General features: G+C 51.6%; 2 protein-coding genes across 4 annotated transcripts; one reads left to right on the top strand and one right to left on the bottom strand.

The window, feature by feature from the left end:
- Positions 1-12,305: 12,305 nt before the first annotated feature.
- Positions 12,306-44,924, top strand: FADS2 (fatty acid desaturase 2). Its single transcript, XM_053562067.1, has 12 exons — positions 12,306-12,869; positions 20,395-20,505; positions 22,711-22,908; positions 23,028-23,129; positions 29,030-29,155; positions 37,189-37,249; positions 37,542-37,618; positions 41,163-41,260; positions 41,467-41,563; positions 41,857-41,936; positions 42,772-42,897; positions 43,312-44,924. Exons 1-12 carry the CDS (start codon positions 12,663-12,665, stop codon positions 43,361-43,363), a joined length of 1,335 nt encoding a protein of 444 aa, XP_053418042.1. The 5' UTR covers positions 12,306-12,662; the 3' UTR covers positions 43,364-44,924.
- FADS3 (fatty acid desaturase 3) lies at positions 37,639-66,048 on the bottom strand. Of its 3 annotated transcripts, XM_053562064.1 has the most exons (13): positions 65,459-66,048; positions 56,205-56,315; positions 55,469-55,666; positions 54,882-54,983; positions 54,661-54,783; positions 54,351-54,411; positions 53,800-53,876; positions 53,161-53,258; positions 52,625-52,721; positions 52,404-52,483; positions 52,052-52,177; positions 49,427-49,493; positions 37,639-39,688 (listed from the first exon to the last, which is right to left on the bottom strand). In XM_053562064.1, exons 1-12 carry the CDS (start codon positions 66,020-66,022, stop codon positions 49,442-49,444), a joined length of 1,689 nt encoding a protein of 562 aa, XP_053418039.1. In that variant the 5' UTR covers positions 66,023-66,048; the 3' UTR covers positions 37,639-39,688; positions 49,427-49,441. The 3 variants fall into 3 exon arrangements, with proteins under 3 accessions (XP_053418039.1, XP_053418038.1, XP_053418040.1); XM_053562063.1 differs by lacking the exon at positions 37,639-39,688 and having other exon boundaries at positions 45,027-49,493; XM_053562065.1 differs by lacking the exons at positions 37,639-39,688; positions 49,427-49,493; positions 52,052-52,177; positions 52,404-52,483 and having other exon boundaries at positions 52,717-52,783.
- Between the last annotated feature and the right edge of the window lie 3,650 nt (positions 66,049-69,698).

Below are 69,698 nucleotides of genomic sequence, written 5' to 3'. Positions count from 1 at the left end.
AGGTCTGACAAGACTTTGCACAGCAGAGGCAACTGGTGACTGCTGTATTTTAGTGACACTTTATATATGTTATACAGGATTTTTATTTATTTTCAGTGAGAATATGGATCTAAATGCTTAGAGAATCCCACTCTTGGAAAAACTTTGAATTCCTTGTAACTTTGGACAAGCCAATCTCTGAGCCTTAGTTTCCCTGTCTTAAAGGTAAGATCAGAAAATTACCAAGCTGCCCTCCATCCCATGCTGCAGCACTCCCATTACCTGCTGGCACCTTGGTCTGTGCTGCTCCTGCCCACACACCATGGCCACTGTCCTCCTCTGCTCCTCTGCATGTGGCTTCCTTTCCTTGGTGGTGTTCCTCTCCCCCTAGTCATGCACCAACTAGACTCAGAGGACATCCATCCCGCCATACAGCTGGGGTCATGTTTTCTTATTGACGACAGCCAAGGCAATACACATGGCAAGACCTGATCCAAACAGCACAAAACACACACATGCATTTGAGGCAAAGTGCTACAGAGGGTCATACAGAGTGGATCCCAGGGTTCCCCACTGCTCACCCCTTCTCTCTCCTCACCTTTGAAGACACAGGGTTAGGGACCCCGATTTGCTTGGGGGTAGGGACTCGTGAGGCATTAGCAAGCTAGCGCCCAGCCCCCAGCCTTTGGCTCACCACACGGCTAACTCTGACTGCTGGTGCCCATGCACGGTGTGCCCTAAAAGAGGGAGAATCTGGGAAAGTAGGCACCACTTTATCGCCCCTATTTTACAGGCAGGGAAATGGAAGCTCAGCAAAGGTCAGTAATTGGCATAACTGGAATTTGACTTTCAGATCTGATTCCAATGTACGGTCTCTTTCCACACGACTTCAGGCAACCTACTTAGCTCCTTTGATGCTCAGTTTTCTCATTTATAGAAAAGAGATACGTATACATCCTGCTCACCTCACATCCTGCATTTAGATGCATATTCTCACTGAAAATAAATAAAAATCCTGTATCACATATATAAAGTGTCACTAAAATACAGCAGTCACCAGTTGCCTCCGCTGTGCAAAGTCTTGTAACAATCATTTGGTACAATGGATAGAAAAAGCACTCTTAAAACTGTTTTGAACGCACGTTAAACAATGCACACACCTCCCTATTGATGTGACGTCTACACATACCTATGAGGTTGAAGTTGGAGACAACTGATTCAACCTTTAGCGCCTGATTCAATCTTCTGGTTTGGACGGACATGAAACTGGCAGGAAGCTGGGTGGTTGCAGAGTCAAGATTAGAGTTTGGGTCTTTGGGTTTCTATTCCAGGGCTCTTTCCCAAGGGGCCTTCAAGAGCCAGCAGGCTGGGCAGAGCCTGGTGCTGCTGTACTTCCATGGCTCTGCTCCCCACGTGGTTTCCTTCCTCTACCCACCCTGCTGTGTTCTCTGAGCAACAAGGAACCATTGGATGTTTGGGGGCAGTGCAACCAGGGCTCAGTTAAATGACCTCAGTAAAGTGGCAGCAGTGTGTGCAATGGTCTGCCCTAGGCACCCTTAGGCAGGGTAGTGACGGTGGCAGTGAAAAAGGTGGAAGAAAACACTGTCAGAGGCAGAATCTGCTGAATGTGACAGCTTCTTTTTTGCAAGGGTGGCAGGTGGGAGATGAGAAGAAAGCCAAAAACATTCTGGAATTCTGAGACTGAGTCACAGGAGAACCAGTGGTGCCTATTAAATGGAATGAAGGAATTAAAAGGAAAGGCTGGTTTTCAGAAGGGAAGATGACAATTCAGTTTTGCACCAGAAACTGAGGGTTAGACCTGGATAGGCCCGAACAACATATCTGGTGAGACCTCTCCCTTGCCTTGGAAAGGCCACATTAACCCGAAGCTCTGCGTTGCCTGTGCAGGAGCCTGGAGGAAGTGTGCTCTGGCCCTGGGGGAAGGGATGGTGCTGTAGATGTGGTTTCGAGCTGCAGAGTTATCCCAGATGTCATGCCTGAAGGAGAAAAAACTCAGTGAGCCAAGGGCCAAGAGCATTTGGAGGGAAGAAGTAGGAAAAGAAACAAATGGAGAAGGTAGAAAAGGAGTGGTCCAAAGCAAGTTGGGGCTGGTGCCTTGTCAGAGAATCAGGGAGTATGGAATATCAAGATGCCAGCCTGCCAGATGTCACTCAGAGGTCTGAGAGGGCACAACTGGACTTGCTGGTGACCATTGAGAGAGGGTTCCTGGAAGTTGATGGGAATAGGCAGAAAGGGCTGCCTTCAAGGTCTGGGGTTTGTGATCCAGGGTGCTGTCTACAATGTGCAGGTTGCGGGCCAGACTTTTTATGTACCTGAGCATTCTATGTTTCCACGCATCTGCAAAGATGGAGTAATAAACCTCGTTGGAAAGATGAAGTCAGGAGGAAGAATGAGAACCACCATCCACCAAATGCCTGCCCTGCCCCAGTGTGCAAGTGCTTTTGTCAATTATTTGAAAGTCCTTGGCATACCTAAATGGATAAACCAATGGTAGGAATCCTTACCTTTACTATTAGAATTGGAGAAGATTAGGCGGTGCCTATAGCTCAGTTAGTAAGGTGCCAGTCCCTTATACCGAGGATGGTGGGTTCAAACCCAGCCCCAGCCAAACTGCAACAACAAAAAAATAGCCGGGGGTTGTGGCAGGCACCTGTGGTCCAGCTACTCGGGACGCTGAGGCAAGAGAATCACCTGATTAGAGCTAGGAGCAAGATGGCGGCCGAGTAAAAGCTTCCATGCAACTGGGCACAGTGAGTCTGGGGAGATAAGACTCTAGGCATCTCTGGCTGGTGGGATCTGCCTATAATCATCCCTTTGAGGATACAGGGAGTCAGCAAGGGACTTCTGGACCCCAAGAGGAGGACAAAAACAGTGGAAAACTGGCAAGTGGTTGTGTGTGTTCAATCGACCTAATCCCACCAGCAACCATAAGTACAAGCAGCAGTGAGACTGCAAACCAGAAAGGCCTTACCTGTGAACTGTTTCAGTGTTTTTGGACTTGGCACTCAGTTGAACTGCCTTGGGGAGAGCTTGAGCAAGAGTGTGGAGAGCTTTGGGCATTGTCTAGGACCCCAGACTGAGCTGCTGAGCTGGACAGAGCTAATAGTATTTGGCTGTGGGCTGCACGGAGCCATTGTGAGAGAACTGCCCTGGCAAGCTCCGCCCTCAGGGTCACAGAACAAGGATTGGGTGGGAGCTAGTAACCTAGTGACTGAGCAGCCTAAAGGCAGGGACTGAGCTGCCTTACAGCCTTAACCCTCAGGGGCAGAGTGAGACCAGTTTTGGCACACTGGAGCCTTGGGCTGTTGCCCTGGGTAGAGTGCTTGGGACAGCCTGGATCTCCATAAGAGCTGCATTGCAACCCCCGACCCGTGACCCGCGCCCGCCGGGCCTCCGCATGCCCTGACCAGGAACTGCGGGAGCCACACAACCCCACGTCCTCCCTCATGTACCCTCCCTGCCTCCACACTGGCCCGCTCGTCTGGCCAGGGACACTGGTAGCCGGGTGCCCTCCAGAGCCCTCCCTGCCTCTGCGCAGAGCCCTTCTCCTGGCCAGAGACTGCTGGAGCCTTGGGCTCTCTGTGCCAAAGTCACTGGGCACCAGGCACTCCCAGAACCGTGCGCACCACCTCCCGCCCTGTTGCTGGATCCGGGTGTGTCATACTCCGGAGCTGCTTCCACAACCAGAACGCCCTAGCTGGGGCAGCCCTAGAGGAACTACTCAGGGTCACTCCCTACAAAGATCCAGCAATGATAGAGTGATCCCGCTGGGGTCTAATCTTGGAGAGACACTTCCCCAACTCTGAGGACGGCCAGAGGCAACCGTGAAAAACAATCATGAGGCGAAATCAACACAAAAACTCTGGCAATACGAATAATCAGAGTAGATCAACTCCCCCAAGGATCAATGGGGCAGACACAGCACAAGATTCCATGCACAAACAAATAGCTGAGATGTCAGAAATCAAACTCAGAATCTGGATAGCAAATAAGATTGAATTAGAATTCCAAGCAGTAACCCAAAAGACATCTCAAGAATTCAATGACTACAAAGACCAAATGACCAAAGATTTTTACACATTGAGACAAGAAGTTGCAGCCCTCAAAGATCTGAGAAACACAGTAGAATCCCTCAGTAACAGAATGGAGCAAGCAGAAGAAAGGCTTTCTGACATTGAAGACAAAGTGTTTGAATGCTCCCAAACTCTCAAAGAGGAAGAGAAATGGAGGGCAAAAACAGATCACTCTCTCAGAGAGCTCTGGGATAATTCAATGAAAACCAATATTCGTCTTACAGGGATTCCCCGAAAGTGACGAAGTGGCTTCACAAGGCACAGAGTCTCTTCTCCTTTAGATTATGAAGGAGAACTTTCCAGACATGCCAAGAGATTCTGAAATTCAGATAGCAGACAGTTTCAGAACTCCAGCATGACTCAAACCAAATAAGACACCCCCCAGACACATCATAATCAATTTCACTAAAGTTAATATGAAGGAGAAAATTCTGAAAGCAGCCAGATGAAAGAAAACCATCACCTACAAGGGCAAGAATATTAGAATAACTGCAGATCTCTCTGCTGAAACCTTTCAAGCTAGAAGAGGATGGTCATCGACTTTTAATCTCCTAAAACAAAATAACTTTCAACCCAGGATCCTGTACCAAGCTAAACTGAGTTTCATTTATGACAGAGAAATTAAATACTTCAATGACATTCACATGTTGAATAAATTTGCCATAACTAAACCAGCTCTCCGGGATATTCTCAGACCTATCCTCCATACAGACCAGCATGATCCTCCACCACAAAAGTAAACCCACCCAGAAAATTTTGATCAAATTCCAACTTCCACAGTCGCAAAAGGATTAAAAATGTCCACCGGACTCTCGAAAGGCTTATCAATATTCTCAATTAATGTGAATAGTTTAAATTGTCCTCTAAAGAGGCACAGGTTGGCTGACTGGATACAAAAACTCAAGCCAGATATCTGCTGAATCACATCTTACATTGAAAGACAAATATAGACTCAAGGTGAAGGGATGGTCATCTATACTCCAGGCAAATGGAAAGCAGAAAAAAGCAGGCGTTGCAATCCTATTCACAGATGCAATAGACTTTAAACCAACCGAAATAAGGAAGGATAAGGATGGACACATCATATTTGTTAAAGGTAATACTCAATATGATGGGATCTCAATGATTAATATTTATGCACCCAACCAGAACGCACCTCAATTTATAAGAGAAACTCTAACAGACATGAGCAACTTAATTTCCTCCAGTTCCATAGTAGTTGGAGATTTTAACACCCCTTTAGCAATGCTGGATAGATCCTCCAAAATGAAGCTAAGCAAAGAAATTTTAGATTTAAACTTAACCATTCAACACCTGGACTTAACAGACATCTACAGAACATTTCATCCCAACAAAACTGAACGCACATTATTCTCATCAGCCCATGGAACATACTCCAAAATCAACCACATCCTAGGCCACAAATCTAACCTCAGCAAATTTAAAAAAATAGAAATTATTCCTTGCATTTTCTCAGACCATTATGGAATAAAAATTGAACTCAATAACAACAGGAATATGCATACCCATACAAGAACATGGAAGCTAAATAACCTTATGCTGAAGGATCGATGGGGTATAGATGAGATTAAGAAGTAAATCACCAAATTTTTGGAACAAAACAACAATGAAGACACGAATTATCAGAACCTCTGGGATACTGCAAAGGCAGTCCTAAGAGGGAAATTTATAGCACTGCAATCCTTCCTCAAGAAAACGGAAAGAGAGGAAGTTAATAACTTAATGGGACATCTCAAGCAACTGGAGAAGGAAGAGATCAATAAAATAGATAAACCTTTGGCCAACCTAACCAGGAATAAAAGAGTAAAATCTCTAATATCATCAATCAGAAATGGTAATGATGAAATAACAACAGACCTCTCAGAAATTCAAAAAATCCTTAATGAATACTACAAGAAACTCTACACTCAGAAATACGAAAATCTGAAAGAAATCGACCAATACCTTGAAGTACGCCACCTATCAAGACTTAGCCAGAATGAAGTGGAAATGTTGAACAGGCCTATATCAAGTTCTGAAATAGCATCAACTATACAAAATCTCCCTAAAAAGAAAAGCCCAGGACCAGATGGCTTTACGTCAGAATTCTACCAAACCTTTAATGAAGAACTAGTACCTATATTACTAAACCTCTTCCAAAATATAGAAAAAGAAGGAATATTACCCAACACATTCTACAAAGCAAACATCACCTTGATCCCCAAACCAGGGAAAGACCCAACAAGGAAAGAAAATTATAGACCAATATCACTAATGAATATTGATGCTAAAATACTCAATAAGATCCTAACAAACAGAATCCAACAACACATCAAAAAAATTATACACCATGACCAAGTGGGATTTATTCCAGGCTCTCAAGGCTGGTTCAATATATGTAAATCTATAAATGCAATTCAGCACATAAACAAACTAAAAAATAAGGACCATATGATTCTTTCAATTGATGAAGAAAAAGCTTTTGATAATATCCAGCATCCCTTCATGATCAGAACACTCAAGAAAATTGGTATAGAAGGGGCATTTCTTAAACTAATGGAGGCCATCTACAGCAAACCCACAGCCAATATCGTATTGGATGGAGTTAAATTGAAATCATTTCCACTTAGATCAGGAACCAGGCAAGGTTGCCCATTGTCTCCATTGCTCTTTAACATTGTAATGGAAGTTTTAGCCATTGCAATTAGGGAAGAAAAGGCGATCAAGGGTATCCACATAGGGTCAGAAGAGATCAAACTATCACTCTTCACAGATGATATGATCGTATATCTGGAAAACACTAGGGATTCTACTACAAAACTTTAAGAAGTGATCAAGGAATACAGCAATGTCTCAGGCTACAAAATCAACACCCGTAAATCTGTAGCCTTTATATACACCAATAATAACTAAGCTGAAAAAACAGTCAAGGACTCTGTTCCTTTCACAGTAGTGCCAAAGAAGATGAAATATTTGGGAGTATACCTAACAAAGGATGTGAAAAATCTCCACAAAGAGAACTATGAAACTTTAAGAAAAGAAATAGCTGAAGATGTTAACAAATGGAAAAACATACCATGCTCATGGCTGGGAAGAATCCACATTGTTAAAATGTCTATACTACCCAAAGCAATATATAATTTTAATGCAATTCCTCTTAAAGCTCCATTGTCATATTTTAAAGATCTTGAAAAAATAATACTTAATTTTATATGGAATCAGAAAAAACTTCGAATAGCCAAAACACTACTCAGCAATAAAAACACAGCAGGAGGAATCACCCTACCAGACCTGAGACCATACTATAAATTGATAGTGCTCAAAACAGCATGGTACTGGCACAAAAACAGAGAAGTAGATGTCTGGAACAGAATAGAGAACCAAGAGATTAATCCAGCTACTTACCATTATTTGATCTTTGACAAGCCAATTAAAAACATTCAGTGGGGAAAAGATTCCCTAACTGGCTGGCAACCTGTAGAAGATTGAAACTGGACCCACACCTTTCACCATTAACTAAGATAGACTCTCACTGGATAAAAGATTTAAACTTAAGACATGAAACTATAAAAATACTTGAAGAAAGTGCAGGGAAAACTCTTGAAGGAATCGGCCTGGGTCAATATTTTATGAGGAGGACTCCCCAGCCAATGGAAGCAGTATCAAAAATACACTACTGGGACCTGATCAAACTAAAAAGCTTCTGCACAGCCAAGAACATAGTAAGTAAGACAGCCCTCAGAATGGGAGAGGCTGGTTATGCCTCCCATAAAGGTCTAATAACCAGAATCCACAGAGAACTCAAACATATTAGCAAGAAAAGAACATGTGATCCCATCTCAGGGTGGGCAAGGGACTTGAAGAGAAACTTCTCTAAAGAAGACAGACACACGATCTACAAACACATGAAAAAAAGCTCATCATCCTTAACCATCAGAGAAATGCAAATCAAAACTACTTTGAGATATCACCTAACCCCAGTAAGAGTAGCCCACATAACAAAATCCCAAAACCAGAGATGTTGGCATGGATGTGGAGAAAAGGGCACACTTCTACACTGCTGGTGGGAATGCACACAAATACATTCCTTCTGGAAGGATGTTTGGAGAATGCTTAGAGACCTAAAAATAGACCTGCCGACATTCGATCCTATAATCCTTTACTAGGTTTATACCCAAAAGACCAAAAATCACAACATAACAAAGACATCTGTACCAGAATGCTTATTGCAGCCCAATTCATAATTGCTAAGTCATGGAAGAAGCCCAAGTGCCCATCGACCCACGAATGGACTAGCAAATTGTGTTACATGTATACCATTGAATATTATGCAGCCTTAAAGAAAGATGTAGACTTCCTCTTTCATGTTTACATGGATGGAGCTGGAACATATTCTTCTTAGCAAGTATCTCAGGAATGGAAGGAAAAGTATCCAATGTACTCAGCCCTACTATGAAGCTAAATTATAGCTTTCACATGAAGGCTATAACCCAACTATAGCAGAAGACTATGAGGAAAGGGCCAAGGAAGGGGAAGGGAGGGGGGATGTTTTGGTGGAGGGAGGGCAATGGGTGGGGCCACACCTACAGTGCATCTTAGAATGGGTACAGGTGAAACTTACTAAATGCAGAATGCAAATGTCTACATACAATAACTAAGAAAATGCCATGAAGGCTACGTTTAACAGTTTGATGAGAATATTTCAGATTGTATACCAAACCAGCACATTGTACCCCTTGATTGCACTAATGTACACAGCTATGATTTAACAATAAAAAAAACAAAAAATAATAATAATATTGGAACAATGATAAAAAGAAAAAAAAATAGGGAGTCACCTAAGCCCAAGAGCTGGAGAGTGCTACGGCACTCTACCAAAGGCGACAAAGTGAGACTCTGTCTCTAAAAAAAAAAAAAGAATTGGAAAAGATTGTAATGATCTGAGAAATGAACGGGAGACAGAATGTAGACCCTGAAAGGGGTGACTATTCATTTATAAAATTCAACAGTGAATGGATTGTGAAAGATAGGCATGATGGCTCGAGGAAGAAGCAACTCAGAAGATATTTTAAAGATTAGGGATGACTTGGCCATATTTATCAACCAAGGAAAAGAAAAGATGGAAGAAGCCAGGAGGGTGATCTGCCGGTCCTTTGTCTGCCAGATGCTTTGCATCAATGGCACAGTAGTTCTCATGGCCGCACAGGCTGCTGGGTGTCTAACAGGTGCTTTTCATTGCTGGTGGCTCACACTTGTAATCCTAGCACTTTGGGAGGCTGAGGCAGGTAGATTGCTTAAGCTCAGGAGTTTAAGAACAGACTGAGCAAGAGCAAGATCCCATCTCTACTAAAAATAGAAAAACTAGGCAGGTGTAGTGGCAGATACCTGTAGTCCTAGATACTTGGGAGGCTGAGCCAAGAGGATTTCTTGAGCCCAAGAGTTTGAGGTTGCTGTGAGCTGTGACACCACAGCTTCCATGACCCCACCAGTCTCCTGGCCAATACCAGAGACACCTTATGAGGAGAGAATGGAACCCATTCAATGGGATTGGTGGCATGGCTTCCATCCCCACAGGCTCTGTCCCCCAAAGCACCTCTCCACCTGGCCCGGCCTCTTACCCACTTGGCTGGCTGAGAGGGTCTGGGCTCCAAGCCACCCCGGTTGGTGTCTTTTGTTCCTGATAAAGTACTGCACAAAGATCATAGCAAGGTTCTGGCAAGATCCCCAGGGAGCTGCAGTCCTCCGGTGCTGTGTGGGTGTGGGGGTTGGAAGCATTTGTGGGTCAAGAGGAAGCCATGGGAACCTCATCTCCCTGTGAGAGCACCCCTTTTCTTAAGCGACTCTGAGGGTGACTGGATACTATGGGCTTTTCTTTAAGAAAATGGTCTCATCAGTCTCCCTAAGTAGAGCGAGAGAGCAATAAATAAGACAGAAGAGGGAAGAGGGCAGTGGGGCAAGGCCATGTCTAGTGTGGGATCAGCTTCCTAAAGTTCTCTTAGTTCAGGCCTCCTCTTCTCTGCTTAAGCACTGCCCTGGCCTCTGAGCTGATCTAGCTGCTTCCCTGATCTCTTCCTTACATCCCACCCCAGCCCCAATCTACCTGGGAATTTCTTCCCCACCACAGAACTGATCACACCTGCTTTATAGAATCCTCCATCCTTATCTTTACAGGGGTGGTAGGTTTTCCCTGTGAACCCTGCCCACTCCTGGCCTCCACAGAGCCATTCCTCACTGTTCATTCATTCACGTCTTCAGCATATGTATTTTCCTACTGACTAGTGCTAGAAGCTGGTGGGAACCCCAGGTCCTGGCCAATCCACACTTTTCATCCCCCATCCCACAATCCACCATACACTTGCTGCTTTTTAGGGCCTCAGAGCCTTCAAAGTCTCCTCCCTGAGACACTCCCTGGGTTTTTCTTTCACTCTGTCTTCTGAGCTCCACAATCCTTAAAAAATTTTCATTTAAATGATTTGTGTTGTGTTGGTCCATTTTTGAAAAAATAGCACTCTTGTTTCTATTTCAGCAAACCTTTAACAGGCGTGGAAGTAGGTGTGCTCTCTTCTTATCTTGCCCTGGGAGCTTTCTTGTTTGATTGTCTATTTGTGCTCGCCAAAGCCAGCGAGGCCTCCCTTGTCTAGAGCCTGTGGAGGGAGTGAGGGATGCTCAGGACTGATAACCAGTGTGAAATGACAGTTTTATCAACGAAGTCACAGACTGTGGAAATGGCATAAATGGAGCTCTGTCTGGCCCCCCACTGTACCCTCACCAGCTGGTCAGCATGATCGTCCACTGCCAGTGCATCAGTGTGAAGTCTGGAGGGCCCAGCTGTGCCACTTGCTAACTATGTCCTGTGGGCATTTCAGCATTCTTAACCCGAGGCTCTCCATGTTTAAGTTTTTTGTTTTTTTAACAAATAGAGGCTGGTTGCCATGGCTCACAACTGTAATCTTAGCACTCTGGGAGGTCAAGGAGGAAGGATCCCTTGAGCTCAGGAATTCCAGACCTCCAGACCTCATCTTTACTAAATATAGCACAAATTAGCCAGGTGTTGTGTCCCTTGCCTGTAGTCCCACCTACTCCAGAGGCAGAGGCTGAGGCAGGAGGATGGCTTGAACCCAGGAGTCTGAGGTTGCTGTGAGGTAGGCTGAGGCCACAGCACTGTAGCCTAGGGTAACAGAATGAGACTCCATCTCAAAACAACAAGAACAAACCAAAAAACAAGTATGGGTCTTGTTTACCTTTCGGGTTTATCTTACAGTGGTGAGAGTCTAATGAGTAAGGTGTGTTGGCATTTGGGGACCTGCAACGCACACCCCCACACCTCTGTTCATCCTTAACTTCCCACATGTCCCTAGCCAGCCTTCTGGGGCTAGTCAGGCTCTGGGCACTAAGCAGCCCCATCGGGCTGTGATCTGGGGAAGCCCACTCTGTCCTCACACCTAGAAAACACAAACCTCTCCCATCCCTTTGATACTCAAGTCTTACTACCACCGCCCATTAATCCTGTGTGGTCATGTCTGCTCCTCCATGTCTCTCAACTGGACTGAGCTTCCTAAGTCCAGCGCAAGAACTGCGTCCACCCGACCAGCCCCCCACGGTGGCGCCTAGCACAAGGAAGCAGAGCCGAGCTCCTGCAATTCTAAGATTGTCTGATCAGGGGGTTCAAAGGCCTGGACTAGCCCAAGGCCGGCTCATCTTCTCCTGGGAGGCTGCAGGAGGGCGGCAGACAATGAGGATGGCGCCGGACAATGTGGGAGACTGCAGTGCCGATTCAAGCAGGCCGGCTAAAGGCTTCACCTAGTCAGGCAGTCCCGCAGTTGAGTCTTCAGGACCGAGGCTTTTGCCAGCCCCGGGCGGCCGAGTCCTCTTTGTGGGGACATCAAGTGCAAAGCCCAGAGCGCCCGGCATGCGCCCACTCGCCCCGGAACGCGCGAGCCCGGTCGCCGCCCGCGCGCCCGCCCATATCTCCCCTGGGATCTCCTCCCGCGCCCGCGGCTGGAGCCGGGGGGAGGGAGGAGGTCGGACACGTAGCCTGCCTAGCTGCAGGGCTCGACTCCACGCCGGCGGGCGGGGGAGCCGGGGACCCGCTGCTCCAGCCCGCTGGCCTTCGAAAGATCCTCCTGGGCCAATGGCAGGCGGGGCGACGCGACCCGATTGGTGCAGGCGCTCTGCTGATCACTGTGGAAACGCGGCCGGCGGAGAACGCGGGAGGATGCGGAACCCGGGGCGGGGGTGGGGGGTGGGGGGAGCTGGAGGGGCGGGCGGAGGAGGCCTCGAGGCCCTGAGCTACCCGGGAGTTTCTACTGGAGGCAAAAGTCCACAGCGGGAGGGCTAAGGGAGGGGCGGACGAACGGAGCCGTTTGAGGGCACGGGGAGCCAGGGCCACTCCGCCGGGAAGCTGGGGATACTCCCGAGCGCGGGCGCGGAGGCTGGGGGCGGGGGCGCGGTGGGAGGAGGAGTAGCAGAAGACAAAAGCCGAAAGCGAAGGGGGCCCGGGCGCCACACACCGGCCGGGAGGGGGCCGTCTGCAGCGAGCAGCAGCGCGGGGCGGCCGTGGTGCACAGGGCATCCCGGTCGGCGGGCAGCATGGGGAAGGGGGGGAACCAGGGCGAGGGGGCCACCGAGCGCGAGGCACCGATGCCCACCTTCAGCTGGGAGGAGATTCAGAAACACAACCTGCGCACCGACAAATGGCTCGTCATCGACCGTAAGGTTTACAACATCACCACATGGTCCAGCCGGCACCCGGGGGGCCACCGGGTCATCGGGCACTACGCGGGAGAAGATGCTACGGTAAGGGCCTGGGAGCTCCCCGGCCACCCTTCTCTGTTGCAGGCGGAATCTGGAGCCCTGGGTCTCTAGGCGCCTAGTAGATCTCCGGCGCTGAACGGAGCCTGGGACGTCCAGGATGTCCGGAGGGAAGGAGAGTGTATCTCTAGCGTTCGTGCTCCCGCCCCGAATCCTCCTCTGGGCCGTCTTGGGGTGGGATCGAATTTTGGATGTGGGGTGGGGGCACAGCGCGGCGGTGGAGATCCCAGCGATGTAGAGCCGTGCAGGGTCTGCAGCGCACCCTGGAACCCACGCGTCCGTTCGTTCCTCCGGGTTCTCTCAGAGCCAGGGACTCCCCAAAGGGGGGCGCTCGGGGTCTAGGGCTTTGGCGCCCCAAGGTGGAAGATGGCCGCGCCTGGGTGCCGCGGAAAGGAGCGGCCAAGCAGGCAGCCAGGTGTGGGGCTTGGAGCACGTCCCGCGCTCTCCGGACAGACTAGGGGGCAGAGAAGGAAAGCTGGTCCCCAGCCCGGGCTAGCTCCTGCTTGGACTCTTGTCTAAGAAGGTCCGCAATGGCTGCCTCAGCGTAGTAGCTCGGGTTCCCACGCTCGCAAGGATTATCCAGACCCACCCCAAAGGTCTATTTTCCCTCAGGGACCGGTTTGGGGAATTAGTGGAAAGAGAAGGGGCTGGAGTTTGCAAAGCCCCAGATTGAGAGGGAACCTTCAGTAGGGTAGATTTATTAGTACTAGGCTGGCTTCGCAACAGGTCTGTCTGCACCGGGGTTACTCTCGGAAGTTCAACTCAAGGGCGCTCGTTTTTTAATCCTGCCAGGAAAGCCCTTCCCTCATCTTGTACTCCTAAAGGTAGTGGGCCTCTCCAGACTGAGCCAGAGCTGCCCATCGGCACCGTGTGTGGCTCAGCGATTATGGACTCAAAAGGGCAAGAGGGAGAAAGGACAGACAAGGAGGGAAGGAAATGCTGTTCTTGATGGTAGTGAGCTGGAAGTAGAGAAACAAGGTCTGGCGGACACAGAGGACTTGGGGAAGGCAAATCGATGGGGAGAAGCTCAGAGTAGGGATAAGTTGGCTAAATCCTTCCATCTAGAGGTGGAGGGTGCTGACCTGTCTGTGGGTTTTGCTGCCCAACCTGTGTAGGTCACTCTCTTGCCCTTCCCACCTCTGGGCATAGGCAGGCCAGACCAGGCAGCCAGGCAGTTCAATGGATGGGTGGCTTTGAGAGTGCCAGCCGTGTGGATGTGGCCTACAGCTTTCCACCTTAACCTCTGGAACCTGGTTATGATGCTGCATAAGCCTGGAGAGTTGGTTTTGCTAATAGAACTTAGGTGGGTGTGAGCTTTTCTTGTACCTTCAGTGTACTGTCTCACTTGGACCTTTCCACATCCCCATGAGGAGGTTGAGTAAAGGTAATTCCCAAGTAAAAGAACTTCAGGATCTTGGATAGGATCTTTCCAGTATTTTGCTGAACTTTTGATAGCCTGCCTGGGCCCTCCTTAAGTTTCCCAGAAGGAAAAGTCAAATGACGGATTTGGTCTGATTATTCCATGTCGTTTAATAAATATAAGTTCTGGCAACTACCTCGAACTTTATAGTTTAATTGTGATAAGAAATTGATTTCAGCCTTGTTCTGGATGTTAAGTTTAGAGCTTACTTGACTTTAACAATGAATGTCTTCCAAAAACCAGTGCTCAGATCTGTTCTGTCGGAGGAAGAGGATGCCCTACTCTTCCCTGCCCCCTTCTCTGTCTTGTAAGTTTGTCTCATAAAAATATAACCCTCTCTTCATTTCAGATCCTGCCCCAACACTTTCTATATAACTTTCATGGACTGTAAATCCAGCAACTTGGATGTTAGTTGCCTCCTTATAAGAAAGCAAGGGTAGGAGGCCAGCATGGGCTGCACACAGCCCTGGAATTGAAGGAAGATGTGACCACTGGGCTTATCTGTTTGTTGTTGTCCCTGGATTAGGCCTCCTTGTCTATAAGATACACATGTGCCTATGTCAGTGACACTTATTTGTGGCAATAAACTGTAAGTAAGCACTACATAAATGAAATGGAGTATTAACAAAAGAGAACAAGAATTATGAAACAGCTGGAATGGAAAGAATGCAAAGAGGAATTTGGAAGAAAAAAATTTACATCTATGCTCTTTTTATTTGGTGTAGCAAGACATTAAAAACGATCCCTGTTCCCCAAAGCTAAAACTTTGGGGGCATAAATGACACTGATCTGGGTTGTTGTTGAATACACAGGGCATTATGATAGCTTTAAGATACACAAAAATCAAGAAAGGTAAAATCCGCATGGACAGAAACAAATGAAGCTCTCTCCCATCAAACACTGAAAGCTGAGCAAGTTGAAACTTGCATGAGTAAATCAGAAAGGACTCTGTTCACTGTGTTCCTTGGAAGTGAACTAATGGACCATAACACAGTCTGTCTCAAAACTTCCATAGTGACATGTGTGATGGTTGAGTGAGCAAATGAGTTCTCCTTGACATTTTCTTTTAAACTATTTGGGACCTAGCGGGAAAAAGGCCTTGAGCAGCATAGGGGATGTGGGAAGGGGACCTAAAGAGAAAGGTAGGAACAGGCTATCCAGAGACCCTTGCCTGGGCTATTGACCAAGTGGCTTTGCTCCTTGGGATATAGACATATTCCTCAGAGCTTGGGGAGTGGCAATTTATGGACAGGCAATGTTTGAGGAGGGACTGATCAGCAGAGGTTGGGTCCCTTGGAGCACTTTCATGCAATGTTCTGAGCTCATCACAGTGGGGTCATATGGAGCTGTGATAAGAGGCCAGAAGTCAAGGAAGCCATTCTTGGGACAGTCAGGGGCGGGGTGGCTTTTTAGGGCATTTTCCTTTTTCTGAACAAAAGACCTAAGTAATCAGGACCCACCTCTTTCACAGAAGGCTGAGTCAACTGTCATTTGGTCCTTCCAGACAAGTTAAGCCTTGGCCTTGCCTAGAATAATAAAAGTGCTAACTTTTGCAGCTCACATACTCACTCATACACATTATTTCATTTCATCCCTGGATCAGCCCGAGATGCAGAGAACTTTCTCAAGCAGGAGTGCTGGGACCTAAACTCAGGGTCTGCTGCTACCACGTCCTCCCAGCATATCTTCATCCACTGCTTCCTTCCCTTCCTGTTTCCACTCTGATCTCTTACTTCTGGTCCTCTGGTGCTTCTCTTATCTTTGCCCCGGGAGTGTGTTTGTTCTTTTCTTGGCAGACCCACCACTGTGGAGCTTTGCTTACTACTTTGGAACTGTTCATCTTCAGCATCGATTCATCAAACATTCATTGAGTGTCTCCATGGCTGTGAGCTGGGCCCCAGGCACAAGAGATGAATAATTCACAGACAGTGACCCGAATCTACGGGATTTGATTCCTTCCTTTTTCTCTCTCAAGCTGGGGCTTGAGTGTAGATCCTCTACCTTTAGGCAGTAGCCCTCTTCCCCTTCTCTCAGCACCTTTTCTTGCCCTGTCTGCATCCATTGCCTCTTAGAATCAAGGGCAGTCAAGAAGAGGCTAGAGATTTGTTCCATCTCTCAAGTTGCTCCTATGCTGGTGTGAGAGAATGGGAGATTGTAAGTGAAACTCTACCCTCCTTTCGATAGGGCAGGGGGTCACGGTATTGAGAAGTAGAGGACCTGGAGTCCCAGCTTTATGTATTCCTAGACCTGGAGGGCAGCTCGCCCTCCCCAGCTTAGATCTGGGTGGGCGCCCTCTGCCTCCTGTTGGTTGCCCCCTTGGTGGCAGGCTCCATATCTAGCCAGCATCCCTGGGAATTGGTTCTGAGATGAAAGTGGTGACAATTCCTTCAGGTCCAGTTCCCCTTTTGCAGGGGCCTCTCTCCTGTGCAGCCCTGACCATCCACCCCTGGGGAATGCATGTACCCTGTGTTAGGCTGTTGCCATATGGCTCTGGCTACAGAGCAGTGCCCTGCCAGCCTCCATTGCTTCTCTCTTTGGAGGGGACACAGCACAGGGGTTTCCTGCCCTCCCTGCGTCTCCCTGCTGTAGGAAGAAAGTCAGCATCCCTGTCTGGCTCTTCTTAACTTTCACCCAAGAACAGGGAGTCCTCTGTTCCTCCTTCCTCTTGGATCACTTGTCCTGTTGGCGTACCTGGCCCCAGGGCTGCTGCCTACAGCACTGTCTACCCTGAGTCAGCTCTCCCTGCACTTCCCAGAGGCCTGAGTCAAGTGCATCAATGTGCAACACTTGATTAGATAACAGCCTCGCTCTGAGAGGAGATGGGCAAAGCCAGAAACAAGTTGTGGCACTAGGTGCTCAGTGTGGGGGAAAGGGCTGTGAGTTCCACCTGGCGTGAGGCAGGGCATGTCCCGTGGAAAAGTTGGCTGGCTTTGAGGCCGGGCGATGGCAGGGCTGGGGAGTACAAGATACACTCAGGCATCTGGGTGTTCTGACTTTCCTGACACACGCACCAGCCCTGCCTGCTCTGTCCACCTGTGTGCTGCTCCTTTCTCTTCCCTGTGGCCCAGCCCCTTTCCTGGAAAGTCTTTGGCTCCTCTCCCTGTCAGACAAGGATAGAGCCCAGTTCCAATTCTTGTTCCAAAATCAACGTTTGTATTGGCCCTGTCTTGCCCTCACACCGTGGCTTACCTTGCACCAGCCAGACATTCCTGTGACCAAACAGCAACTGGGAACCTTCTGCACGTGAGTGAGACACAGTCATGGCAGTTTGAAAGGAGATATGCAAAAAACTATCAGCTCTTGGGGAAGAGGAAGCTCATTCTGATTGAGGCCTTTGTGTTAACGGTGAGAAACGCTCCAGGAAGGTACATCCGACTCAAACTGTGCTCAGCTGATTCCTGCAGTGTGACTGGGCGAGTGGCTTCACCAGCCTACGCCTCTTTTCTCATTTCTAAGATAGGACTCGCCTCACGAGCTTAGTAAAGATGAGTGGCTTACATATGCCAGCCTCTGTATCTCAGCAGATGGCAGCTGTCCTGGCTGCTGATGTGTGTGTGCTGGAGGAGAGGGAGGATTCCAGTGTTCCAGAGGCACAAGACCAGTTGTGTAAACTGGGAGAGGATGAGTGTCTGCATGCGACTGCAGAGTGAAAAAGTCTCCTGGGATGAGAGTGAGCAGAACCATAAAGTCTTGGCTTCATTCATGAGCAGAGCCTCATGAACCCTGGTGTTGGGCCCCACTGCAGGCATCAGGGTTACTGCAGCAAGAAGACAGGCATGGTCCTTCTCTTGTGGGCTCGTGTGTCAGGGGAGGAGGGCCATAGAGAAGTGAGTATGTCCACAGTCTGTGACCCTGACTCCTATGAAGAGGATAACATGGCAGTGTCCCAGAGAAAGCCTAGAGTTAGGGAAAAGCCCTCTCGGAGGTGACGTTGAGACTCAGTCCCAGAGGGAACTGTCCTGGTGCAGGGAAGAGCTTGGTGTGTCCAGGGCCATTCACACCAGGCCTGCTGGGAAGGCCTCTAGATCAACCACAGGTAATAAGCCAATACAACTGTGCTCAGTTTTCTAAAATGCAGGAGGCATGTGGGAAAGAGGAGTCCTGGAGGCAGGTGTGCCTGGATTTGATCCTGGCTCAGCCACTTGGAGCCCAGGACCTCACTTCCTATGCTCCAGAGTCTTCGCCTATAAATTAGGGCTTTGGAGCTTGAGGGAGGTAACATAAACAGAGCTCTTGGCTCCATGCCTGGCATGTGGCCTTTCCCTTCCCCTGGCCTTGGGGAGGTGAGCTGCCCAAGAGCCCCCTAGAAATGGCCTTGCAACAGCCAAGGTCAAGGCAAAGCTCTGATGTCTATTTGCTCTCCCAGGTTCCCTGGCCCAAGAGGAACGGGGAGCAGTAAAAGCTGAGACTAATGCACTGGCAAGCCATTGAATTTGGCCTTTTGATGAAGTATGGAGAGCTACCATTTAGTTACCAGCCTCTGTAGCTATGCCTCAGGAAACCGTCTTCCAATGACTTCCTGTCTGTTTCCTGTCTGAGGCAAGAAGGACCAATGAAGGGGCTTTTGTAGGCCCAGCCTTGGGCCCTGACCGTGGCAGCTTCTGCTGCGCCTTTCCCAGGGTCTTGCTCATTTTGTAGAGGTGACCAAGCCTGGGGTGGGGACCAGCACATTTTTCAGAGAAAAGGTGCTCTTGCAGGGGCCCCGAGGAGCTGGAGCCCAGGGCCCTGGAGCAAACAGCTCATTTCTTTCCTCTGAAAATCTGCTTGATCCAATCCCCCACTACCATCCTGTTTCTGCTCAGCCGTGTGTGTGGGGGTGGGGTGGGGGGCAAAGCCATTTTTTAAAGAAAACCACAGGCCCAGTTTTCTATACAAAATGTTTCTTCGTAAGTTTGTTCTAGACACAAATAGAACAAAGATCAGGCGAAAGGATTCGGTAAGGACACAGTAGCGACTCGACTGTCAGATACCCGTGGAAGATCATGTACAGGGGTGAAGAGATGGTGATGCTTTGTCAGCACTTTTCCTCTCACCATCATTTTTATTTTTATTTTAAATTTTTCCAGTTTTAAAATTGGAATTTAAAAATTTCCATAAAGAAATGTTAACAGAATAAGTGATTTTTCCTTTGCCTGTCCAGGGAAAAAAAGAGTGGACACCTATATATCCTTAACCAAGATGTGCGTGTGCTGATCTTAACATTTTGCCACACTTGCTTTCCTCCTCTTTATACACATACACTTTTCTTTTGAAAATAAATTGTATTATTATGTGACCTAAATTGTTGTATAATAAATAAGTTGTATTATTATATTCCCAAATTCTTTAGGATTAGCTCCTAAGAAGGGAGAGATGCTTTAATGCATGGCTCTAATATAATCACCATTCCTCTGTCTGTTTAAGAAAATTCATAGTAATTTCTTGACATGATCTAAGCACATTTTTTACCTTCATAATTGGGAAAGATTAAAATGTGTAACATGAAAGCAATGTTAGAGTTTGGAAACTCATGAAAATAAAGCAAGACCACTACCTTAACACATATACACTAGTAGTTTAGATCCTCCTGGGCTTTTGAAGAATGTTCTTTACATAATTCTGTGTTTATTTTTTGTTTACATGATCTCCCAAGCACATTTCCAATGAAATTGGACTTTTCATTGATAACCATGGACATGTGGGTGAGGAACTGACAAGAGGTGGTACGTGTGCAGTTCACATTGTACAAGGCACCCAGCTTGGGAACAAATGAGGCTCAGGTCCTCCCTGAGCCCTGTGCCCACCCAATGCACCTGCCTGAAGTTGCACCTTGTCCTGGCTTGCCCAAAGGCAGCCTGCTAATCTATCCACAAATCTTTGGCCAGTTCAGCATACCTCATATCAGCACAGATGCCAGGGTGACTCCTGCTGTTGGAGTTGGGCACAGAAGGCTCTGTCCTGACAGTGAGGCTGGAGAGAACAATGGGAGCCAGATCATGGGAGGCCTGTTTGGTGTCTCAGTGCAGACACAGAGCTGCTGCCTTTGAGCGTTGTCCCTGAGGCTGGAGAATTTCTGGTCTCAGCCTCACCTCCTTCTCCCCCCACCCCCAGGATGCCTTCCGAGCCTTCCACCCTGACCTCAATTTTGTGCGCAAGTTCTTGAAGCCCCTGCTGATTGGTGAGCTGGCCCCAGAGGAGCCCAGCCAGGACCGTGGCAAGAACGTGAGTCGGGCCTGCAACCTGGGTGGGGTGGGGACAAGGCTGGGGTGTGCAGACCAGAGTGGCCAGAGCTGGGGCAGTTGTCTAGCAGGAACTACTGCTGATTCCTGTGGTCATGGAGGTCCTCAGAGCCTCTACTGGCAGCTGGGGCTTGGCGACAGTGACATCCCCTTTCTCTTGGCTGGATTTATTTTCCTCCTCCTCCTGCCTTTTCCAGAAAGGTACCAGATGTTGGTCCTGTACATGACAATGTAGGAGAAAGACAGTGCAGAGACACTAAACAAAAGACTGTCAGAAAAAACAAACAAACAAAGACTATCAGATAATGACAAGTGTGGCCACTTCATGGTGCATGGTCTGGGAGCACTTGTTTGAGAAGGAATGACCATCATCATTTGTTTATCTCTGTTATGGGTCAGATACCCTGCTGGGTGCTGGGCTTCAAGGAGAGAAATGTGTAAAATCACGGCACCTGAGGTCTCATAGCGCTGCTTGGTTCTGCAGTAAAGTGGTACGAGTACCAGACCCCATGTAAGCGACAGGGCAGTGTACTGTGTGCTTCACTGGTCTCCACTGTCCCCTCCATCCCAGCCTCCCCCAAAGCCTGGTCCTACCCTGGTCCTCAGCCCCGTTCCTTCCCTGAACCTGTCTGGCCCAGGCTTATTCTGGGCAGGGTGTGCGTGTCTGCACCAGGCCCTCTGTCCCCTGTGTAGGCCTGGGTGCCAGCGAGGAGGCTGGTTCATTTACTTATTCTGCTCTCGGACCCCTGTGGCTCCAGCTTGCCCCATGGCGATGGCTCTTTCTGAGCTTCCCACCTCTCCCTGCTGTCCAGGACATTACATTTCCCCGGGGAAGCCAGACCTTGGCCACAGCAGAGCCAGGCTGGGTGCGGGTGTTTCCCAGCTAGACTCCTGGCTGGCTCACCACTGCATCTGCCTTTCCCACAAGGTACAGGTGCCAGCGTGTCCTCCAGTGGCCCATCTCTACTCCCTGTCATTCCTCTGCCCTCTTCTCACCTTTCCCTCCTTGCCTTCCCCCTGCCTGTACTGCCCTGCGCTTATCTCCTCCTGCCTGCTTCGAACAGGGCTCCCAGGCCTCCCTCTGCTGCGTCCTTTCCTGCTCTGTACGCTCTGCACTGCCTAGCACCCAGGCCTCCAAATCAGCTTCCTCTACCACGTGCCATGAAAACTACCCTTGAAAGCACCTCAGCCCTGTCCCAGTGGGTACCTGTGATCTCCCGTCTCCAGTTTCCTCCCCCGCCTGCCTGGCCCCGCCTGCCTGCAGTTCCAGGGTCCTTCATCCTCCCAGAGATGCCATCTGCTCCCAGAGCCACCACGTTCCCTTGACTCTGACTCTGCCACCCTGGCTCCATGTGCCTGGGGCTCGTCCGGCCCCCTTTTGCCTTCTGTAGCTTTCCCGGGTGGGAACTCCAACCTGCACCAGTTGGTGCCTGGAACAAGCGGCAGTATCAGGTGGTGGAAAACGCAAGCTTTCTTTGTTTAAGGTGTGGTAAAATAGAGATATACATAACTTAAACTTTACCATTTTAATTATATTTAAGTGCACAGTTCAGTGGCATTAAATATAATCCTTTCATATTGTTGTGCAACCTTCCCAACCATCTATCTCCTGAAAGATTTTGTTATCCCAAACGGAAACTGTCCCCATTAGGCACAAATTCTGGCAACCAGAATCTTCCTGTCTCTGTGAGTTGGGCTCGGCTGGGGAGCTCACATAAGTGGGATCATGCAGCATTTGCCCTTTTGCGACTGGCTTACTTTACTTTGCATAACGTAGTATGTGTTAGAATTTCCTTCCTTTTGAAGGCTGAATGATATTCCATTGTATGTGTACCACATTTTGTTTATCCATCCATCAAGGGAAAATTGGGTCATTTCCCCTTTTTGCCTATTGTGAATAATGTGGCTCTGAGCATGGTTGTGTAAAATGAAAGATTTTCATTCAAATCCTTTCTCTGCCACTTAACTAGCCGTGGACAAATACACAGGCTCCAGGGATGTGCCAGGCACGTGGTAATGACTGCCGCTGTCATGTGTGGTGGCCAGGGTGGAGGCTTGTGGGTTAACCTTCTCTTAACCACAGCTTCTCTGGGGTGTGCGGTGGGCATTGAGAAGCTGGCTCTAGGTGTCTGTCTTCCTCCAGAGTGGCTGTGTGGCCAATCTCCTTCCCTGTGCTCTTGCTGTACAGTCTCAGATCACTGAGGACTTCCGGGCCCTGAGGAAGACGGCCGAGGACATGAATCTGTTCAAGCCTAACCACCTGTTCTTCCTCCTCCTCCTGGCGCACATCATCGCCATGGAGAGCATCGCCTGGTTCACCATCTTCTACTTTGGCAATGGCTGGATCCCCACCCTGCTCACAGCCTTTGTCCTTGCTACCTCTCAGGTGAGGCATGACCCCCTCAAGTGTCACTTGAGACCCCATACCCTCACCTGCCCCAGCTCATAGAGGCCCAGTGCCTGTCTCCCGATGCTGTGACCACATGTGTGACGCTCTCTCCTCAGGCCCAGGCCGGATGGCTGCAACATGATTATGGCCACCTTTCTGTCTACAAGAAGTCCATGTGGAACCACATTGTCCACAAGTTTGTCATTGGCCACTTAAAGGTAAAGTGTCATTGGCCACTTAAAGCCCAAGGTCAGCAGCCTTGGGCTTCTGTCCTATTGGTCAGCAGTGGGTGCAGTGCGATCACATGTTCTCTGAGACCAGGACTCCTTTCTGGTCGGTGCTCTGTGGCTCCAGATGACAAGGCAGGTCTGCCCATGAGCAGTGTCTTCTAGTGGCATGGGCTGTGTTATGGGGCATGCAGGCCTCTATTCCTCTGACTTCCTGGGCCCTGTCTCTGTACAGGGTCAGACCCACAAAACCATGGCATACTAATCACAGAGATAGGCCCACACCCTTTTTATCTATCAGCTCAGGGCATTCTATTGTTTGTTGCTCTTTAGCTAAGGACTGTTCTAATAAATTCCTTTTAGTTTGAGGCCAGTACAGTAGCAGCATCTCTGGGTGAGTTGTACTTCCTTTCCCTGGGGTGTGAGCTCTCTAATACCTTGCGTTCCTCTTTTTGTCCCTCAGGTGCCAGGAAGTGCAAAGCAACATTTGAAACAGCAACTATCTTTAGTCTGTGTTTTTGGTATACTCATTTCCAACCCTCCTCTTGTCATTGACACTTTTATCCATATTTTAACACTTCCATTATATCTCAGTCCTTTGTCTTAAGCCATCTCAAATGCTCTTTGGAACTATGTGGGGGATGAAAAGTAGAAAATGTCATCACATAAGGCCTTAAGTGTCATCAAACTTTTTGATGGTCAGCTGAGCCAAAGGACGAAAGCTATTTAAAGCATTGAAGGTCAGGCAATTCTACTGTCCCCTCTTTCCAGATGATGAGGCAGACCCACAGAAGCTCGGCAAGTTTATAAAAATACGAGCTGGAGTTGCCAGTGGCCTTAGGCTGACCTGGTAGGTGTCATCTTCTGGGTTTCAGAAATAAGCCCTCAATAATTTTCTCTCTGAATCAGGCAACCCCTTCCCCAGCCTTTCCCTAGCCCTTCCCTAACCCTTCCCCAGCAAAATCTAACTTGATTCCCAAAAAAGGCTGGGCCCTAAAGACTTCATCCCGCCCCACCGTGGGTTAAGCTTATACGCTTGGCTTGCTAGCTACAGTTCACCAACTCCACAGCAAGCAGTTGGCCTGGCCCTGAGCCTGAAGTGGCCTGAGAATCTGGTCTCTTTCCAGAATCTCAAGGGTGAAGGGAGAGGTTACACATAGTAGAGTGCTTTGTTTTGTTTTATGCTCTTTTCTTTTGGATAAAGCCTTCTCAGTTGAGAGTAACAATTCATTCGTGACCCGTGTTATCCCCACGTACTTAACAAAAAAGAGCCGTGTCCTGTTTCTAGATTCTGGGCAGGGGCTGGGGCCCCTTTCTTGCCCCGTGACCCTCAGCTCCTAAAAGCACAGCTCTCGTGTCAGATGGAAGATGAGGCAGGACAGAGGACTGGCCCCCAGGAAGAATGTGGATGACGGCAAACAGGGTTCTTGGGCTTGGGGACACAGGCTCCAGGAATGTCTCAGCAGCCTCTCTGGCTGCTTCTTGGTGCTGGGTCATAGAGCCAGGCCAGTGGCATAACCATATGGTGACTCGGGTGCAGCTTACCTGAAATCTAGCCAAAGTGGGTGAGTCTTTTAGTCTCATCTGTGCCTCTGTTCCCTTTGCTGGGGAATAAAGGGTTGGGTACAGGGAGGTCCTCAGGACCCACTTCTTACTTGCACTGCTGTCACTGCTGTGGGATTTCATGGGTGTTCTCCATGCCCTAACCTTCCATTTGCTTCAGCTCATGTTACATTTGGTGGACATTTCTCCAGAGGGGGCTTTTTGCAAAGACAGTTCTGAACTTAAAACCCTTTCCTTGTTCAGCATTCCATTCAGGATAAAATGCAAACTTAAGGGCCAGTGCCATCTAGATGCTGCAACTAGAGACGGCATTCTCTAGCCTTCCTGCAGCCTCACTGCAGGCCAGCAGGGCTGGGATTGAGGGGCGAGGAAGGCACTCACGCAGGATGCACAATTTAAGGGGACACTATACAAACTCAGTAATCAAGATAAACAATGTTTTAGTGCAGTATTTTCTGTTTTTATGTATGTTTTAACCTTAATCAGAGACCTCTATATCCTCAGTCCGCAACCTTTTTGGCATCAGAAACTGGTTCCATGGAAGACAATTTTTCTTTTGGAGAAAGAATCTCTCTTTGCCCATAGCTCACAACAACCTCAAACTCTTGGGCTCAAGCGATCCTCTTGCATCAGCCTCCCAAGTAACTGGGACTACAGGTGCCTGCCACAATGCCCAGCTAGTTTTTCTACTTTTAGTAGAGACAGGTCTCACTCTTGCTCAAGCTGGTCTTGAACTCTTGCTCAAGCAGTCCACCTGCCTTGGCCTCCCAGAGTGTTAGGATTATAAGCATGAGCCACCACACCTGGCCAGGAAGACAATTTTTCTATGGACCAGCGGATGGGAGAATGGTTTCAGAGTGATTCAAGGAAGACAGTTTTTCCACAGACCAGCGGGTGGGGAGATGGCTTAGGGATGATTCAAACAGATTACATTTATTGTGCACTTTATTTCTATTATTATTACATGGTAATATATAATGTAATAATTATACAACTCACTATAATGCAGATGCAGCTTAATTGTCACTTGCCACTCACTGATAGGGTTTTGATAGGATTCTTCAAGCAATTGATTATTATGGTCTCTGTACAGTCAAACCTCTCCGCTAATGATAACCTGTATTTGCAGCCACTCCCCAGTTAGCATCTCTGCCTCAGCTCCACCTCAGATGAGCAGGCCTTAGGTTTTCGTAAGGAGCCCACAATCTAGATCCCTCCCATGTACAGTTTATAGCAGCGGTTCTCAACCTGTAGGTCGTGACCCACAGGAACTGTATTAAAAGGTCACAGCATTAGGAAGGTTGAGAACCACTGGTTTACAGTATGGTTCCTGCTTCTATGAGAATCTAATGCCCTTATTGATCTGGTAGTAGGTGGAGCTCAGGCAGTGATGTGAGCAGTGAGGAGCGGCTATAAATACAGATGATGCTTCAGGGGCTTGCCTGCCGCTCACTTACTGCTGTGCAGCCCAGTTCCTAATGAGCCACAGACCTCTACCACTCCTCAGCGCAGGGATTGAAGACTGAAGCTCTATTTGTAATTGCCATATATTTTTTAAAAACTCTAAATTCATGGACTGAAGCTCTCTATATAATTGCAATATATTTTTTAAAAATCGAAATTAAAATTTTGAAAATTAAGAATGATCAAATTTTTAAATAAAGGTCAGGGCTGAACTGAGGTAAATGGAGAAACATGCACCCCTCTCCGTGTGTTACTGTGTCGTGTTCTTCATGGCCGATGGTGTTTCTCCCCCAAACATTGCGAAGTCAGAGTTACAACTTAGATTTAAATATTCTATTTATACCAGAAGAGAAGTTATTATACTTTTACTTCAGTTTAAGGTAATTAAAAATTGTTTAAGCTCATCACTTGGTTGACAGAAATCATCATAGGTGGCAGGTCCCTCCCTTGGAAATGAGATCCGTTGAAAAGGAGATTTTGAAAATGATTTTTTGGATGAGCTGCCTCCATTAAAGCCAGGAGTGCACATTTCTCCTTTTTTCTCAGGCTCTGAGATGGCACCACCCAGCACTGCTGCTAGTCAAGGTCCTGTGGGGAAGTGTTCCTTTCGCTTCTGGAACATTCCACATTTCCCCTTTTCCTCCTGGGGCCTTCACCTAGGTCCTCCCTTCTGTCAGAAAAGCACCCCTCACTCTGCCTGGCCGCCTTCTCTAGCTCCTGGACACATCTTCCTCTTGGTCCCATCTCCGCATGGTGACATGGAGCCCATGGAGCTGCCCAAGGAGCTCTCTGGGGATGAGGGCTTTATCCCTTGGTTCATCATTTCACCCCCAGGGCCAAACGCAGCTGGTTCAACCTGTTCTGAGGACATCATGGTTGTGCAGCACGGAGGGCTTTGGGGTGCCCTGGAGGAGGGCTTCTGACAGATAAGGAGGGCTTTGCTTAGCAAAGAAGGGTGGAAGAATATCATAGCAGAGGAATAGCAGGAACAAAAAATGTTTTCATTAGCTCTCATCCTAAGTCTGGGGAGAGCCAGGACTGCCCCGTCTCCCTGACTTTGCTCACGGCTGATCTTTCTTTCCTCCATTTATTCATTCAACAAGCGTCTCTTGGTCGTTACGTTCTAGATATCGTGCTCACTTGTAACATGCCTCATCCCTCAACTTCTTTGTACCAGAGACTTATGTATTTAGTTCTTCCCAGGACTTTGGTGCCTTTTGGCTACAAATGCCCATGTGTCATCCCATCCCTCCAGCCTCTAAGCTCTCACTCTCTGACTTTTTTGTTTTTTTATTTGATGGGTTTTGAGGCCTGCCTGCTTCCAGGGGCCTGGCATCACTGCAAAGACCACGGCTGTCCATTGCCGTTCCTGCCCATGGCTCACAGTGTCCAGAGACTGTGTCTTTGCCAAAAGCATCTTCCAAGTAAAATGTTTATTTAGCAAATAGGCCTTTGTAGATGGATAGACTCTTAGCCAAAGCATTGACCTGACAAGAGTTCACCAGCGTAGTCCTGATGCTAAGGGTCAAAAAAAGCTGTCCATGTGTCACTGGGTGACTTTGTTGAAGGCTGTGATTCCACAGAGTGTCAGGAGCTTGAGCTAATGAGATAGAAGTTGGTGACCTCAAACTAAACACCATGTTATGCTTCCCGTCTCATGGATTCATGGTTTTATTTCTTAGAGCTAGGAAAGCCCCTCCTGGTTCACGTTAATGTTTAAGTCCTTCCCTTCCAGGTGTGACAAGAATCTCAGTATTCACCACTCAACATAGTAGCATATCTGATTTCTCCAAGAACAGGGGCCACTTGTGTGGTCTTATTTTTATTAAAAAAAAATTTTTTTTTCCTTTTGCAGTTTTTGGCCGGGGCTGGGTTTGAACCCCCACCTCTGGCATATGGGGCCAGCGCCCTACTCTTTTGAGCCACAGGCGCTGCCCGTCTGTTTTATTTTCTAAAAAGAGCTTGAAATATAATTCATGTACAATTCGTCCACTTAAAGTGTACAAATCAGTGACTTTTTGCATATTCAGGGATTTATGCATCTACCTTCACAATCAATTTTAGAGCATCTTCATTACCCCTAAAAGAAACCCTATATCTCTTAGCCATCATAGCCCAACCCTCTCATTCCTTCCCCTGCCCTCAGCCTCAGCCCCGTCTACCCAGTATTCTTTCCATCTCTAGAGATTTCCAGATTCTGGACATTTCCTATCAATGGAATCACGTGACATGAGATCTTTTGTTTCTTTTACTTAGCATGTTTTAAAGGTCATTCATGTAACACATGCCAGTAATTCATTCCATTTTGTGGCCTGGCCAAATAATATTTCATTGCATGGATATGCTACCTTTTATTTATCCGTTCATCTGTTCACAGACATTGGGTTGTTTCTACTTTTTAGTTATTTTTTAAAATGCTGCTCTGAACACTCTTATATACATTTTCATGTGGATGTGTTTTCGTTTCCCTTGGGTATACACCCAGGAGAGAAATTAGCTGGGTCACATCTTTACCTTGTACAACACTGGCGCACAGAGGTGTGTGGTGGATGGGTGGGTGTGAAAAGCTTCATTCCTAATGTTGATGGAAAGGCAGAGACCACCACCCACACCAGCATCTTCACCCACCATCACCTTATGTTGGGAAAATTAAGGCGTGGCGGGATGAAGTGACTTCATTCCATTTGGGGCTGGCCCAGTGCTCTGGGCTCCATAGTGGCAGGGCTGAACTCTGACTTTTGTGGGGTCCAAGGCACTGTCGAGCATTGGTAGTGCTAGGAACTGGTCCTGAATGGGGCCTGTGGCAGGCAAGTCAAGGTCCCTGTTGGACCACATTGTTCACTCCAACCCCTCTCCCTCCACAGGGTGCTTCAGCCAACTGGTGGAACCATCGCCACTTCCAGCATCATGCCAAGCCCAACATCTTCCACAAAGATCCAGATGTGAACATGCGGCACGTGTTTGTCCTGGGCGAATGGCAGCCCATTGAGGTATGACTCAGGGGGGTGGTTGCCCTAGCAAATGTTTGGCCTGAGCTGGGAGCAGGTAAGGAGTCCTGGAGGGTTGACATTCAGCCAGGCACATCCACACCTAATGTCATATGGGAAACCTTTCTTAGGCACTGTGTGTAAATACCAGACACATGTCCTTATCAGTGTCTCCTGTAGGCTGGGGGAGAGCATTCTCTGGCTGGTTTCTCCCTAAGAAGAAATAAATAAATAAATAAATAAAAGGTAGCATATCCATGTAATGAAATACTATTTGGCCATGACACAAAATGGAATGAATTACTGGCATGTGTTACATGAATGTGCCTCCCTAAATTGGACCCCTCCCTAATCAGGGTCCAGTTTACAGGAAGGCAGGACTCCAGGATGCAAGCTTGGTTCCCAGTGGGCAGGCCGCATGCAGCATGATAGTCCTCTACACTGGAGAAACCTCACCACGGCCTGGTGCAACCTGCTTCACCAATAGGTGAGCAATCGAGTCTCAGCAAGAGAATGGAACACGTTCAGGGTCATGATACTTATGGTCAGTCTAGGATGACGCCCTAGATCTATTAACTGCTAGGCCATTTCCTTCCCCATACCACACTGTCTTATTTTTACATTAGTTTATTGTTTTCCTGCAAGTGTAGAACACACTTGGTATAAACATTTTAGGGTAGAAATACACAGAATTAAAAAGTGAGTTGGTCAGCTTGGCACCCATAGCACAGTGGTTATGGTGCCAGCTGCATACGCCAAGGCTGGGGGGTTCGAACCCAGCCCAGGCCAGCTAAGCAACGATGACAACTGCAGCAGTTGTGGCAGGTGCCTGGAGTCCCAGCTACTTGGGAGGCTAAAGCAAGAGAATTGCTTAAACCCAAGAGTTAGAAGTTGCTGTGAGCTGTGACGCCATGGCACTCTACCAAGGGTGACATAGTGAGACTGTCTCCAAAAAAAAAAAAAAAGAAAAGAAAAGTGAGTTGGTCATTATGACTCTGCCTCAATTTTTATGCCTTTGAGGGTGACCAAGATGAACAAGATGCTATATATATGTGTATATATATCCTTCCAGATATTTTTTATGTGTGTATAAATACACACAGAGCTATTTCTTTACAAACAAAAATTCTAACAAATTATCTTCTCTGCTGAAACTTGCCACCTCTCCAAATGTGGACCCCTTTCCCAGAGGCCAAGTGGACCAGTTTCATCCTTCTCAGTGGCCATACAGCACTCTGTGGTATTTCTTAACCTTAACATAACCTACATTATTTTACAAGGCAAGAAAATTTGGTGTTATGAATTATTAATTTCTTTTGCGTGAAAGCACCCCCAAAGCATTTAAGAAACATCCTTTTTTTTTTTTGAGATGGAGTCTTACTCTGTTATCCAGGCTAGAGTACCATGGTGTCATAGCTCACAGTAACCTCAAACTCTTGGGCTCAAGTGATCCTCTTGCCTCAACCTACTACGTAGCTGGGACTATAGGTGCTTACCACAACGCCCAACTAGTTTTTCTATTTTTAGTAAAGATGGGGCCTCACTCTTGCTCAGGCTGGTCTCAAACTCCTGAGCTCAAGCAGTCCACCCGCATTGGCCCCCAGAATGCTAGAATTACAGATGTGAGCCACCTCCCCTGGCCTAAAATGTCCTTATTTAACACTTTTTTTCTTTCTATTTTTTTTTTTTTTTTTTTGAGACAGAGTCTCACTTTGTTGCCCAGGCTACAGTGCCGTGGTGTCCTAGCTCACAGCAACTTCAAACTCTTGGGCTCAAGTGATCTTCTTGCCTTAGCCTCCTGAGTAGCTGGGACTACAGGTGCCTGCCTCAATGTCCAGCTACTTTTTAGAGATAGGGTCTTGCTCTTGCTCAGGCTGGTCTTGAACTCCTGAGCTGAAGCAATCCACCTGCCTCGGCCTCCCAGAGTGGTAGAATTATAGGCGTGAGCTACCATGCCCTGCCGAGGATTTAATTTAAAAAAGCAAATTTACATATGCTTTGCTTTGGGGGAAACACATTGATGATGTAAACTGAGGTTTAGAAGATTTCGTCACTTTTGTGCCGATCTTGAACTCACATTGCTGTGCACAGCTTAGTGTTCAGTATGAATTTGCCAAGTGAGGCAAACTGACCCTCAGTAAGGAGCAGCTTTATGAATGAAGTAGTTCTCCGCACAGTGTTGGCGTCTGAAGCTTGAAACAGGGAGAGGAGAGAGCCTGTCCCCCAATTCTGGTTTGTACCCCACCACACACACCCTGTTTCATTTCTACCCAAGACAGTACCTGAGCAGAAACATGGGTTTTCTGTGTCATAGCCAGTTCACAGGGAACTAGCCAAACTTCTGTACTTTGGGAAGTATTAAGCCTGTCTGTCCTGGCAGAGATTTTATTTTCTGCCATTAAATACATGCTTTTGTTTTCTTCTAGGAAATAGTTTGCTAGCTTTGATGCTTAGAAGTGTCTTGAGAGTAGAACTGATGAACTTGGGGCCTCTGATAAGGGAAGAGAAAGGCCTCCCATTGTCGGTGTGGCTTGGTGTAGTGCCATTGGCCAGCTGTCCTGATAGATGTTCTGTGTCTCTAACAAAGAAAATCTAGTCCCACCAGCTGTGCTGGCAAGGAAACTTCTTTCCTCTCGGCATGGCGGTCAGCAAAACTTCTTCCCACATTTCCTCACCCCAACATTTCTCAAATGCTAGCTTTGGGGCAGGGATGAGGCAAGAGGCTACAGAGATCTGGCTGTCCAGTTGCTGATAGTGTTTGGAAGACAGGACCAACACCACAGTGTTCTCCTCTCATACACTCACAGGAGGACAAGGCCAGTATTTCCTGGGTTCCTGGTTGAACTGTGCCCTAGAGCCCATAAGACCATGCTAACATGGAACTCTGGTATCTTGACTGAGATGACAGTGGGTCTGATGGCACTTGTCTCGTGCCAGGGCCACCCAACTGGCCCCAGGCGGCCAGGCCTCAGAGTCTCGAGCCACCTTCCCAGCCTCCAGAGCAAGGATGCCTGCCAAGGCTCTTATCTCCAGGCATAGCTAAACAAAGCAGCTCAACCCAGTGGCTGCGAAGAGCTGCCCAGCACCAGGGGCTGTGGGCGATAGGCTCGGCAGGAAATCCCTTTTTCCTGTTACACTTTCTGTCTTTTGGTCTTATTTATGACATCCAGGAGGATTTATTTTTGTTTTATGTAGCAACAGGTATTCACTTTACCCCCAGGATATTCATTTCTTTTATGCCTAGAGAGGTTTTCATATGTGTTGTAATCTTTTTTAAGTTTCAAGTTTGAATATTTAACTTTTGCCCAGTGGGATTTGGGTGAGAAAATCCTTCCTTCCTTCCTTCCTTCCTTCCTTCCTTCCTTCCTTCCTTCCTTCCTTCCTTCCTCCCTCCCTCCCTCCCTCCCTCCCTCCCTCCCTTCCTCCCTCCCTCCCTCCTTTCTCCCCTCCCTCCCTCCCTCCTTTCTTTCCCTCCCTCCCTTCTTTCTTTCTTTCTTGCAATAGTCTCACACAGTTGCCCTGGGGTTGAGTGCTGTGGCGTCATAGCTCACAGCAACTTCAAACTCTTGGGCTCAAGAGATCCTCTTGCCTCAGCCTCCCCAGTGGCTGGAACTACAGGCACCTGCCACGATGCCTGGCTATTTTTTTTTAGAGATAGGGTCTCATGCTTGCTCAGTCTGGTTTCGAACTCCTGAGCTCAAGCAGTCCACCTGCCTTGGCCTCACAGAGTGCTAGGATTACAGATGTGAGCCACTGTGCCCAGCCAGGTGAGATGATTTTCTGCCTTCATATTTTTCCAGAGCCAACCAGGTTTCCCAGCACCACGGTGGTGGGGGCAGCGGGTCCCATCACCTGTCCTATATGCTGCAGTGAGCTCTTCTGAGCCTGGGTCAAGGTTGGGCTGTTTGTCCTCCCCCAGGCCAGCATTTGGGAGTCGCACTTAATCTGTCCTTGGCACTTAACTCATTGTAAACTTGTCATGGTTTACATGTTGACTTTCCCCTTCTGAAACCAATTTACATCACTTCATTCAGCCTTCCCTCTGTCCCCACTACCCAAGTTTCCTTTTCTTTCTCTTGGCAAGGTTTTATTCCTTTCTTTACAGTCTCGTGGATGTTTCCTTTTTAAATTTAACCTTTCTAAGTTTGATATTTTTGTCACTCTGATTGGGGGTTGGGGTTTCTCTGTTATTGGGAAAAGCCGTTGATATTATAGATACCTAGATACCTAGACAGGTATCTCATGTCTAGCCACTGTCCACTTAGGTATCTTCCTGATTAGGGTTGGGTTTTGGATGATTCTTTTCAGTTTCCTGGGTACACGATGATAACCTTGAAAATGATGAAAATCTAGGCTCTTTCTAATGGCTCCATTCTGCTGTTTCTGCTCCGGGTTTTACCACCCTGCGGGAGCTTTCAGGCCTGGATTAAACAGCAGTGACAGCAGTGACAGCAGTGGCAGTATTGCTTTGCCCATCCTCTCTTTTTGCTGTATTGTTGAGGGGAACAGTGAAGCAGTTCCCTGTAGCCCCATAAATGGGTCCTCAGAAGCCAGAGTGTCTCCACCTCCCTGTCTGGCATCTTCCCTCTCCTCCCATCTGGGCAGCTATCCTTAGCCTCTGCCTGTCCGCAGTGCACCCCACCCCCACCCCTGCCTTCCTGCTTCAGGCAGACCTTGACGAACAGGCCAAAGTGACCATTCCCCCCTGGGAACACCCACGCCCTCCTCCCAGGGACCTTGGCCTGGAATGTTGCCGTTCTGCCCAAGCTGCTAAGGCTGCTTTGCTCATTTCTCTCAGTGTGCGAATTTGCAGGTTCCCAGAGGCAGAGACTGGGCTTTGTGACAGCAACCCTTCCCCCAGCCCAGGACAGACAAGGAAGGGCCTTGTCATTCCTTAAACATTTTGTTCCAAAGCTGAAAAATCCCCTCCACATGGCCCTGGCACCCTGCCAGGCCCTCATCCAAGCCTTGCAGTCTGTGGAGAAGGGGGTCAGTTGGGCCACCAGGGCTGGCAGCACTCCCTCCCTCTGCCCTTGGCCAGCATCCCTGCCTATCAACCTTGGCTTGGGAACGCTATGTCCTCGTTTAAGGCAAGCCCTGTATGTGCCACCATCTCCTTCTCAGGATCTGGCCACAGCAAGCCACCCACACCCTTGCCCACTGCCCACCTGGTGAAAGTACCATTCGTCAACCCTCCATTGGCCCTGCCTGGGGGGCTTATGTTGCGAGTGAGGGGGCTCCCCTGGCTGGGAGGAGACATGCAGACCCACGGCCCCCAGTTGGAAGGAAGCCAGCCTCTCACCGCGTGAGTCTGCAGGCCCCGCTCTGCAATGAACACCGCGCACGTGCCGCTTAGTCCTCAACTGACCTGTGAGGCAGGAGCTATTGTGGATGGAACAACTAAGGCCAAGGGAGACAAAAGAGCTCACTCAAGTTTACGGCTAGAAAAAGGTGGTTCCAGCATCTAAACCAAGACCTTCTGGCTCCAAGCTGCCCTGGGGACCCTGTCCAGGGCCACCACCTGGCAGGCACGTGGGAAAAGTGTTTGTTGGGTTGCTGCAGCTTGCTGACAAAGCACTAAGCCGGCGCTCATCCTCCTACCTTCTGGAGTACCTCTCCCCAGCCCTTCCCTGCTCCCATGGCTTTGGTGCTGGCAAAGAACTGAGCTTGTGAAAAATGACAGCAGAGAGTTAGCCACAGGGCAGGGCTGGGCGTCTCCAGAACACAGTTGTACTTTCGGGTTTTGTAGGGGTGTGCTGTGGTCAGCCAGGCCCTGGAGACCACCTAGCAGCCGCTCTGCCTGAGGCCATCAAGATGGCAACAGACGTGTGTCAGCGTGTTGCCACTCACACACGCACACGTGTGATAGTGACTAACAGTTCAGTGCTTTTGTATCCATTGATCCCTCAGCAACACTGTCAAGTACATGCTACGGCTTCATTTTGCAGCAAGAACTCAAAGCTCAGGAGGGTGAAGCAATTTGCTCAAATAACAAATTGTTTCCACATCCCAAACCCCTGCCTTCCCAAAGTTGGGAGCCCTCAGAGGCTGATTCTGAGGCCTGCCACTGCCTCGTGGCCAGGGCCCCCTTGGCTCCCATGGGACAGTCCGGGACACAGTTAGAGCCAGCCGTGCTTACCAACTGGGGACAGCTGGGGAGCTATCATCTCTGTCATCCTCCCCAAGGCCACCGTAAGCAGTGAGAACAGCGTGCAACATCAAATGACCTTCCAGGTGCTCCCCCACCCCCACAGCAGTGTGGCCAGCCTGCAGTTCCTCCATAGGAATCCTCTGGCCACTGCCCGGCTACCTGGACTGCCCCTGGTGCTCATGCCCTGGGGAGAGCCAGAGCAGCCCCAGAGGGGTGGCAAAGATGTGGTGAGGAAGACTGGCCAGAGCTGGAGAAGCTGTGCACAGACTCTGGGCTCCCTAGAACCCCAGGTCCCTGCAGGCCCCCCAGTGCAGGGCCTTCCAGGTCCCCTGTTCACTGGAAACTCATCAAAGGCTCCCTTAGAGGCCTCCCTAGCTCAGACCCCTCCCAGGCTGGCACGGCCCTGGTGGTAATGATAGTCCTCATGCAGATGGTCGTGCTTTCTGGGAATGCTGGGCTCAGGAGGCGGCTCAGATTAAAGGGATGGTTTCTCATGGTACTTCAGCCGGGTGTGCTATGACCATGGCCACTGTGCCAAGATGCAAGTCCTAGGGCCAGGCTGGACTTTGTTCCCACCCACAGCCTTTGCCCTTCAGGAGTCCATGGGGAGTCCATGGGGCTCCCCAGTGATTTTTTTTCTCATCGTCTTTTTTTAGCTTCCAGGAATACCATGTAGTTTTGCCAACCACTTCTCTCTCTGTGTTCTCATCTAGACAATGGGGGCGTTGGTCTAGACGCCAACCAAGGTTCTCCCAGCTGTAACTCACTGTGATCTGACTACAATGAGTGGGACTGGACACCATCAGAGGGGGCAGCTCTGGCCTTTGGATGGGGGTGGGACATGGGGGCAGTGCCCTGACGGCAGCCCTTGGCATCTGTGCCCATGTTCCCAGTCGCTGCTCTTACCAGCCAGTGATCTGAGGGCTAGACAAGGCTCAAGAGGCCATGCCACCAGTCAGGGTCTTGGTGCTGTGAGCAGCAGAGACAAGTCAAACTCCTCTGTTGGCTCCAAGCCCAGGTTCCCACACGGCCCCTGGCATTGCAAGCAAGGGGAGCTCATGTCACTCAGTGAGTGGTGTCTTTTGCTCTGAGTCCCTGAGGGGGGACTGGTCCCTGGGGCTATGGCTCCCATGCTGAGCAGCCTGGTGCAGTGAGGATGCCTAGGACACTGCCAGGCTCTTAGTCGGAGCCTCTGGGCACCAGGCTGCTCAGGGTTCAGGCTCTGATGGGGAGAGAACTGGTGCCCTAAGGGGGACCTGAGGCCATCTATGCCATGGCCTCCTCTTTCCTGCCAGCATCCTCAAGTGAAAGAATCCACCTGGGGAGTGGCGATGAGCCGTTGGAAATTACAAGGAGGCAGGTGCGCCCAGCCTGATGACTGCTGACAATCCCAGGGCCTGGGGCTGGGATCTCCAGCTGCTATGGGGTGTGGGAGCCCCCATGGTGACCTAGGAGCTCCTTCTGGGTGCCTGTGCCCGAGTGTGAACTGTTCCATTGTGCATTCACTCAACAGACATTTATTTAGTGCTTGTCATATGAGCTCTGAGCCAGATTCAAACCCAGCTAGGTACCTGACTGTGGCCTTGGGAAGTAGCTTCATTCTGAGCCTCAGCTTTGGAGGTGGCAGCACACGGCTTGCTGAGGATGGACATTGCTCAGCCCCATGCTCAGCTAGGGCTGAGGAAGTGCCTGCTACTGTCCGCCAGGGCTGGGGAGCCAGAGGGGCAGATGGGTCCCATCCTTGCTGGGCTCAGGGTGTGGACTTACAGGAAAGGCGCCAAGGCCACCCTCAGCAGGGAGAAAGGACAGGGCTGTGGGGACAGGGGCACAGTGAGAGTCTGGGCCTGGGGGCTGCAGGCACTCACACTCTCTCCTCTCCTCTCAGTACGGCAAGAAGAAGCTGAAATACCTGCCTTACAACCACCAGCACGAGTACTTCTTCCTGAGTGAGTGTTCCAAGCCCCAGGACCACTTTCTAGATCCTACCCTCCCCTGCAGTGGCCTCTCCCCCTGCCACCCTTTTCTAACCCAGAAAGTGATACCAAACTGTCCAAAGGGAGGGGGTGGCACAGCAGCCATCCCATGGCTCCCATGCTGCAGGCCAGGTGGGGACACAGCCTGGAGAGTCCAGGGTCATGCATTCAGCAATCCCAGGGCTGTCTGTGCACAGTCCTCAGGGAACTCTGGCTTAGCCCCTCCCCATCCCACTCAGACGGGCCTCTGCTCTCTCTTCCGCAGTTGGGCCACCGCTGCTTATCCCCATGTATTTCCAGTATCAGATCATCATGACCATGATCGTTCGCAAGGACTGGGTGGTGAGTCGGGGAGCAGGGTGGCTGAGCAAGTGGACTCAGAGGTCTTCATGGGGCCCGAGGGTTCCTAGGCATCTTCCCCCAAGTTGTTGCCTTGTCAGTCTCAGGAAGGGACTCCCTCTCAGGCTACCAGCAGCCAGACCTAAAGATCTCCACATGCACCCTCCCACACACACAGGGCTGGGGGGATCCGCTGGCTTAGCCACCACCTTTGCACAACCACCTCTCAAAGCTCCTAAAGGCAGCGTGCTGAGAGGCGCTGCCCCTGCCTCTGCCCTCTGCAGCCCTGAGGCCTTGTGAACTGGATCACCCCACCCTCTGGTTGGAGAGGGGGAGAGCTGGGTGCTGGCTGAGGAGACGAGCGTGTTAGTTTGCTACAACTGCATAACACAGCATGCTGGCTGAGTGGCTCACAGTTCTACAGGCTGGAAGTGCGGAGTCAAGGTGTTAGCAGAGCTCCGAGGCAGGCTTTACTCCAGGCCTCTCTTGGGCTGGTAGGTGGCCGCCTCACCTGGCCTCTCTTAGGTCATCTTCCCTCGATGCAGGTCTGTGTCCATGTCCAAATTTCCCTTTCTTTATGGGCTATCAGTCGTATTGCTGTAAGGCCCAGCACAGTGCTCTCATCCTCACCAGTTACATCTACAGTGACCCTGTTTCCAAATATGGTCAAGTTTTGTGGTTTTTTAGGGGTTGGAATTCCTACATAGGAATTTGGGGGACACAGTGTAACAAAACAGCAGGCTTAGAGGAGTCTTTTGATTTTGTTTCCAGAGAGAGAAAGGGGCTTTGGACCTACAGGGCTGTCCAGCCTGGGGCACAAGGCCAGGCTTTAAGTATTAGGAAAGTTTGAGCCTTGCCCAAGGTAGCACCATGTGGTGGGGTGGCCTTCTGGTGCCATGTTCTGTACTCTTCCCTCCACCCATGCCCCAGCCACCTATCAAGCTTTCAGAGAACAATACCTGATATTTATAGAGCACTTTAGGCTTCAAAGTCCTTTGTCTTACATTCTCTCAAAATGACAGAGCTGGGAGGCTGTGTCTGGTGATTCTAATGAGAGGACCATGGTGTGGTGGCAGCGTTGGGGAAGGCGTGGGACCCTGGAAGCCTCTACTGGAGTGTCCTGGGAGTCTGTACTTACGTCTAGGACATGCTGTTTTCTCAAAAGCGAGCGTTTCGTCAGTACTGACCATGTTCTAGGAATAGGCCAGAAGTGCACCCACATTGTGTTGCTAACCCTGTTGTACTGACCAGCTAGGTGAGGGTGGAGGGACAAAGAGACAGCCCAGAGTTATTCTGGATCATCTTAGTGGCTGGGATTGAGTGTGGATCTCCTCCCCTGCTGAGACTGCTATTTCCCCCGAGCTTGCCTGGAGTCATAGCTGGAAAGGGACCTGAGCCCTCCTGGGCTGGTTGAGGGGACACTGCTGGGGTCATTTTAATCAGCTCTTATGGCAGATGACCCTTGATAGAAATATATAATTTTTTCTTTTTACTGTGCTTGTTCCCTAAGGAACAAAGCATTAATCAGGAAACTATGCTGTGTCCCTAAAAGGGATCGGATGGCAAAGGCAGGGAAATCTGATGAGCCCTTGAGACTTCCTGGGGCCTGGGTGCAGCTGTGACCTGGGGTGTTGGTTCTCAATGAGGCAGTTCTGTTGGCCATTTGGCAATATCTGGAGACATGTTTGATTGTCACAACTTGGGGGTACGAGGATGTTACTGGCATCTAGAGGGCATCTAGTCAGGGTGGTGCTCCACATCCAGCCAAGTGCAGGATAGCCCCCCACAACAAGGAAGCATCAGACGAAAGTGCCAACAGGCTGGAGGTGGGGGAACCCTGACCTAGGCGAAAGAGGGTGATGAACCCTAAGGGCTTTGCAGGCTTCTGCTGGGAGGTTTTCGCTGTTCTGGTGAGGTTCCCCAGGGCCACATCCCAAGCTCTGCCGTATGTGACAGCACTGAACATTCCATCTTGCAGTCCTTCCTGTCAACCTTCAGGTCCTGCGGGTCCCTCACCCACAGCTAACTGATTCTGTTCTGGTGGCTTCCCAACATCTTCTTCGGGCCCTGTCCCTGAAACACAAAAGTAAATCCTCAGGCATGCCGGCATCCCATTTCTGTATCTACATGTGTCACAGAGACACGCATGCTGCTTGCACCACCCATGCAAAACCCAAGACGAATGTGCAGGGAAGTGGGAACAGACGGCCAGATCTGCCTCTCTTGCCCCAGAAATGCCACCCCCTTGCATCTTGAGGTCTTGCCTGTGGCTACCTCTGGCCCCTCCTGAGCCACTCCCCTCCTCTTTTCCTGCTCAGTCGCTGGCACCCCACCCCTGATCGCCAGGACCAGCTTAGATTGCTCACAGCCAGGCAGCAACCGCACTTAGTTCTGGAATCCAAATAGGTCCCTCATTGGCCCTGTGGGTCCTGGTTTAGTCCTCCATCGTTTTGTGTCTGATCTACCAGAAGACCCTCCTAATCCTCCCATCTCCAGTTGGTGGGAGTCTCTTAAGAAACAAACACGACCATGTCCTGTTGTCACTCTGTCCGGAGTGAGACGGGGCAGTGCCCTTGGCCCGCTTCAGCCTCTCCTCACCCCACTCCAGCACCTGTGCCGAGCCTGTGGCATATACACCCACATATAATACAGCAGGACGAACACTCCTGGCCAAGGAAATAGGCGGTGCAAAGGCCCTGGAGGGGTAGTTAGCTGGGTTAGATGTCTGAGGACAGAGAAGTTCCTGGCCCTGCAGGATCCATGGGCAACTCTGGGTGAGGTGGGGGCTTAAGAGAGGAGATGGGGCCTGCTTGGAGGGACAGTCATTCTGGTTGCCATGGATTATGAGGACAAGCAAGGAGACTAAGGGGAGCTGCTGCCATGTCTAGCTGAGACAGAGGACTTGGGTGGCATAGAGCAAGAGGAGAGAGGTTTTGGGTGGAGAAGCAATGCCTGCCCAGGACAGTCACTGTCACCACCCCAGTGAGGGGCACAGCAGAGAACAGGGCATGGGGAGAAGCCAGTAGCACCTGAGGCTGCCACAAGGGGCTTGCGGTGGGGACAGTGGTGCCTGCTGGCCTTTGTCCCTTGGCCGTCATGCTGGAGTGAGAGGCTGGGAGGTGTCCAGTTGCTGAGGTGCAGGACAGGGCTGGAGGGCAGGTAGAGAGGAGAGCAGGGGATACACCTTCAGAATCCTCCATCCCCATGCAAGAGCTGATGACCTTTGTCCCCCGCCCTGTGGCTGCTCCCCCCACTCAAGCCAACCATGTTGCCCTCCCTATTTCTCTGAAATAGCAGAGCATAGTTCACTTCCTGCTACTGAGACACTCGGCATTTCCCTAGAAACAAAGGCAGTCATGCCAGGCCCAAGCAGATGGGCAGCTGCTGCCCTTTGTGTCTCAGTGGGCTGCTGCCCAACTTCCGGGAGGCCTGTTGGGGTTTCTTTTGGACACATTTATGCAGCAGCAAGTAAGAGGTGTGTGCACATCCGGAGCAGCTGGTGCCAGGGAGGGACGGCAGGCCACGCCTCATCTTATCTCTCCCGCAGGACCTGGCCTGGGCCATCAGCTACTACACCCGTTTCTTCATCACCTACATCCCTTTCTATGGCGTCCTGGGAGCCCTCCTCTTCCTCAACTTCATCAGGTGCCTGAGCATAGCTGGTTGACCCCGGGCCCTCCAAGAGCACTGGCATTGATGAGGGCTGCGGTGTGAGCCCCGTGAGGAAAGGCCTAGACATCCCCTCGTGGCCCTGGGACCTCCTGTCCTGGCACCTCGGCTGTGGCTGCCCTGGGCTGGTTGGGAGAGTGGAGAGCCTTGGAGGCTCCATGCTCAGCTGAGCTCCCTTGCAGGTTCCTGGAGAGCCACTGGTTTGTGTGGGTCACGCAGATGAATCACATTGTCATGAAGATTGACTGCGAGTCCTACCGTGACTGGTTCAGCAGCCAGGTGAGGGACGGCAGAGATAGTCACCAGAGCCCTGTGCAGCATGGACCCAGGGCCTACTGGGCTTCCCTGGGGCTGCTCGTGTCCTGCTGGTAGCTTCAGGGCTAAGCAAGAAAGGAATCTAACGTAGGGATGGGTGGGGAAATCTGGGAAGACCAATGCTCCAGGCAGAATGGGGTGAGCTGGAGACACAGAGGGGTGAGCTGGAGACCCCGGGTCAGGGTGGACTCCGTGTGAATGAGGCCAGGCCCTCTAGTCTCCCTTCACTCCTGGCCACTTGTGTTCCTCCCCTGCAGCTGACAGCCACCTGCAACGTGGAGCAGTCCTTCTTCAACGACTGGTTCAGTGGCCACCTCAACTTCCAGATTGAGCACCAGTGAGTATGGGCCCAAGTGGGGCTGGGGGAGGGAAGTGGCCACCAGCCCCATCTGTCCCCCCAACAAGGTCCAGTCCTGCTGTGTGGCGCCTCAGCCCCCACCCGGGTCAGGAGGGGGCTCCTTCGTGCCAGCTCCCTGGGGGGCATCTGTGCCCTGGCCCAGGTGGTCACAGTGATAACCACCCTTCTCCACCTACGGGCATGTAGGGTCTGCAGGGCATCTCAGGATCCTGAGAGGTTAGCAGCGCAGGGTTACTGATCTCACTTCATTGACAGGGAAACTGAGGCCGGAACTGAGGTAGGATCCGGAACAAAAGTGGCCAGGCACCGCCCTTGCCGCCCCGTCCTTCTCTCACCTCTTGTCACTGTTCCTTTTCTTCTCAGTCCCTACTTCTTCCATTTCCTTTATTTTTTTTATTTTTTTAAGACAAGATCTCACTATGTTGCCCAGACGAGACTACAGCCAGGGGTCCTCCGACCTCAGCCTCCTGAGTAGCTGGGACTGAAGGCATATACCACAGCACGCAGCTAATTTTTAAATTTCTTATAGAGACAGGGTCTCTATAGGCTGGTCTTGAACTCCTGGCCTCAAGCAATCCTCTTACCTCAGCCTCCCAAAGTGCTGGGGTTACAGGCGTGAGCCACTGATCCCAGGCCTCATTTCCTTTTCTGAAAAACATGACATTTTGTCTCTGGCCAGCTGTACCACTCAGCTAGCCCTGTGGGTGCCCAGGAAGAGCCGCAAGCAAGTCAGGTCCTGGCCTGGGCTGTGGGAGGAGATGGGGGTAGCCCGGCCTGGGGCAGCCTCACACTCTGCCATCCCATGCTCTCCCAGCCTCTTCCCCACCATGCCCCGGCACAACTTCCGCAAGGTGGCCCCGCTGGTGAAGTCTCTGTGTGCCAAGCATGGCATTGAGTACCAGGAGAAGCCGCTGCTGAGGGCCCTGCAGGACATTGTCAGGTAGGGACAGGGGTCTCCAGGTGCTGACCCGTGGGGCCCCAGGGTTCAGGGAGGGTCTGGTGGGGGTGGAGGTGACACAGCTGGAATCACTTGTGGAGACTGGCAACCACAGAGGGGACAGGTGCTCCTGGCAACCCCCACCAGCAACCCCCTCCTCCACTGCTCAGCCTGTATCAGTGATGCCCAGCTTCTCTCCCTGGCCAGAAGAGGAACTTCTCTTGTTTTTCTACAAAGGGTCCCCAGGGACTCTGAACTAGCAACCCCTCAGACCACAGTGGCAGTGGCAAGACCTGGCTGAGGGCTGTGAGGAAGTACCTACCGCCTCCATCACGGCTTCCCCCAGCCCTCCCACTCCCTAGGACGCCCTGACACCCCCAACCTGGTTCCTGAGCCTACATCCCTCTCTCTCTGCAGGTCCCTAAAGAAGTCTGGGCAGCTCTGGCTGGATGCCTACCTCCACAAATGAAGCCCCCAGCACACCCATGGGGGTGATGGCCACAAGGAAGGGTGGGCTTTTGTTCCAAGGGGTGTCTGTGAGGCTGGAGTACACCCCATTTGTGAACCCCATGTTTGGTCTTTGTCCTCTCCTTCTTCCCTTCACTTCCCCCCAGAGGCCCACCTCATGAGCCTGCCCTGTCAGCCTGGCACTCTCTCTGGGGCCTCACAGTCCCTTCTTCCCAGGAGTAGAGAGGGGTCACCATGGGAGGTGGCACCATCCCCACCTCCACCCTCTGACCCTAAAGATCAGAGGAGACCAGAGTCTGTAAGTCTGGCCTGTGGCTCCCCTCCTTGCAGCCTGGGCCTCACACTCTCCCCATCTGTACCCCAGATACTCTTGGGATCCATGGGGCAGGGTCTCAGGGTCCTAGGTGGCAAGTCTCCCTGCCCCTCTGGGCCTGGCTCTGCTCTCCCCAACAAACATCTTTGGTCTTTCCCCTCTTGTAGGGAGGCCTGACGGCTGGGACCAGTGCCTGGGGCCTCCCTTCAGATGTCCAGGGCCCCGGGCCTGCAGAACGGCCAGCTCAGACTTTGGGATCCAAGGAAATGTTCTCAGGTGTCCCACCGCTGGAGCTCGCTGGCCCTGGGCTTGTGTGGGCCCTGGTCCATCACCTTCCCAACTTGAGCCTGTGACCTTGGCACCAAAGGGGTAGTCCCTGGTGTGGGCTTAGCAGAGGTGATGGCCAGGTTGGGAGAGGGGCCACCAGCCTTGTCTAGATGTTTGTCTTAGTTGAGAGGCCCAGATTCAGGAGCAATCAGACCCTTTTCCCAAATGCGCCATCACCTGCCAGCCAATTCCTGGCTACTTGACCCAAGAGGACTTGGGCCCTGCAAGCTGCACAAGGGCACTGGAGCCGGAGGTTCCAGCCCCTGCCTGGGTCAGGGCTGCCAAGGAGTAGGTGGGGGACAGCTCTCTCCTGTCTACACTCTTAACCTGTACTTAACCTTTTGCTCCAGGGTGCACTCTGACAGGAGCAGGTGGCAGGGCTGGGCCTGTGACAATCTGCCTTTTGCCACATGGCCTTGCCAGCCTCTCCCTCACCTAGTGGGCTGAGCCGGGCTCGCTCACCACAGCCAGGTGGCCCCAACAGTCAGGGCCTCTAGGCAGGAGGCAAACCTGGAAGGAGGCTCAGGAGGAGGCAGCCCTGAGTAGCCAGGGGACGGGGGACCTCCTGAGCGCTGAGCTGGAGTTGAGAAGAGGAACAGGTGGGGGGCTGGAGTTGGGGGCAGCTGAAGGGCAGGGCAAGTGGGAGGGAGGGAATGTCTGGCCACTGGGAGGGATCCTGAGCTGCTGCATTCAAAATCTAACCCACTAACCAATGTTTAGATTCAGGGGTTGGGTGGGGCATGAATGACTCAGAAGGGGATCAGCATCTAGCGTTTACAGGCCTCCAGGTTGCCATGGCAGCAGGGCTTGCCTGGGCCCCTACCAGCTACCATGTGGCAGAACGAATCCATAGGGAACTGATCTTAATTTTTATCATGTTTCTCCACCCCTACATTTTTGGAAATAAAAGAAGTAATTTTATTCTCACTTCCTTTTGCTTCCTGCATGTTAATGCTAGGCCATGGAATGGGGATGCCTCTTGGCAGGACTGGGAGGGTGGCCACACTTGTATCCCTCTGTCCCCTCCCTCACTGTGGTCCTCCTGTGCTGTCTCCCTGCAGCCTCTGGGCTGGGAACTTGGGGCAAATGGTCCTAAACATTGGCCTGCCTTCCTCCTCCTGGGGACCCTTAGCAGCTGACTCTCACCCAATCCCAAAACACCACTGGAGCCTTCTGGAGGGGGGCATGGGGAGAATTGCAGAGGCCACCTTCCTAACACCCTCGCTCTCCATGTGTCTCCCCATCACCACAGTGCAGCCTGCCCTTGTCCCTGGCCCCACTTTCCTCAGAGTGCTGGGGCAGACCATTCCTCGCTCTAAGAGGCTGAGGAAGATCCTGGACACTGACGTTTCCATCTGTGGCTCCTGTGCCCATGCAGTGATTCATTCAGAACCCACATTGTCCCAGCCCAGGTCATCAGCTCACAGGCAACAGCATGGAGACTGGGTTCTAGGTCTGCCCAGATCCCTGGACGAACCTGAAGGAGCATGCCAAAAGCACTATACAGTTTGACCCACTGGTCTGCCTGCTGTTCTGATCAGTCTGAGCTGGCTTCCCTGGCAGGCAGAGCCAGGGAAGGTGTGCTAAGGATGGGCTGAGAGAGATGGGATAGCTTATGCCTCAGGGGCTCCCCCAGACCCGCCATTATCCTAGCAGGGCTGGGGAGGGCTCCAGAGTAGATCTTTACCCCCTCTCCTGTTGCCCAAGCCCAGTGTTGCCTGACTGCAGTCTGTCCACGTAGGGGACAGCTAGCAGACAGGAATTGCAGGGGAAGCCCCAATCAGGTCATAGACATCCTTGCTGGCTCACCAAGTGGTCCTGGGGGAGTCCTTTGCCCTCCCCAGACCTCTGGGCCAGTTTCCCCATTGTATAGTGAAGGGACAGGGCCACAGGGGCCCCCAAAATGCCATCATTTCTTGATACCGCGTGCCCTAGGCCTTGCCCTACTGGTGGGCCTGCTGGAGGCCCTGGTGGCTGCAAGACTGTGGAGAACACGCCTTTCACCCTTATCTGTGCCTGTGTTCCACCTGCCACCCAGGCTGCACCTGGCACCCCATCTCCCAGGATGGTACAGGATAGGATGGCAACCAGCCCAGGCCCCTGACCCCACCAGCCGGAATACCTGAACACACTGCCCAGGGAGGGAGAGAGGGATGAACAGCACAGAGGCCAGGCAGATGGTGCCGCTATGAGGGCTCCATGGGCACTTAGATCTTCTCTGTGACTTCTTCCCCCAGCCCCACCTTGCCCTTAAGGCCTACCCTTGGATCAGGAAGCTGGGAGCACCCGTATCTGTCCTCTGCCCAACTGCCTCCTTTTGTCCCAATATTCACCTGAGGTTCTTGCCCAACACCCTCAGAATGGTGGGCTTCTCACCCCTACCCCCTGCCAAAGTCCTAACACCCTAACATTCAAGGCCCTGAGGATCAACCCTGACACCTCCATCAAAGGAGAGAAGGTGGAAACCAGAGAGGGGAGAGGACTGGCCTGAGGCCACACAGCAGCTGAATCAGGGCAGGCAGTAGGCTTCCTACCCTTCAAATAGCAGGCCCTGGGCACCTCTCTCCCTCCTACACAGAAAGAGCTGGTTCCCCTACCAAGGTACCCCATGCTCCTCTTGTCAAATGCCAGACTGCTCCTGGGCACAGAGTGGAAGCAGTGGAGGGCCTAGTCCCTATGGAGGAGATAAGAGTAAACACACATAAGGGGGCCACCAAGATAAAAGGGTGCCAGCTTTGCAGGTGGTGGGGACAGGTACAGGGCAGCTAAGTGAGATGTGTGTGAGGCTGTGGCTCCTGGGGAGCCATTGGACACTAAGAAGTTCTCAGCTCCCTGTGGAAGGGGGAGGGAGGCCTTTTGCAAGGTGGACCAGGACAGAGGTGGCTGCCACTGGGAGTGTAACACAGCCCTTTGGTCCATAAAGACTCTTCAGCTGACCCTGCTGCACTGTCCCCAATGATGTGTGCTCCTATGCACAGGACGCAGCCACTCAAAGAGCCCCTGTTTTAATGTCTGAGGGGGAAAGAGCATCCCCTGACCTAGAAATAGGCCAGAGGGGACAACTTGCCCTGGGCCCCAAGCTCCAGTACTCCCTTACCTGGCTTCTCTTTCCCGAACTGTTCTGGTTTTATACACAGAACAAGTGGCCACCCAGTGTGCTAGGATACTGTGATCATGTCCCTATTGTCTCCTGCTATTATAAACTTTTCTTTGGGCTTTGAGGGCATTTAGGCCTTTCTTCTAAACCAGGTGTCCTCAAACCTTTTAAACAGGGGGCCAATTCACTGTTCCTCAGACTGTTGGAGGGCTGGACTATAATTTTAAAAAAAACAACTATGAACAAATTCCTATGCACACTGCACATATCTTATTTTCAAGTAAAAAAACAAAACGGGAACAAATACAATCACACCGCCTCATGTGGCCCGTGGGCCGCAGTTTGAGGATCCTTGCTCTTAACCATCAGATTCAAAAGCAAGTATCCAAGAGGAACTGGGAACTCGGAGAGTTGCTCCAGGACAGTGTGGGGGAGGCATGTGTGGGACAGCCAGGAAGGTCACCACCTGTTCTTGTGAATCCCCATTTCCCACATCTGCCTGGGTCAGGGGACCCTGAGTAAGTGTTGGTAAATCGGAGAACAAATGAACACACAGTCGTGGCTTCCCACAGTAGTTCTGCTTTCTTCTCTGCCCAGGACTCTTCTGATGATAAAAAGGTACATAGGGTTCCCCAGGGGTGCCACCACAGCCTTTCCCTGTCTTCTTTTATAAACCTGGCTCATGTTCCCTAAGTCTCTCTTCTATGAATGAATGAGAGACCTACGGAGAGGGAGCTCAGCTCAGGAGAGGGAGGACACCTGCTTCCGATGGTTAGTGGGAGTATGGGGGACAGTGAGACAAGAACAAAGATGACCAGCCAGTAACATTGCAGGCAACAGGAGACACTCCGGGAGAGCTACTGAGGGTGTGGCCTCCACAAGGCCCTCTAAGCAAGCTGCTGGGCACTCCCCTCGACCACCACCAGGGGCAGCGTGGAGCACTGCCCGCCCCACGGTGGTGCAGAGCGCAAGGGCGCCCCTGGGTGGCATTGCAGTCTCAGTGGTCCCGAGGAAGAGCCTTGCCTGGCAGGGAATGGAGGGAATGCCTTCCTTAGCCCTCCTGGGACTGGAGTGCTACTGTAGCACCAGGAGTGAGCAGGATGTGGTCAGATGGTGACAGGAAGGGGGACTCCCTACAGAGTGAACAGCCTGTGCAGAGATACCGAGGGCCTGACTTGCCCTGAACTTGAGAAATGTTCATTTGAGTAAGTGGTGACCCGGCCACTGGATAGTGTGCATAAAATTTGTGAATAAACTTGTGAGATGCCTGCTGGGCCCTTTGCCAAGAGCTTTCCATGTATTATTCCTTCCATGTTCCATTTCCCCCAGGTAGCTTGGGGAGAGGTGGCTAGTGCTCAGAGAGGTTGAGTAACTTCCCCATGGTCACAACCTAACTGTCCCCATTGTCAGATAAAGTGCGAGGGGCCTGGTGAGAAGCAGTGCCCTATCCAAGGATATTGGCCCATCAAGGCAAGTCCCCAGACTCCAGGGATGCAGGGACAGAGATGTCATGCCTTGGGTTATCCAGCTTATTCACTGTAGCAACTGCTACAGGTGGACCTGGGGACAATTGGTGTCCCCTCCTGCAGGCTACTAGGCAGAGTCAGGCATTACCCATGTGATGCTACACATGGTGCTGAAATCAGCAGATGGCCCAATCCCATGGGGCTCTTTGAGGATCCCGTCACAAGGGCTGCCAGGAGGTAGGTGCACGTCAGAGACACAGCAGCTTCCCTGTCTGGTGCTCCAGAGGCGCTTACAGACTCAGTCCTCAGCCCTGGGTCCTTGTCTGCAGGGCCAGCCCTGATCCATTGTGTAGAGGTGAAGCTCAGCTCGACTTGCCCCTGGCGAGAGGGTGACTAGGAAGGGACCAGACCCTTTGGGCAGATCTAAGCCTGGGCCCACTACCAGTGCCCCTACCTAGTGCAACCAGAGTGGATGGGGGCTTCTTAGTCACCACCTCCCACACCCTGATGACCCCAGGGCCTGAATGTGCTGGGGAATCTGCGGCAGACTCCAGTTCCAGAATTTATGCAGATTCAATACTTCATAATATATCTGGGTGTATTTTTATATAAAAATAACAGTTTTCCCCCAATTCTTGTTCTAGGAAAACATGCCGTGCTCGCTGTGTGGTTTTATGTTCCTTCCCTCCCCCCTGGCCCTATTAGGCCCAGAGCCAAGGTCACGGGGCTGTAGAACAGATAGGCGAGGGAAAAGTGGTGTGGCCAGGCGGGCAGGCAGGGCACCCCAGGGTGGCGGGTGGAGGGGTGGGGTACCGATCCTGCCTGGCTCCGCTTGGAGGTTGCTGCGCCCTGAGCCCTTACCCCTCTCTGCTGCCTTCACTGGTGGAGGTAGGCATCCAGCCAGATGTCACCAGACTTCTTCAGGGACCTGGGAGGTAGAGGCAGGTGTTGGGACTCAGCTGAAAGATCCTACCACCACTATACCCTAAAGATGAGTGTGAGTAGGGACATCCCCATTCCCTGTGGGACCCCTTCCCCCTGGGGCAGGTGACTGTGTGGGGCCAGGGTGTGGGCTGGAAGAAGAGGCTAAGTGCTCACTGACTGGAGGAGAATCCAGGCATGCGCCTGGGTGGGCCTGTCCTTCCTTCGCTTAGTTCTCCCTGTCACCTCCTTCTGCTGGGGCTGTGACCCAGAGACACATAGGCCGTGAAATCTGCCCTCCAGGAGCCCAGGGCTGGGCAGAGAAGCCAGGAGGCCCCGTGCCAGGTGCTCTACAGGGGCTGAGCTGAATGGCGGGGGCTAGAGAATCAGGCTGGGAATGATGGTGAAGGAGAAGCAAGGTTCTGAAGATCAGTGCAGAAGGAAGGACATCCGAGTAAAGGGATCCGAGCAAGTGCAAAGGCACAGAGGGAGAAGACCTAGGATCTGACCTCTTCTCCTTTTCCAACTGCCCCTGTTCATCTGGACAGATGCAGGGGCATCCGCTCTACCTTTCTCTGCCTCGATTCCTGCCCTGCCAGTACATTCCCTGGCAGGGCACCTTTCCAAGATGTAAGGTGGCACATCCCTCTCTAGTCAGGTGCATACCACCATGCTTCTGCCTCGGGGCCTTTCACTGCGGTGCCCTCCACCAGACACGCTGTGGCCAGCCCTCTTTCCTCCTCCCTGTCTCTGCTCTTATGTCAGCTTCTCAACACTGCCAACTCTATTAAAAATTGCAACCCTGGCAGCAACTTGGATGGAACTGGAGGCCATTGTCATAAGTGAAGTAACTCAGCAGCAGAAAATTAAATGCCATGTGTTCTCTCACTTATAAGTGGGAGCTAAAGTCTGACTACACAGGGGCACACAGAGTGGTGTAATGGACATTGGAAACTCACAGGGGTGGGGTGAGGAACAGAGAGTTACCTACAGGGTACAATGTACACTATTTAGGTGATAGGTACACCCAAAGCCCAGCCTGCACCACTATACAATATATACATAGATACCTCCCTAAATCCATTCAAATTTTTAAAAAGAAAAAAAGTGCAACCCCTGTCTAGTGTACTCCCCATCCTCTCCCATTCCTCCACACTTAGGGTTTTTGTGGTTGTTTTGCCAAAGCACATCTCACATTTTTTTGTAATTTACTCATTTGTTATTCTAACTGCTTGCAGAAATGCAGGAATGGCAGCCTGTCTTTCTCACTGATAATGGGAAAACAGCCTGTTGCATGGCAAGAGTGACACTGTCTTCAAGTGAAACCGCCATAATGACAAAAGATTGACCCCTGCACACAAAGGTATTGTGGAGAAGCTGTTCAAATAACACCCATAGTTGGGCACCATGGCTCATGCCTGCAATTCTAGCACTCTGGGAGGCTGAAGTGGGAGGATTGCTTGAGCTCAGGAGTTTGAGACATGCTTGAGCCAGAGTGAAGAAACCCCATCTCCACAAAAAATTAAAAAATTCTGCCAGGCATTGTGACAAAGCACCTGTAGTCTCAGCTACTTAGAAGACTGAGGCAGGAGGATTGTTTGAACCTAGGTGGCTGAGGTTGCTGTGAGCAACGATGACGCCATGGCACTCTACTCAGGGAGACAGAGTGAGGCTCTATCTCAGTAACAACAAAACCAAAACCACGCCCCCACCCCAAATCCAATACCCATAGTAGAGATAACAATACCCACAGCATCATGAAGATGCTTATCTAACCTCCCCAGTGGTCACAATTTCCCAAGAAAATCTGAGAGGTGACCAGCTGCATGTGTTTTACCAAAAAAGCCTGCTAGAAGTCATGGTGGCTCATGCCTGTAATCCCAGCACTGGGAGGCAGAGGCAGGTAGATTGCCTGAGCTCACGAGTTCGATACCAGCCTGAGCTAGAGCAAGACCATGGCTGGGTGCGTGGCTGATGCCTGTAATCCTAGCACTCTGGGAGGCTGAGGCAGGTGGATTGCTTCAGCTCATAGCTGAGCAAGAGCAAGACCCCATCTCTAAAAATAGCCAGGCATTGGAGTGTGCACCTGTAGTCCTAGCTACTTGGGAGGCTGAGGCAAGAGAATCTCTTGAGCCCAAGAGTTTGAGGTTGCTGTGAGCTATGATGCCACGTGCTCTACCGAGGGTGACAAAGTGAGACTCTGTCTGAAAAAAAGTCTGCTATATAGAGAATATTCTCTGGAGGATGGATGCGGGCACCCGCCATCTCGTGGCCACCTGAGATATCACTTCTGTCTATAAGTCCCTATTAAATGCTTTTTTCTGAGGAACTGGATTTGTCAGCCTTTCTTCACTGAGACCTCCTCCCTGCGGAAAACCATGCAGCCCATGTGAGGGGCTCCATAAATCCTCACTGTGTGAATGAATACTAGGGAGGGAGGTAGAGAGGGCACAGGCTGAGGACAGGGTGGCCTGAATGCCGGCGCTTAGGGAGGGCTCATGAGTGCTTGTGAGAGTCTTGCCCAGGAATGCCAGTGTGCGCCGAGGGGCTGGGCTGCAGCCTTACCTAACGATGTCCACCAGGGCGGTGAAGAAGGGCTTCACCTCGTAGCTGAGGCCGTGCTTGGCACACAGTGCCTTGACCAGCGGGGCCACCTTGCGGTAGTTGTGCCTTGGCATCGTGGGGAAGAGGCTGGGGGTGGATAGCATATGCTGGCACCTGAGGTTGGGGGGCTGTCGCAGGGGGCCCAGGGAGTCTGCACCCATCCCTCACCTCCTAGGCCCTTCTCCCAGGGTCCACAGCAAGCCTAGTGCTCTCGTTTTGGCCCCCCTGGGAAAGGTTGACAAGGGGCTCCTGATCTGGCTCCTGGGTGTAGGCCTCACTCCCCACCTGAGGGGCCCCTGGAACTGGCACTCACTGATGCTCAATCTGGAAGTTGAGATGTCCACTGAACCAGTCAATGAAGAGTGAGGGCTCCACATTGCAGGTGGCTGCCAGCTGCCAGGAACCAGCAGGACATAGGTGAGGGAGGCTGGCACAGAGCCCAGACCCCACACCAGGCCCCCAACCCACAGTCCCATCAGGCCCCATCCCTTCTCACTAGTTGGCGTCTCAGTCCACCCCACCCCTGCCGCCCACCTGAGAACTGGCCCAGTCCCGGTGCTTCTCGTGGCCGATCTCTTTGGGGATATGGTTCATCTGTGTGATCCACACAAACCAGTGGCTCTCCAGGACCCTGCAGGAGAGGCTCAGGCACTGCCCATGTCCACCTCGCCACTTAGGCACCCTGAGTGGAGGCTGGAGGGCCGCCGCCCCCCAGACAGGAGCCTCAGCTTCCTCATCTGTACAATGGGGCTATAATAATCACCCTCTCACTCGTGTTTAAGGAAGCTGAACAGGGTTTACCACAAGGCCAAGCCCAGGGTGGCCCTACTTACGAGGGTGGACACCTACAGGGCTATTTGCAAGCTAGGCTACTGCCCCCAAACCTTCTGACCATGGGATGTGGCCACATTCGTGTGTATCTGATTCCCCCAACAACCCAAGAAGGCAGGACTGCTGGCCCTATTATGCAGATGGAGAAATAGAGGCTCTGAGGTAAGAGGGCAGCAGTCAAGTCACCTACCACCTGTCTGTGACCTCCCCACTCCCTGCCATTTTGAATCTGGCCATACCTGACAGCAACAAAGAGGAGCAATACCCCAGGGACGCCGTAGAAGGGAACATAGGACAAGAAGAAGCGGGCATAGAAGCTGGCGGCCCAGAGCAAGTCCTGCAGAGGAGGGCAGAGGAGATACTGAGTGGTCTCCAGGCAGTGGGGGTCTGGAGGTGGGGGGAGCTGGGCTCACCCACCTCTTCTGCTTGACTTGCCTTGGAGCTTGAGACAGCCCACCACCCCGTCTGGGTTTTCTCAGTTGGGTAAGTGGACAGGGTCCCCACTGCCTGCTCACAAGGCTGACCTTGGAGTGAAGGTGCCATGTAGGGTATGTGTGAGAAGCCCCTGTCAGGGACACAAAGGCCTGGCAGAGTCAGCCCAGCAATTACCCCTCCCCCAGTGAGGAACCCCTGCTGAGAGCGCCCACCCTATGTTCCTTGCACGCAGCAGCACATGCACACGGCCATGTGCACACTTGAGCACACCCGTCCCACGTCACGGGCATACTCGTTCTTCTCTCGTGTGCACACACACGTGAGCCACACTGCAGCATGCATGTGTGCACCCTGGTGGCCTTCGTGGGCAGGTGCTGTGCTGCCCCCTGAGGACCCACCTCCTGTCACCCCTGTCCGTCTGCAGTTCTGAACAGCTCACTCACCGCCCACTGCATGCACACCAGCATGTACGCCAGGTTTTCCACCTCGAAGTTCACCAGGGTGAGCAGTGGCGGGCCGACTGCAAGAAGGGACATGACAGAGCTCAGGGGAAGGGGTAGGGTAGTCAGGGTGGGCAGCAGGTGGCAGGCTCTGCCACTGCAGGAATGCCCATGGGATGCCAGTGCTGGTCCCACCCGGCTGGGATGATCCCACACGACCGAGACCTGGGCTACGTTCACTCCCTCTGTATCTAGGACTCCCCAGGCTGGACCACTCTGGTGTGAGGGTATAAATTCTGTAGGGAAAGCTGCAGGTAGGGCTGTGACTGCCCATGACAGGTGGCACCCAGGCCAGGGGACCAGCCAGGGCAAGGGCATGGTGCTGGGGACTGCAGGTTGAGGCAACCTGCGCAGAGCTGGGAGGATGCCCTGGAGAGGCAAGGTAATCAGGTGCACCCTGCCCCTTGGGGTAGGTGGGAGGAGTCCAGGACAGCAAGGAGGACAGTGCAGCCTTGGACAAACCCTCACACCTAGGAGGACCAGTGGACACTCACTCAAGAAGAAGTACAGGTGTTGGTGGTTGTAGGGTAAGTATCTTCGCTTCCTCTTGCCATACTGTGGAGACAGGCAGCAGCTGGTGAGGGCCCTTCTCCCAGGCCACCCTCCCAGGCAAGGTCACGGGGCTGGCTGGGGTCAAGGGTCAAAGGCAACTCTAGATTGCAGCAACTGGGCCAATTGTCCTCAGCAGGCTGGGAGGTGGGGAAGGGAGACCATGGGGGCAGGAGCTCAGTCTGGCTACAGCAGAGGGCTTGGTCCCCCTCAGCCTCAGGCTCAGCCCAAGGGTGTCCATCCCTCCCCACCCACCTCTACAGAGGACTCTCCTAGGAGGAAGACAGGCGCCAGAGTCACATCTGGGTCTTTGTGGAAGATGTTGGGCTTGGCATGGTGCTGGAAATGGCGGAAGTTCCACCAGTGTGCAGAGAAGCCCTGTAGGGGAGGAGGGAGCTTTGAAGGGCCAGGCCAGGCCATGCCCACTACTCTGTGCCCAGACCCAGCACAGCGCCCCCAACTCACCCCACCCTCACCTTCAGCTGCCCCATCACAAACTGCTGAGCCACGTGGTTCCACCGGGACTTCCTGAAGATGGAGGCATGGCCCAGGTCATGCTGTAGACACCAGCTCTGAGCCTGGGGAGAGAGGCAGGGCCAAGAGTCGCTGAGACAGAGCCTGCATAGGAACAGAATTCCTATGGAGGAGGGTGCTGGATGCCTGGGGCCCCAGCCCTAGAGCCCCTATGGTCCCTTCCCGCTCACAGGGTGCACCTCCAGCTAATGCTCCATTTTGAGACCCTTGTAGGCTGGCTCTCTCTTTTTATAGATGAGGACAAACTGAGTCTCAGGGAGGTGGAGGGACTTGTAAGTCTGTCAGGGAGCTGCGGGCAGCAGCCTTCTGGCTCTGGGCCTGTGCTTGTTGCTTACACAGGATTTATAAAATAAGGAACTCCCTCGGCTCATTTAGAATACAGCTTGAGCCACAAACATGATGTGTGGGCCCTATGGCTATTCACTCATTCATTCATCCATTCACTCAGCAAATACATCCAGAATATCCAGGGTGCAGGGCCCCAAGTCTGCTGGGCAGTCTAGTGTGGCTGCAACAATGCTGGGGTCACCTGGGAGATGGCCAGGATGAGGGCGGCAAGGGTGCTGGGTACCCAGCCAGGGCCCAGGAAGAAGATGAGGAGCCAGGCCAGCACCTCCATGGCCAGGATGTGGCCCAGCAGGAGAGCGAAGAAGGTGGGACTGGCCTCAAACAGCTTCATGTCCTCAGCTGCCTGGCGCAAGGCTCGGAAGTCCTCGACCAACTGGGCCTGCCAGGGTGGAGCTACTGGTCAGCAGGGAAGTGAGGCCCCCCCATTGCCTTCAGGAGGTTCCCAGGACTCCCGGGCTCCCCAAGTCCCAACCACTCCTCCTGGTGCCAGGCCAAAGGAGTGTGGCCAAAAAGGGGATGGAGGCACAAGAGCTCCAAGCCTGTGTATGAGCTGGAGACCGGCTGGTGGTAAAGTCTTCTCCCCATCCCAAAGGTGTGGGGTGGGTGAGAAGCCAGAGCCAGGAGAGAACACTCAGAGCTCAGCTCATCGAAACTCTCACTGTAGATGGGGATGCTGGACCCAGAGCAGGGAAGGGGGCTGCCTGGGGACCCAAGCAAGTACCGGGTCAAGCCAGTTCTGGAGCCCTGGACTCTTGCAGGGCATCACTACAGCTTCACCTTCAGCAAACGCAGACCTGGCCCTGCATCACCATGGGGGAATGCAGATGGAGCTGCCACTAGCAAAGTGGCAATGTCCCCTAGGCCCTTCAGCCCCACCCCCACCCCGGGGGCTGAGTCTGTACAAGAGTCCTGCTCACATTCTGGGCTCCGTCCTGACTGGGCTCCTCTGGGGCCAGCTCTCCAATCAGCAGGGGCTGCAAGAACTTGCGTACAAAGCCAAGATCCTGGTGGAAGGCGTGGAAGGCATCCTGAAGGAGAGCAGACAGTCAGGCAGACAGACAGATGGACAGCTGGAGTAGTACTCAGAGATAGGGCAGAAGAATTGTTGATGGACGGGCAGAGTAGACAGGCGGACGAACGGAAAGTCAGTGGTTGTTCAGCAGTTAGCAAAATAGGACCAAGTGGGTCAGCCTTCTTGTAGTAGGCTGGTCTTCCCTAGGCCCTTGTCACCCCGCCTGTGTGCTCCATCTGCTTCACCCAGCACAGGGGTCCCTCTCCAAACATGGTTGAGTGGATGCAAATCTTCCAGAGACCTCTCTGGAAGACTCTGACTCCTTCATCAAAAGTCTCACTTCTTTTCTGAAAAGCTTTCCACAGCAGATAAGATTTGGGTCACAAATGTTAGATTTACCCAGTTTTTACAAATACAAGCAATTGGTAGTGTAGGGAATGAGTAGGGAAACCTGTAATTGTGGGCTACTGGGGCACCAGAAGAAAAAAATCAGCCAAGGGCCACATACACTGACTTCTTGGGAGTTGGCAAGAAATAGACTTGAACAATTAAACTCATTTGGTTTACAAAGTAGGAGCAGAAAGTACAATTTTTTAAACAAGTAAATAAAATCGCAGCACTCCGGAGATTCCCTGTAATGGCTGGGGTAGGTGCAATGCAGGAGCAGGAAGGAAGAGAAAAGAAAGAAGCATTAGTGAGGAGAAAGATCAGGTTTGGGACAGAGACAGAAAGTGGCCACGGCAGTGATGAAGTAACATTACACTTGACCTTCATACGTGGGCTCACTTAGTCTTCCTGATCTGCCTGTGGTCTTGAGATTGGAATCAGCTCATTAATTGTTCATAGCTCTTTGACTGATTTTTTTATCCTTGCACTTCCTAAGGCTCTCTCTGGGCCAGCCAGTCTCAAAGCTGCCTGCACTGCAAAAGCAGTGTGTGTCGGACCCACGGGGCTGGGCAAGGCAGCTGAGAGGAAACACCTCTGAAGAAGGCTGAGGGAGAAGAGGAGCCTCCTATTGTCCTTCCTCTAATGGACCTACCAGCTGCTGTCCCTAAAACAGAACTAATGGTGGGGCCCTGAGGTCACCTCTAGAACATCCCGGAAGGGATGAGGAAAGGAAGTGCCTCAGGTCCCACTTAGAGGCCATACCTGCAGGACTCACCTTAGGGTACCCTAGCCTGTTTCTTGCTCCTTTTGGCCCAGGGAAGCCTGAAGATTAGAGGGCTGAATGGGTGTGGCTTCAAGAACAACCTGGGCTGACTTGGACCCCTGGACCTCATTACAGGGAGGGGGCAGCATAGGAAAGGCAGCAAAAAAAAAAAAAAAAAACTGGAGAGAAAATGGGGGTATGGAGCTGGGGACCCATAGGAAGCTGCCTGCCCCGGTCTACCTAGGGAGCCGGTGTTGGCAGGGGTACTAGGAAGGAAGGTTCTTGAGTTTCTACTGACCCCACTCAGTGTGCATGTAACTTTTTTTTAAAAAAGAGAGGATTTTGCTATGTTGCCCAGGCCAGAGTCTAACTCCTAGGCTTAAGCCATTCTCCTGCCTCAGCCTCCAGAGTAGCTGGGACTACAGGCGTCTGTGAGGAGTGTGACCCTGAGCTAGTCTGTTCTCCTTGAGGGGCCTCAGTTTCTAGAGGAAACTAAGGCAGTGAGACTTCAAGGACCTCCTAGTTCAGAATTGCTGAAAATTAACACTTAAAAAATTTTTAATTGTAGTAAAATATACGTAAAATTTACCATTTTAATCATTTTTAGGTAGGTACACAGTTCAGTAGCATTAAGTACATTCACAGTGTTGTGCAACAATCAGCACCATCTACCTCCAGAACTTTTCCATCTCCCCCACTAAAACTGTGACCCCATTGAAGACTAACTTCCCTGGGCGGTGCCTGTGGCTCAAAGGAGTAGGGCGCCGGCCCCATATGCCAAAGGTGGCGTGTTCAAACCCAGCCCTGGCCAAAAACTGCAAAAAAAAAAAAAAAGACCAACTTCCCACCCCCACCCACCGCCCCCAGCAACTACCATTCTGTTTTCTGTCTCCACGAACCTGACTACCCTGGGAACCTCCTATAGAAGGAATCACATTTGTCCTTTTGCATCTGGCTTGTTTCGCTTGCATAGCATTCTCAGTGTTCATCCATGTTGTAGCATGTGACAGAATGTTCCTTTCAAGGCTGAACAAGTGTGACACTGCTTTCCTCTCCTTCCTGTGAAACTCCCTTGGCAGCACAGGGACCCCAGATGCTGTGCCCAGAGGCACAGAAAGGTGGTGCTGTACACGTGTGCCCTCTCCTGCAGACATACCCACCAACCCCCTTCAGCAAACAAGACTCAGACACTCGGCCATGGTCGCAGCCCACAGGAACATGCAACCAGACAGAGCCTTGCATGGACACACACAGCAGAACAGTACACACTGGCTATGACCCTAGGCTCTCCTTCTCCCCCATCCTTGCCCTCTCCCACCCCTGTGTCTGTTCTGGGGCCACCCCCCTAGAGCTGAGGATCTGGGAGAGCAGGTCAGCTTCCATGACTCCTACCTATCCTTTGGTTCTGATTCACCCAGGCCAGCCCTGTGGAGGTACCAGCTGAGAGGACAGAGCTGGGTCCCCAAGAGAATTCCAGCCAGCCCTATCCTTTAGAGCAGGAGTTCTCAACCTGTGGGTTGTGACCCACAGGAACTGTATGAAAGGGCCGTGACATTAGGAAGGTTGAGAACCACTGCTTTAGAGTGATAAGGGAAATATGAGCTCCCCTCTGGGGTGGGTCAGAAAACCCCAGGGCTGTAGACAGGGCTCCAGCTAGGAGAAGGGGCTGTGGTAGGGCCTTAAGAAGGAGGCTGGGCAGGCACTAGTGGGGTTGGTGGTGGTGGTGGCAGGATCATGTGACCTAGTCTTCCCTGGCCCTCTGCTCAAGGATCTAAGAGCTAGGTAGCCATTAAAGTTCAGAGAGGTTAAGCCACTTCCTTCAGGTCACATAACTCCATTTGACTGATGTTGGATCAGAACCTGAGCCTGACTATAAAGCTATGTTTGTGGCCACTCAGCAGTCACCCCAGGGTGGCTACTCATAGTCAGAGGGGAGGCAGTGGGCCTCCAGGTGGGGTGGCGGGAGTCCCCACCCTGAGGTGGGCCATCAACCCAGCCAGCCAAAGACCAGCTGCTGGAAGCCTGGACTGTGGGGACAGGAGGGTGGTTCTTGAGCTACACCAACTGAATCTAGGGCACTACAGGGAGTCCCATCCTCACCCACCCTCCGTGCATCTAGAAGCATCCTGCCAGGGGTATGTTTGCCAAGGCCTGTGATTCCCCATCCTCACCCAAGCAAGCTGAAGATGGCACTTTAGATCTCTCATTGGCTTTTAGAGCAAAGCTGGGTGAATCAAAAGGCACTCCCCAAACATAAGTGCCTAGTGGCAGCAACAGGCTCTATTCTCAGAGGCTGGCACTCAGCCCAGCCGTGCCTCGGTCCCTGGAAACCCAGAAGTGGCTCTGCTCATCTCCAGAGCTCCTCCTCACCCTCATCCCCATCATTCAGTAGACATAGCAGTGGGTCATCGTGCTCCAGAGTCAGCTAGCCAGGATAGGCTCTGAGCTGCCACTCAGGAGCCAGGGAGCCCCAGAGGAGCCTGCACTCTTCTCTACTCTGTATTTTCTCATCAGTAAAATGGGGCTACTGGGAGGATGGAGCTGGGAAAGATAAAGTACTCAGAAGGGGCCCGACATCCAGGAAGTGCTCCCAGTGCTGCCCAGGGCAGCTCTCCTGTGCGCCTTCTATGCCCAGACGGCTTGCAGGTGCTGGGCAGAGAGAGAAGACGATACTCTGCCTGCCAAGTCCTGGCCGAGCCCCAGGGCTAGGGCACAAGAGAGGCTGGCAACCTCCTTCCACCCCAGAGACACAGCAGGGGAGGGAGAGATTTTGGTTGCTCCCCAAAGAACTGGGAATGTTCCAGATTATTCTGAAAGTGGGTAGAGTAGGGAATGGAGGGCTCAGGTGGTCTGTTCTTGCTGCCTCCGTGTAACTTTGCTGGAGATGGGGGATAAGGGGGATATGCCTCAGAGGATCCCTCCTACCTCCTTCCTTCCTGAAGCCGGGACCCACATACAGACATTCCTTCCCATCCTCTGCCTGGCACCCCTCTTAGGAGGCCAGCGGGGAAGCACTATTGGTATCCATTTGATAGATGTGGAAACTGAGGCACAAAGAGGCCCAAGTCACATAGTTCTGAACATGGCACATCCAACACTGCCCTGTGTAGTAGAACCCAGGTCAAGGGCAAATACCCCCAGGAAGCCACCCCTGTCCCCAATGTCCCCACTCCCCTCAGCAAGCAAGGATGGGTACATATCTTAGGTCCTTCTCCAGCTGAGACCTTTAGCCTTACAGGCCTAGTGGTGGCCCCAGAGCAGCAAGGCCCTCTGGCACCTGATCATCTCTCCCCCACTGAACTCTGGCTCTACCATCAGAGATCAGCAGCAGCCAGGAGCCCTCGGGAAGAAATGAGGAATGCTGCCCTGTGGCATGCTTAGGTCCTGGGGTTTCCAGATAATAACTTCACCCTCAAGGGGGGAAGACTGGGAAAGGAGTCTGGCTGGGTAGGGATATTACAGAAAACACCTACAAGGCACACAGTGGTCCCACTCCATGGGGAGTGGCCATCAGGCAGCAAGGCTATAAAGACAGCCAGCTTGGTGGGCAGAGTAGAACCACATGGCTGGAATCACCCGACCCCCACCCAGCCTCGAATTGGCTCAGTACAGTGTGGCTTCTCTGCAGCTCCTACCCAGTCATGAACTCACGCTCCACATCCCAGGATCAAGAACCTGCCCTTCAAGGGTCCTAAGAAGGTCCTATTATATCGCCCAGTTTCAGCCAAGCATGAATCACAACTGTAATCCTAGCACTTTAAGAAGCTAGGTGGAATGATGGGCTGAGGCCTGAACAAGAGCAAGACCTACAAATAATATTTTTCTAGAAAAAAATTAGCCAGGTGTGATGGCATGTGCCTGGAGTCCCAGCTACTCAGGAGGCTGAGGAAGGAGGATTGCTTGAGCCCAGGAGTTAAAGGTGCAGTGAGCTACAATGAGCCACTGCACTCTAGCCTGGATAAGAATTAGATCTTGTCACCAAGAACAAAAATAACAACAAAAATAGACATAAAATTACCCACAGCTGGGTACAGTGGCTCATGACTAGAATCCTAGCACTCTGGGAGGCTGACCACTCTGGGAGGGTGAGGGTGGACCACTGAGCTCAGGAGTTCGAGACCAGCCTGAGCAAGAGCGAGACCCTGTCTCTACCAAAAAACAGAAAAACTAGCTGAGTGTTATGGCCGTCACCTGTAGTCCCAGCTACTTGAGAGGCTGAAGCAAGAAGATCACTTGAGCCCAAGGGTTTGAGGTTGCTGTGAGCTATGATGGCCACCACAGTACTCTACCTAGGGTGAAAGAGTGAGACTCTGTCTCAAAAACAAAAGTTGGATGCCTGTAGCTCGATGGTTAGAGCACTGGCCCCATGCACCGCGGTTGGTGGGTTTGAACCCAGCCTGGGCCTGCTAAAATTAAAAAAAAAAAAATCACCCATTTGGGGGCCTCAGTTTCGTCATCTACAAAATGAGCTAACAATAGGACCCATTTTATAGGTTGTTAAGAGAATTAGTTACCACATCTAAAGCCCTCAGAACAGTGCCTGGTCAATAACTGTGGACTAAAATGACTATGATGTAGCCTCTAATGAGGCGTCAGCCCCCACCACCTCCATCTCCAGTCAGGCCCAAAGGCCATTAGAAGATCCTAAGGTTGGCGGCTCAGAAGGTAGGTTAGATCTTCCTGTAGCTTTTCCCCAAAGGATCCCAAGGAGCCGTACGCAATGGGTTTACACCACTCCATGGGTACAGGGCTTTGCTGCCCCCAGAAACCAGGCACCCAGCACCATCCCCACAATGTGCCCAAGAATAATGCGTTCTTAACCCCATTATGCTACTGGGAAAACTGAGATCCACAAGGGAAAGTATGAGTCCAAGGTCCTAGAGTGAGGCCAGGCCAGCGCTCTCTCTAGAGCTAACATGGAGATAAATCCTACCAGTGTGTCCACGGCATCTTTTGCCCTCTGCCCTGGCCATACTCCAGGATCCAGTTAAATGGTAACCTCTTCTGAGTGGTCTCCCTGGGGGAGGGCAGGTCCCCATTATCACCTCTTTTACCCCTATTCTTCTCCTGGGAGGCTCTGCCTTTTCTCTCTCCATCAGGCACCTCTGTACTCCCCAGGCTTCCCTGCTCTGCTCTCTGTGGCGCCCCCTCCCTCCTCTTTAGAATACAGCCAAAGTGCTCCCTAGGATATAAACATCAGGAGGAGCCAGTCTCTGCTGCCTCCAGCCCTCACTGCCAGCCCTTCTCCCCACTGCTCTCTACTACAGCCAGAGGAAGCAAGTTCCTCCAGCCTTTGGTGCAGCTGGTCCCTCTGCCAGGAAATCTCTCCCTGCATGTGTTCTGTTCAGAGCTACATCTTCAAAGGTTCGAACAGTGCATGACACACAGGAGATGCTCGCTGATGGATTTAGTGAGTCAATCATTAAAGAATGAATGAATGAAATAAACAGGTGCCTATGTAGCATGCGTTTAAGAGCACAGCTATGGAATCAAATCCCAGACCTACCACTTGACTTCAAGTTACTTTGCCTCCCTGAGTCTCAGTTTTCTCATTTGTAAAGTAGTAATAACAATGATAATACCTGCTTCATAGAGATATCTCGAGGATTAAAAGGGAGAGTATCAATAAATCCAGCACTGAATTAGGAGCCTGGCACACAGTAGGCGCTAAGCGCATGGCCGTTGTATACTCATGACTAGTTGGGTGGGCTTCGCCCCTCCCTAGCAGGGTCCACTAGTCTCAGACAAACCTGGCTACTCAGGGCTCAGAGAGCTCTCTCCCTAGGACACCAGGCTTGGCATCCCAGGATGGCCACAGACTGACTTCATGGTACAGGAACTTGGAAATTTCCTGGCAGGAAGGCTTCTGTTGCCTGGACATGAAAACAACTGATGGGCAGCGGGGGCTGGTAAGAGGTACTGCTAAAACGCAGCCCAGCAAGATGGCTGCCCCACCCCCACCTGAGCCCTAAGACCTGGGATGCGGACACTGAGGTTTAGACTCAGACTGCAAAAGTCACTGGGCTGGTCCAACCCCTGTTCTGCCCTGTGGAGTGACTATGGACAAGGATTGGGTTCCCCCCCAGCCACCTCACAGCCCTTTGGCCTGAACAGACCAGGTATTTCTAGCAACTCCATCCCAGTGTATGTGGCCTTAAGGGAAACAAGAGACAGCTTAGAGCAGCCCCTTCCTATTACAGACAAGTTTATAACCAGACAAGGTCATTCAACAACAGGGTAGCCAGGCACGGCTGTCCCACTGCACTCTACAGTTTGTAGAGCACATTCACACTTAGGAGCCAGCAACATTTACTGAACACAAACTAGTACATTACAGTTCTGGGTCCATGGACTTGAGAAGGCACAGTTCTGTCCTCGGTCAGCTCCCTGTCTGGCCCAGCTCTCCCCAAGTTACAGAGGAGGAAACTGAGACTCAAGAGGCGTGACATGCCTGATTCAAACTGGCTCAGAGCCTTCAATGGCAGAGCCAGGACTCAGCCTCAGGTGGCAGAGAGGTTTTTTTTTGTGTGTGTGTATGTTTTAACAGATCTTATTGGCCATGAATCAATGAGAAAACTGCCAGGTGGAGGTCTCAGGGTCCCAAGCTAAAAGTAAGTCAGAAATCCTACATGGGAGGGCCCCCGGCACTGGCACCAAACAGGAAAGAGTAATGAATAAAAGTTCTCTGTGGTCCTTCCCCTCAGCTGCCCCCATCCTATCCTACAGGTGGAAAAAGGCCCCAGCAGGCACCCATAAGGCCCTTGAAGGGACGCCAGGGCTCAGTCTCCTCCATCCCACTATGCTCTGGCAGAAAGGCAGACCCACACAAATATACTCACCATGCCCACATGCTCCCACACTCACTGGCCCACAGGCTGGGTCAACCCATGGTTATGCTGTCCCCTCAGGCCAGTGCCCAGCCCCTCAGCACCCATGGAAGCTTTCTCTCAGTTTTTAGTTTCAGGAGGAGTCTCACTCTAACTCCTCTACTTCCTGGGTTGGAAGGAGTAAAGGAGAGACCTTGCAACCCCTGGGAGAAAGCAGTGGGCAGAGAGCACGTGGCCCTGGCATTAGGGACTGACAGTTCTGGGACAGGACAGAATCTCCTCTTCTGCCTGAAGTTCCACCATTAGGGATTCATCCCCTCAGGTCTTGAAGAACTTCCTGGTACTCACTGTGGCCAATCTAGAAATTTGGATGGTCAAATTTCTAGGATAGAGCATAATGGGATGGATGAGGTGGAGTAGTCCTATTCTCCAGGTGGGGGACTGAGCAAAAGGGACTATTAAGTCTGTTCAGAGAGGAGAGGCTGCTGCTCCACCACGGGGCTCCTGCCAGATGGTCCTGTGGCACATCTCTCCTTGTCTAGACAGGGGCTGGGAAGGGAAAGTCGGGGTCCCCAGGGGTCAATCTGTTACTGGGGTGACTGTGCTTCCCCAGGAGGTCCACCCAGCCTGGCTGGCAAAATCCTCCCACGTGCAGCTGCCAGCCCAGGAGGTGAGTCACTCACTGCCCCTTAGAGCCATTTATAGCAGCTCTTGGGAAAGCCACAGACCTCCTAGCCCTCCTCAGGCCCCAGCTTCTGATAGCACACCCCTGCCAGCCCCTTGGGACTCTGCCCTGCCCCTAGCATCCAGCAAATACCTAGCATGAGTGTCCTGGTCTGAAGGACCCAGAAATGAGACAGGAACATCAGAGCAACAGGGAGGGACCTCACCTAGGTCAAGCTCTGCCCGCCGTGACACACCCACCTCTGAAATCCCGGTTCTTCCCCTACAGACCTGCTCTGGGGACAGCTGCTGGTCCTCCATGGAGGGAAGTGGCCTCCTTATTCCCATGCCAGGCCCTAGCTAGTCTGTCCCAAACCTGGGTCCGGGGTGTGGAAGTCAAAGGTCAGCGAGGGGAGGAAAGACGCTAAGGCCCCACAGGTAGAGGGAGACACAGGGCCCATGGTCCAGGCACCTGCGGGGGCCAGGCTCCATCCCGCCCATCGGCGGTGGCTTCCTTACCGTGGCGTCCTCAGCGCCGTGGTGGCCGATAAGGCGGCTTCCCCCAGGGTGCCGCTGCGCCCAGCGGCTGATGTCGTAGACGCGGCGCTCGATGACCAGCCACTTGTCGCCGGGCAGGTCGTGTGGGCGGATCTGTTCCCAGCGAAAGGTGGGCAGAGGCGCCCCTGGCCGCACCGACCCCTCCCGCGGACTCCGCCCCCCGCCGGGCACCCCGACGCCTCCCATGGCTGAGCGCGAAAGTCCTAGGGATCCCGGGACGTTCCCGAGGCCGGAGCTAGACACCGATGGAAGCGAGGTGGCGTCCCCTGGGGCCTCCGCTGCAGCCGCCCGTCGCTCCGGGCCCCGCCCTGCCGCTGCGGCCGCCGTACGAGCGTGCGCCTGCCCGACTCGGCGCAGGCAACTTTCCTGCCTTATAACCGCGCTCGCGGCGCCCGCCTCGCCTCGCCCTCCCCTCGTCCCGGCCCCCGGGCGGCCGGCCCCCCGCGGGCTCCAATCCCCTCGCGGCGCCGCGGGCTCCATTGGCCGGCCCCGGAGGGCGGCGTCGGGGCGGGCTCGCCCCTCCATGCAGGGCCGCGGCCACCATGCCTGGCCCTGCCCGCAGGACACCGTCCCGCCCCGGCTTCGGGCTCGCCTGGCTCCCGGCTCGCCAGGGGGCGGAGCCCGGGATACAGCACAGCCTGGCGCAGGCCCTGGGGCGCTCTAGGGGGCCCCAGGCCGAGTCCGGGTCTGCGCCCTTGGAGGGTGGGCTGAGGACCTGGGGGCTTGCAGCAGCGCGTCTTGGAACGTTAAATTCGGAGAGCCCAGAAGTGGGACTCTATCTCAGGATGCCTGCATACAGCCTTCGAAGAATGGGATCCCACATCTGCGCCGCTAGGCCATCCTAGCTGCCCCCTCCGCCACCATGACTCCTGGGAATCTCTCTGCTGGGGGCCGAGGCTGCAGAGCTGAAGATGCAGAGGTGGAGGGTTGCCCACTGGAGAAGAAAAGGAACACGGTGAACCCCCTCAACCTTCACTTCGTTTTTTTACTTAAATAAATTCAAGTCCTTTTGAGAGTCTAGGTAGCTACCTAAATTGTTCTTTGTTTGGAATACAGGTGCCCAGTCCTAAAAGTTGAGTTCACATCAACAAAGAATAAAAATCAGGTTAGAGAGCATGGTGGCTCATGCCAGGAATAGTAGCCCTTTGGGAGGTGGAGGAGGGGTGATCGCTTGAGGCCAGAAGTTAGAGGCTGCAGTGAGCTATAATTGCACCACTGCAGCATTCCTGCCTCTGTGTAACAGAATTAGGCTAAGGTTAACTCCAGAGCAGTGGTTGTCAAACTTGAACACCTGTCAGAACCACCTGGAATGCTTTTTGAAACATATTACTGGGCCCTACCCACCGTGTGTGATTCAGTAGATCTGGTGTGGGTCACAGGCCTGCAAGACTAACAAGTTCCAAAGTGTGGGTGATGTGTTGGTTTGGGGATACACTTAGAGAATCCTAAGTCTATATATCTCTGATATGTTAACATTTTGTCTTTGTCTAACAATTTGTAGGAAACCATTGTAGCTAATATTTGTGTGCCAGAAGGAAAGTTCTGCAGAAATACTAGAGGGGGACTTGAAGTCACCGGAGATGGGGGCTGCCTGAGTCCTCTCCACTGAGGCACCCAATAAATCCTCAAACCCCCTTGCTGGCATGTGCGTAGGGGTGCAGGAGCACAGCTAGAGCCTCTGTGCCCTATGTGGTGACAAGAGGAAGAAGGCAGACTCTCAGAACAAATGTACCCGCTGGTCCTAAATCCAGCCTGTCCACAGAGGGCATGGCCCTTTTCCCATCTTCAGCAGCCCTGGGGTGGTGAGATGTGGCCAATCCAGGGGCCACCCAGGGGCTCTTTCCTCAGGGCCCTGACCTGATCTCAGCCCCTGTGGTGAGTTGGTTGGGGGTTGGGTAGGTTAGAGCCTCCACCTGCCGCAGGCATCCTAGGAGAGATGGGGAACAAGTCCCAAGGAGATAGAGCAGGAACAGGGCTTGGGCCATGCCATCCCTTCTGTCCGCTTCATTCCAGGATGGAGAGAGAGGTGGTGGGGCCCTCTTGCCACCAAGTTCTGTGTTCCCATAAAGGCCAAATTGTGGGCACCTCCCCACCACAGCCCAGGTGAACAGCTTCCCTCAGTATTTCTCTGTAGGCGTTGGGGCCTTCCACAGGTTACTCTACCTCTCTGGACTTCAACCCAATGGGTCTTACAATTTTCATGGAGTCAGAGGGACTAGAGGAAGCTTGTCCTCAAACCCCCAAGTCAGGGCATCCAAGGCCTCTCAGACCACTTGGGAAAGGGAGAGGCATCACTCAACATTCCTGAGCTGCCATCCAGGCACTGCCAGGGTTTGTATGTGGGGGAGGTCCAGGGTAGGAAAACTAGCCAACAGAACTATTTTTATTTTGGAGAAGGGAGCTTGAGGTTTGAGGGGAGTCCCTCAAATCCCTCAAGTGCAGCCCCTGCCTTAGTACCTGCTGTGTTTCTTTCTGTTTTGAGCTGCAACACAGGCCTCTTGCTGGACACATTGAAATCTTCATCCCCTGCAGAGCCACCACCTACCTCCTGGAGCTACATGTTGTTTGTGCAGTGCCAGCAGCAGCCTGGTGGGCCGAATTTAAGAGAAAGCTCTGGGCCCACCAGCAGCAGCAGTCACGAAGCCTAGGGATTTATTCTCCAGCAGACATACAATGTGGACTCAGATCAGCGCTTTATGATTTGGTTTTGAGTTACAGCTCAGCACACCATGAGCTTGGTTATTAGGCCCTGAACACAACTCTTCTGAGAAGGGAGGAGTTTGAAGAGGTGGGGGCCACAGAATTATGCCAGAGCTGTTTGGGGCCAGTGAGAGCAAGAACCATTGCTCTACTGGCCACCAAAGATCCTCCCCAAAGGCATCCCTTTGGTGACAGGGTGGAGCTCGTTAGAACACCCCTTAGTAAAAAGGATCTTCACACAAATGGTCTACAAACATATAAAAGATGTTCAACATCACTGATCATCAGAAAGACGCCAATCTGGGGTGGTGCCTGTGGCTCAGTGAGTAGGGCACAGGCCCCACATAACGAGGGTGGCAGATTTGAACCCGGCCAAACTGCAACAAAAAATAGCCGGGTGTTGTGGCGGGCACCTGTAGTCCCAGCTACTCAGGAGGCTGAGGCAAAAGAATCACCTAAGCCCAGGAGCTGGAGGTTGCTGTGAGCTGTGATGCCACAGCACTCTACTGAGGGCAATAAAGTAAGACTCTGTCTCAAAAAAAAAAAAGAGAGAGAGAGAGAGACACCAATCAAAACCACAATGTGATAACACCTCACCCCTGTTTGAATGGCTACTACAAGAAAAGAAAATAACATGTTAGCAAGGATGTAAAACCTTTGTCCACTCTGGTGGGAATGTAAAATGGTGTAGTCAGTGTGTAAAATAGTAAGGAGGTTCCTAAAAAAAACAAAAATAGAACCACCATATGATCCAGTAATTCCACTTCTGGGTATATACCCCAAAGAACTGAAAGCAAAATTTCAAAGGGATCCTGTATTTGTACACCCATGTTCATAGCAGCACCATTCATGATAGTCAAGGGGTAGACGCAATCTGAGTGTCTACCCATAGATGAATGGATGAATAAAATATGATATATACATACAATGGAATATTGTTCAGCCTTAAAAAGGAAGGAGATCTGTCATAGATAAAATAAGCCTTTCGCATAAGCACAAATACTGTTTGATTCTACTTAGATGAAGGACCTACACTACTCAAATTCACAGATATAGAAAGCAGAATGGTGGTTTCAGGAGCTGGAGGAAGGGGAAATAGGGAATGGTTTAATGGGTACAGTGTTTCAATTTTATAAGAAAAAAAAGGTCTAGGCCAAACCAAAGGGCTCATGCCTGTAATCCCAGTACTTTGGGAAGGCCCAGGGAGGAGAATTCCCTGAGGCCAGGAGTTTTGAGACCAGTCTGAGCAACATACTTAGACCTTGTTTCTACAAAAAACAACTTTAAAATTACTGGGTACAGTAGCACGTGCCTGTAATCCCAGCTACATGGGAGCCTGAGGCAAGAGACTTGCTTGAACCTGGGTATTTGAGGTTACAATGAGCTATAATGACACTGCTGTACTTCAGTCTGGGGGACAGAAGATAAATGTTCTGGAGATCTATTTCAGAACTACCTAAATGTATTTAGCACTACAGTATGTTTTTTTGTTTGTTTGTTT

This window comes from Nycticebus coucang, chromosome 14, assembly GCF_027406575.1.
Source record: "Nycticebus coucang isolate mNycCou1 chromosome 14, mNycCou1.pri, whole genome shotgun sequence".
Taxonomy (NCBI): Eukaryota; Metazoa; Chordata; class Mammalia; order Primates; family Lorisidae; genus Nycticebus; species Nycticebus coucang.
The sequence above is the reverse complement of the archived record's forward strand: the minus strand, read 5'-3'. Positions and strand labels throughout refer to the sequence as shown.

What these genes read in the sequence shown, in the direction of transcription:
- FADS2 (XM_053562067.1), top strand. Translation starts at nt 12,663, where the DNA reads ATGGGGAAGGGGGGGAACCAGGGCGAGGGGGCCACCGAGCGCGAGGCA. An exon ending in ACGCGGGAGAAGATGCTACG is followed by an intron (nt 12,870 to 20,394) that starts GTAAGGGCCTGG and finishes CCCCACCCCCAG; the next exon opens with GATGCCTTCCGAGCCTTCCA. An exon ending in GCACGAGTACTTCTTCCTGA is followed by an intron (nt 37,250 to 37,541) that starts GTGAGTGTTCCA and finishes TCTCTTCCGCAG; the next exon opens with TTGGGCCACCGCTGCTTATC.
- FADS3 (XM_053562064.1), bottom strand. Translation starts at nt 66,022, where the DNA reads ATGGAGGGGCGAGCCCGCCCCGACGCCGCCCTCCGGGGCCGGCCAATG. An exon ending in ACACCTGTACTTCTTCTTGA is followed by an intron (nt 53,877 to 54,350) that starts GTGAGTGTCCAC and finishes CCCTTCTTGCAG; the next exon opens with TCGGCCCGCCACTGCTCACC. An exon ending in AACTTCCAGATTGAGCATCA is followed by an intron (nt 52,178 to 52,403) that starts GTGAGTGCCAGT and finishes ATCCACCCCCAG; the next exon opens with CCTCTTCCCCACGATGCCAA.